General features: G+C 34.5%; 2 long non-coding RNA genes and 2 pseudogenes across 3 annotated transcripts; 2 read left to right on the top strand and 2 right to left on the bottom strand.

The window, feature by feature from the left end:
* Positions 1 to 605: 605 nt before the first annotated feature.
* Positions 606 to 44,770, bottom strand: LOC125479112 (annotated as a pseudogene).
* LOC125479191 lies at positions 29,980 to 31,810 on the top strand. 2 transcript variants are annotated; one of them, XR_007259865.1, is made up of 3 exons: positions 29,980 to 30,291; positions 30,469 to 30,844; positions 31,006 to 31,810. It is a non-coding gene; the product is annotated as an uncharacterized LOC125479191 (long non-coding RNA). The 2 variants fall into 2 exon arrangements; XR_007259866.1 differs by having other exon boundaries at positions 29,982 to 30,291; positions 30,469 to 30,691.
* Positions 44,771 to 58,797: 14,027 nt separating the features above from the next.
* On the bottom strand, positions 58,798 to 61,728 carry LOC125479113 (annotated as a pseudogene).
* Positions 61,729 to 69,290: 7,562 nt separating this feature from the next.
* Positions 69,291 to 70,194, top strand: LOC125479126. The gene is made up of 2 exons (XR_007259825.1): positions 69,291 to 69,639; positions 69,817 to 70,194. It is a non-coding gene; the product is annotated as an uncharacterized LOC125479126 (long non-coding RNA).
* The last annotated feature ends 1,895 nt before the right edge of the window (positions 70,195 to 72,089 follow it).

A 72,089-nucleotide genomic window follows, 5' to 3' on the forward strand; every position in this document is an offset into this window, starting at 1 on the left:
GTAATTGAAAGAGTTTTGTGTAGTTTCAAAAATCTAGGAAGTTTTGTGAAAACACAAGAATTCTCAATAGGTGTATTTGAAATTAAGCACCATTAAATTAACTCAATAATTAAAGTGTTAAAATGCACCTATCCTAAACGATGATATCATGGGGTTGATTATCTCCGATTTTTAAAGCTTCCATCAGCTCTGCATGTAGCTAAATATATAAAATATAAAATGAAGTCATGGACTTAAAGTGGCAGTATTTTATACGTACTTAAATTAGACGTGTAAATTTTTTAATAAGGTCGTTGTAGTATAGTGGTAAGTATTTCTGCCTGTCACCCTAGTAATCTGGTTCAATTCCTGACAATGACGATAAAATTGGATACGTTAGGGAATTAATGTAAGTATTTTTATGGGTTTTAGGACTGTATTTACATAACATCATCAACCCTAAATATATAATATGGCTCTTCATCCTACGTAAGTGTTCGTATTATTTGATTTCCTTAATCCTATTTCTGAAACATACTAGAGCCCTAATTTTTTTTGGACTTTAGTTAGGAATAAATTCTGTTATTTAGTACATTTAATAAAATTGATTAATAATGATAAATAACTTAAAAGTGGACGGAGGTGACGAAGAAGCAAATGGGCGCCATGACATCCAGGTCAGCTCCCAGAAAGTGAGCCTCACGGCCCCGATCGTTTGAAATAACAAAAAACCCAGCCCACAGTAGAGCTCCCCTCGCACCACGGCCCTGGCTTTTTGGTCAATTAACATCTTCTGAGTTTCCATCCGGTGCAGCTCTTTTGTTCTTGGATCGTTCGGGATGAGCATGGATTGTGAGATTATGCTGTCCATCGATTTAGCCACCTGTAAAAAAAAATTAGACAAAGGTTTGTCAGGCATTACAAAAACGAGAACGACTTTTCTGCAATGAGGTGATATAACAAACAAATCACACAGTTTTACATGTCATTGTATTACAGGACCAAAATACTTGATGTGTCTTATTTTCTAGATCCCAAAATCAACGATGATGCTCTCGTTACATGTAAACGTCTTCAATACATGTCAAATGACCAAGGATAATAAAGTTTTCTTCAACCCAAGACCTCAAGGTCAATTCCGTAATTTTACCAGATCACAAACAACAACAGAAACAGAATCTACATAAAAGTGGGAAAGAATAAGAAGTTACCTACTCCAGCTACGTTTCCCAAAACAATAACGTTTGCGGACTCGTCCATCATCTTCGCGAACTCAGCACCTTGCTCTTCGCGCTCGCATCCTTTGCTGCAGATTCGAACGAACTCCGATCGCGAAATGGAAGTTTCCTGAATCTCTCTCAGCTTCTCCACCTGAGAAAGCCTCAGAATCTTCTTCGCATTGCGGACCGAGATTCCAAATGGAAGCTCGGAGGTGGGTTTTCGATCTGGAGGCGGAAGGCAGAGACCGCCGAGTAGAGCTGATCACCGCTAATGTTGATGCCTCTCAGCTTTTCCCGGAGCTTCTCCCCAACCAGAACAATTAGGAATTCCGGGAGCTTCGATGCCGACTGGTGGTGGAGGAATTGGCGGAAAAATCCTTTCCGGGGGGGGGGGGTGTCCGTCGAGGTCAGATACTCCATGTGGTAATTCACCTGGGCGGCATTCAGAGGCACGATGGTTTGGTGATATGCCATAACCGACGACGATGGTGGCGCTAGGGACACTCTGGTGGCGCCAAATGAGCGCTTGACGGAGCGCCATTGACGAGTGAGAAAGTAGAGAGAGAGTGAGAACCCAAACGGTGGGTGTGAATGAGAGGCTCTCTCTTGAGTGTTGAGCGTTGGGAGTGAGCTGCTGTTATTTATAGGCTGAGTGTCCGACGTTAGCGGAACTTGTTGGAAGATTGATAGTAACGTTTTGAGGACACGTCACAAATTTTTTGTGGCCAAATTCTTATTATAATTCTCTCGCTTAATACAATTTTTCTTTAATAGTATATAGCATTTGATAATTGAAAATAAATGATCTAACATTACAACAATTAAATCTAACAGATATTAAGTGATAAGTAGCATTAAAGCGACAACCGACCAACTTTTGACAGTTATTTTACCACTTGTCATTGCATTGCAATAATTTTTTCAGCATGCATATATGCCTAACCCAAAAAACTGAAATCCCGTGGAAAGGAAATTCTTAACCATCCCAATAACTAAAGAGAAAAAAATTCCACCGAAACAACCGATTAACGATTCAAGAAGCAAAACACCAGAAGAATCAAAATATGAAAGGAATTATAGGAGGAGGATGAAACAATAATATTCACCCTTCGAATTATATCCTTTTGCAAATTCTCTGAATAAGAACAAAAGAAGGGAATCTTAAACAAATGGGAGTACCCTATGCATGGGAATCTCATTAGGCTGTTGGATTCCAAATTTTAAGATTCTTAAATAGATAATGATCCCACTAGTGAAAGTCTACCACCTCCATTTTAATTTGCATGGGTAATATAATGCGTGGGAAAGGAGACGATGAGGCAACTCCCTAAACCCCTTTTTTTCTTTTTCTTTTTTTCTTTGAAGAGAGTCAACTTCCTAACTTATTTATGTCATTGTTTCAACGAGTGGATGTATATTTTTGCTCATTACTTTTAAGTGATGGTAATGTTCACCATCATATTTGTTATTATTGAATACGGCTAAATTTTAAAATTTGTGTTCATCCACCACAAAAATCTCAAAATTTAAACTAATTAAACAGTTATAAATAAGTGATGAGTACAAGTATTCTTCAACCAATCCAGTGTTTGTCAAATATTTCTACGTAACCCCCACTAGATAGGATTTTATTGTTGGGTATCTGCAAAGCATAGAACATAGGAGCCCAAAAGAGGAATGCTTGGACCTATTCTTGCTATCACCTCAATAGCTTTCAACCTGCTCACTTTGAATGAAGATCAATTACTGCATTTTGAATCTTAGCTCCTTCCTTCAGCTGGCTTCTTCCTTCCTTCACCTCCTTCCTTCAGCTGGCTCCGCCCTATCTATTCATCTCTTTTTTCAAATGGATATTTAGGGATCTCTCACCCTAACAGAAAATTGTGAGTGCCATTTTTTGGTGGCAGAACCATGCAGTTTTCCAACGAGGTTCACTGAGTCAGCTTTTCTTTTTTTTTTTTTTTTTTTTTTTAAAATTTCGCCCAGCGAGGTCCACGTTAGTGACATATTGTTTGCTTTGGATGGAATATCATCATGTTGGTTATTATTTCACCCAAATTATAAGTATGTACTTGTTTTTTATTAGAAAAAGGCTAAAGAAATCACATTTTGTATCACCTTTGTGTACTACATGATGTGACAAGTAAGATATACATACCACATCAATTAATAAACTTATCTCATATAAATGTTAATCATATATATATCATTAATTTGCCACATCATGTGGTACACGTGTATAATCTCTCTTAACATTTGTTTTTAGTGTGCCTTGCAATAGCATTACTCTTTTTATTAACTTATAGTAGTATTAACCATAAGTCACCAAGTGCCATGTCAGCACCTATTAGCTTAAATGTTAAGCATTGTTGGAAAAGGGTATATAAGGACCTTATATTATTGTTTTAAATTAAACTCATTCAGTTGTAATAACAAAAAGATAATGTTTGTGTACTCTCATAGGGGACTTGATTGTCCCCTCAATTACGATTAACGAATTGTTACCGTTTGAACATCATAATTTGAACTCATTCACTTTAACATTATCTAAAGATCATATGCGCAAAAAATCATTCAATTTAGAGATCGTTTAGCCATATATATGCATAAAACAAATGTAGGGTTCTTTCTAAGGATACTACTTGTTATTAAAACCTGATGCAGATGAATGACTAAACGAAATCCAAATTGATTGATTTTTTGCAAATATAATCTTTACATGATGTTAAAGTGTGGGACACAATCATTATCCATGATAAAAACATAGCTTTTTAGCTAAAATAGCCCCTGAGATTTGCATAACACATGACTTTGGTCCTTGAGATTTGAAATCAATAGAAGTGATCCCTGAGTTTGTTCACCATCAATCATTTTGGTCATTCCATGAAAAATTATATTGAATAAGGACCAAAATGACAAAAATACCCTCAATTTAATAAACAATGGGCCAAATGATTTGACAAAAATTGAGGGTACTTTTGTCATTTTAGCCTTATTTAATGGAGATTTTTCATGCAATGGCCAAAATGATTGATGGTGGACAAACTCAGGGACTAATTCTATTGGTTTTAAATTTCAAGGACCATAGTGAAGAGTTATGCATATCTTAATGATAAATTTGGCTAAAAAGCCTAAAAACAACTATCAAATATACAGGAGATTTCTTCCTTTCAAAACTTCTCCTTTTATTTCTTCTTCCTGTGATTCTTTCCCTTTTATGTTATGGTTATGAATTAGACGTGAGACATATTAACCATATGTTACCCACTCAAAACATAATGAGGCATGAGTAAATTCGTGACCAAAGCTAGGTTCAGACGTATGTGAATATGTGAGGGTGAAAAAGAAAATTAAGGAGGAGAAAAGTGGGCTGATGCAATACCTTTGTGCCAATCATTGGACTTGATTAGTATTACTGGTGGCACAAAATTGGCAAACAATCCAAGGAGTTCATACTAAATTACTCTGTGGAAAGCATATAGAAATACATATTGTTAACATCTGAAAAGTGAGAAATGCTAAGAAGGATTTTTTAAAAGTGAGATTTTCTATGTATTCTATGCCACTACAACTGCAAATTTTAAGCTTTAAGTAAACTATTGAAGTTGGTCTTATGGTCTGCTTACACCAGTTTTTTCTTTTGCTTTTGCATGTTTTCACAATTCGTTGACGCTACTTAACACCTGAGTACAACTAATTACATAAACACACACACACACAAATATATATATATATATATATATATATATATATATATATGCATACAAATCATATAACTATAAATCGATGGTAGGGGAGGGTGACTATGGCTTCCCTATAATGTTGATTTCCAAATGGCATATGGATTATTGTAAGATGAGGGTGGACCATCTAAATTTATCAATGAACATTATAAATGATATAGGTACTATCAATGTCATGGAGGATTTAGTGCCATCCAGTGGAGATACCGATACAAGGACACATTGACCAACCACCATATAAGAATTTTTCGATTTAAATTAACCATATTAAACAAAAACAAATTAATGATCCTTCAGTTCATGAGATTGGCTGCAAGGTGATTCCCTGCCTTTAGGCCTTAATTAAAGAATTAGTTGTTAATTAGAACGTCATGTGGGGATTCCTACCGCATGGAATGCTGCCCAAATCTGACGCATTAGCGTACGTAGTTACTAAAACGACAGAAGTGGGAGGCAACGCAACAAGGCATGCACTAGGAGTCTAGGTTAAACAAACACACACACACGCACGCACGCACACATATGAATAGATGCTCTTCCATTTTTCTTTTCATTTAGTCCCATTCTATTTGAACGCTTGCGATTAACCTATGTTAACACCTTGTGTTGAATTTTTTATAAATAAAAAATTAAAAAATTAAAATTAAAAAAAAGAGGAAAGTTAAAAAGGAGAGGAAATGAGTAAATTTAGAGGGATATAAAGCAATTAAGTTAACATCATTTGGATATAACGCACTCTCACAAGAATCAGCTTCTAATTCAATAGAAGTAGCGATGGCAAATATAGTCTGATCGAGGTTTTGATGCCTCGATTCGGATAGATTTTAGGATTTGATGCCTCCAAAATCTTTGCTACGTTATCAGCCAAGAAAATCTTCTCTTGACAAGTCATGAGCCTTCAAAAGGTTGTGTTAACTCCAATTTAAAGAGTATTGACTGAACAATTTGGCCTAAAAAAATGGCGTTGACTTCAATGACTGAACACTAGTTGGGCCTTCCAAAAGATTGATGTTGGTTCCGGTATAATATATGGCTCGACCAGTTCTTGATGTGGAAAATGGTTTCTCTTGTGACCTTGTGTGAGGACACTCGTGAGGGGGCTATTGGGATTTTGGGCATATAATTGCGATTTTTATTTAACCGAATAATTAAATACACAGTGAAAAATAAATAAATAAACATCATATGTAATCTCAATTACACATCCATTTAATATATGGCTCGACCAGTTCTTGATGTGGAAAGTGGTTTCTCTTGTGACCTTATGTGAGGACACTCGTGAGGGGGCTATTGGGATTTTGGGCATATAATTGCGATTTTTATATAACCGAATAATTAAATACACAGTGAAAAATAAATAAATAAACATAATATGTAATCTCAATTACATATCCATTTGGTTGTCATTCAATAATACAAGAAAGAAGATGGTGAAGAGATAAACTTAATCTTTAGCCATGTGTGCACCACTTTGTAGGATCATTTTTGTGCTTATGTTTTTCCTCTTCATGATTAATCAATGAAAGCTCCCCAAATGGTCTGCCTTTAAGAGTATCCATACTTATACACGAACGACGGATGATGGAGAGAACCATTTGATTGTGCTAATAAGATCACTCACTTGGACCAATGGAATCCGCGGTACACTAGGAGGCTTTCTGCTAGGGTTTTCTCCTTCTCTATTTTTTTTTCGTTCTGAGGTACAAAACTAATTGCATTCACAATAGCATTAGGCGTATATGAGAAAACGCATGGATATTTATGATAACCCATGCCACACCTCCTTGTAGAGTTTGACGCCATGGGCTTTGTCCCATGCGTCTTGTTCAATCACTTCCTACTTTGGGCTTGTAGTTTGGATCCCTTTTAATTAAATAAATCTCAATGCATATTTTAATTAAATCATGTTCAATGGATTCAAATAATTAATTTCAACAAGGACTCGTTTGAGAATTGGATCACACATCATGCATATGAAAAAATAATATACAATTAATGTATGAGAGATTCCAAACTTAATATCACTGAGGCTTTTTTTATAAAACACATTTAGCAATAGGTGATTAAGTTGAGATAATATTAGTGATGTTGATGGTAGACATACATGGGTTTGAAAAGTTTATCAATTTGCATACGTATCACACAAGTTCTTAAGACTTGTATGTATCTAAAAATCTTCACAAAGTGTATCCTCTTATATTTATATCTCTAATCATGTAATGAATACAGGTAATGTAGTTATATATGACGGGGTACAAGAATCTACAATTTGGGGTGGGGGTGGGGTGGTTAATGATAAAGACATATGGATGTCATCGTACTATATATATATATATATATATATGTTGTCTGAGAATTATGATCAAGTTGGGGTGAAAAAAAGCAGCCATTGATTCCTGAGTTTACATTATTTGGGAATACTAAAATTTGATCAAGTAGTAGTACCTGACACTATCATTTGGCTGGCATAAATATTCATGCTTGCATATCTTCTCATGTATGTAAGGATCCTTATATTCCTTAACTTCCTATATACATACACACACACACATACATACATATATATATATATATGTATATATATTGTAATCGTATTGAAGCTTCAAGTCTCTGTGTAGCCAAAACTTGGGGCAGTGCAGCCCTATCCGTGGGCTGAATCTTTTCTTTTTCTTTTCGAATACCAAAGCTACCTAATTGTTCAGATTTGCAGCGGAAAAAGTACGAGAAATGCAAGAGAAAAGAATGGATGTAAATGCCAACACACAAAAGAATCAGTTGAGAATGTTCACTTGTTGGGAATAGAAATTATTCCGGATCTCTGTGTTAGGAGTTGGTAAGCTAAGAGATGTTGACCATTCAATTTTAATTTTACGATCTCCATTAGCTTATTTCACAAAAACTCAAAAACTTAAATGGTCTGGATCTCTTTTGTTATCTCTTGAACAGTACAAATCTCCTGATTTTTAGACTCCAGACATTAAAATCTGAAAAGAATCTCAATCCCTCTTCTTGGGAGTTTGATATGATGCTATTCATCATTTTGTCAGCGTATCATATGCTGGCTTACAAAAGGATAAAATTTGGCCCACTTAAACGTTTGGATATATAACCATATGAGTTCCTTTTTCCCTAATTTTGAAATTACACGAATTAGTAATTCATTGTACTTAGTAATTCAAAAAAGTGGTTCTCAATTTTCAACTTTTTATGTTTTGAAAACTAAAAGTAGTTACCAAAGTGAACACAAAAATTGAAATTGAGAACAAAATGATTATCAAACGAAAATTAACATATACCGCCTATCAAGAGTGTTTTTGTTGCTCATTCTCGATTTCATTGGCCGGAAGTTGAGAATGATCATCTTCATAATAACAACAAGAAGAAGAATGATCATCTTCGATGTGCTGCAGTATGCCGTTCATGGCAAGCAATTATTAGAAGCAATATTCAATCACGTCGTCCCCATCAAGTTCCATGGCTTATGTTAAGCTCTCATCCCATGTCCACTAGAGATCATTGCATTTTAAGTCCAGGTGAGTGGAAAGAATCTAAATTTCTACGATCATGGCCAAATCCAATTTTTTATTGTACAATGAATAGGATGGATTGTGTTGGCTCAATAGAGGGATGGTTGATCATGATCGACAGTGCGTTGGGGCGTCCCAAAGGGTTTTATGTAATTGCTTCGGTTGATCATAGACTTTATAATTTGTAATTTTATTTTAAGATTTATGTATAAGATTTGCTAGTGTGATAAGAGACTTCAAGTTGGTGAAAAAAAACGCAGAGCACAAAAATAACGAATGAAGGATTAATGGTATGTGGACTCTTTCAGGATCCTTTCTGATATGTCGACGACAGTGGTCAGGAAGGGGAGCAATTGTTAAACCGGTGAGTTAACCAGAAATCAGATTCACCACAGCGATGGTTTGCTTCCATATCTTTCAATGCGTATTAATTGTGCTGTTTATTTTAATTATTTCAGCTATCACAGCCATAACATCCTACATATATTACCTTCGTATCATGATTCTATTTGTGATTTTGGATTTAATTATAGTGGGGATCATCCATCCATAGAGGGCAAAAATCATTCCTAAGTTAGTCGAGTTCTTAGAAATTGAATACTTCAGAGAAATAATAGAGGTATTTATATGGGCTTTAGGACTCTACTTACAGAATATCATTAACCCCGAATGCATAATTTGCCTCTTCACCCTACTGAACTGTTCATATTACCTGATTTCCTTTGTCCTATTTCTGAGACATACTACAGTTCTAACTTTTCTGGACTTTGCACTAGGAATAAATGCCGTTATTTTAGTACATTTTATAAAATTGATTGATAATGGCAAAAAACTTAAAGGTTACAAATATGGATTATTTGGTCTATCAATTACAACTTGCATCTCTGTTCTTTTGACCAAATAATCCATATTCGTAACCTTTTAAGTTTTTTGCCACTATCAATCAATTTTCTAAATATGTACTAAAATAACGACATTTATTTCTAGTGCAAATTCCAGAAAAATTAGAACTTTAGTATGTCTCAGAAACAGGACAAAGGAAATCAGGTAATACGAACAGTTCAGTAGGGTGAAGAGGCAAATTATGCATTCGGGGTCAATGATATTTTGTAAGTAGAGTCCTAAAGCCCATAAAAATACCTCTATTACTTCTCTTGAAGTATTCGATTCCTAAGAACTCGACTACCTTCGTGTGATTTTTGCCCTATATCGATGGATGATCCCTGCTATAATTAAATCCAAAATCACAAATGGAATCATGATGTGAAGGTGATATATGTAGGATGTTATGGCTGTGACAGCTGGAATAATTAAAATAAATAAACAGCACAATTAATACGCATTGAAAGATACGGAAGCAAACCATCGCTGTGGTGAATCTGATTTCTGGTTAGCTCACCGGTTCAGCAATTGCTCCCCTTCCTGACCACTTTTGTCGACATATCGGAAAGGATCCTGAAAGAGTCCGCATACCATTAATCCTTCATTGGTTATTTTTGTGCTCTGCTTTGTTTTTCACCAACTTGAAGTCTCTTATCACACTAGCAAATCTTATACATAAATCTTAAAATAAAATTACAAATTATAAAGTCTATAATCAACAGAAGCAATTACAACATTTCAAATATGGGATCCAATACCTTTTCATAGTTGGAAAATGATGCTAAAGCCTCTTGTGTTTCGAAAGGAAGTATATCCTTGCATGGACGAGAGTTAGGAAGAATTGAGAAGGGAGGGAGAGTGAGGCGTGAAGATGCAGAATGAATTGGGAAAAGATGAGGGTCTCAAGGAAGTATGAAATGATTTAGAATTGGGAAGGTGTTAGTGTTATTATATAGTGTTAGAGAAGCGGAAGGTTTTAGGGTTTTCATGTCTCAATTTGGTAGGTTTTGCAATTAAAGTATGAGAGGGGGTTGGTGGGTGAGAGTAATGGGGTGTAATGACACTCATTTAAAGTTACCACAAAGTTGGTGGTGTCTATGTAACATATACGACGAGGGACTAAGGATTTGGTAGGGCATATCAATGCAGTACGTGCATGCGTGCAACGAAATCACGTTATTGATCGATCAACCAGGACTTCTTACTATGTACTATTTTGTTGTTTTTATTTTTTGCTGCTTTATTCACATCAATGCACTTCGGGTTGGAAAACGAGAGAAGAGAGGGCTCGGCCTTGTCAATTGTCACCATCCACTACAAGACAGCACCACATTTATCACAGTTAATTCACCACGGACATAAAAGACTCGTTGTAGAATATCCAATATTACCACGGACATTTAAAGTCCGTTGTGAGTAAATGGTTTTAACAACAGACAAAATCGGCCCGTAATAGAACATGTTAGAATAATAATGCTCAAGTAAAGCTCGTTGCAGTTATTTGATATGACCACAAGGGTAACCTGTTGTTGAAATAAATTTAATCACAGCGCCTTCTTGAAATCAATCACGATATATGAATGTTGTAGATTAATTTATTTAATAGTACTCTCAAATTTGTTATCAGAACCAACTCGATCAAATTTGTTATCCAAACTACTCATTTCTCTCCCCAAAGCCCCGCCCCCCTCTTCTTCGAAATCGCAACCGTCTTCTGTCCGACACCCACACAAGAACTCATCACTGACGCAGAGCCCGCCGGAAGCTTTCTCTAGAGAACGATATGTCGGTCGCCGTCCCCATGGCCTCGCCCAGTCGCCGGCTCGACTTGGATGACCAGTCATTCCTCAATTCCAGGATTTGTACGTCTCTCGATTTCTTTGTAAAGATATTAAAATTTAATTCCATTTATTGAAATGATACCGTGATTATTCTGCCATTAAAGTGAAATTATGAATAAGTATGTTTTTTAACAATTCGATTTTGGCTAAATGTGATAAAGATTAAAGCTTTACTTAGTTTTGGTTCAATACGATAAGGTGCAAGAGAAAGGGATATGTTGATAACTAGGAGGCAAGCATGCCTTCTCCAAGCATGACCAAGCATAGAACGAGCAGTGTGAAAATTTTTGGGGTCGAATTGTGCCCTGACAATGTGGCTGTTGCCATGGTATTTTGTTCAAGGTGTCCTAGGAACTTGTGCTTGATAAAAGAGATCGAAAAGCTATGTTCATGAAGGTTGACGACAAAGCATCACCCAACACAAAAGCTTTTTGAAGGCACGAATGAAGGAAAGTGACAAGAAGAATAAATCTTTTCAGTGATGACGGACATGGCACCTCGAATCTTAGTGAAGATGAACCTAGCACCACAAATTGGTTTGGGTACATATAATTATTAGGTTATCTTATTAGATTTTTTAAGATGTACCCCTTTTTATTTGAGAAACAAAATTTAATTATAATGTCACATTCCGGCCCGGGACGGACCACTTTTCGGGCCCGCTCCACCACCGTAGTACGATATTGTCCGCTTTGGCCCCCACCACGCCCTCACGGTTTTGTTTCTGGGAACTCATACGAGAACTTCCTAGTGGGTCACCCATCATGGGAGTGCTCTAGCCTCCCTCTCGCTTAACTTCGAAGTTCCTACGAAACCCGAAGCCAGTGAGCTTCCAAAAAGCCTCGTGCTAGGTAGGAATGGAAATATACATATAAGGATCACTCCCATGGACGATGTGGGATGTCACAATCCACCCCCCTTAGGGGCCCGACGTTCTCGTCGGCACACCACGACCAGGGTTAGGCCCTGATACCAATTGTCACATCCCGGCCCGGGGCGGACCATTTTCCGGGCCCGCTCCACCAACGTAGCACGATATTGTCCGCTTTGGGCCCCGACCACGCCTTCACGGTTTTGTTTCTGGGAACTCACACGAGAACTTCCCAGTGGGTCACCCATCATGAGAGTGCTCTAGCCCCCTCTCGCTTAACTTCGAAGTTCATACGAAACCCGAAGCCAGTGAGCTCCCAAAAGGCCTCTTGCGAGGTAGGGATGGGAATATACATATAAGGATCACTCCCCTGGGCGATGTGGGATGTCACAATTCACCCCTTGAGGGGCCCGACGTCCTCGTCGACACACTACGACCAGGGTTAGGCACTGATACCAATTGTCACATCCCGGCCCAGGGCGGACCACTTCCCGGACCCGCTCCACCACCGTAGCACGATATTGTCCGCTTTGGACCACGACCACGCCCTCACGGTTTTGTTTCTGGGAACTCACACGAGAACTTCCCAGTGGGTCACCCATCATGGGAGTGCTCTAGCCCCCCTCTCGCTTAACTTCGAAGTTCCTACGAAACCCGAAGCCAGTGAGCTCCCAAAAGGCCTCGTGCTAGGTAGGGATGAGAATATACATAGAAGGATCACTCCCCTGGGCGACGTGAGATGTCACAATAATGTTTCATTGATTTATAAAAAAAACATAATTTAACAAAGCACTTTAATTAAATATAATAGAACTATATATTAAACAAATAAATCTCGAATAGTTACAACAACAATGTCGTTTAATATTTACTCCTCATTATTTGGGCTTTAATTAATATGGTCGCAGATTGCATCCGCTATATTAATTGAACATAGCACCAATTAATTAACTTTTGCACTTTATATTGTTCTTTTGCACTTTCAGAATTTACAGTTTTGTGAATTAAATCTTTGAAAATATATATGCGCAGGTTTGAATCCCCAAGCAAGTCGTAGGTTTGGGATATGTCACTTGCGTCCGAGTTCAAATCTCTCTTTTCATAAGTTAGATGAATGTGGAGTATTCATCAATTTGCATGGTCGGTCTTATAATCTTTGTGCGACATAAATAAAAAAGTGTACATGTACAGTTGTGTATTAAAGTCGAAACTTTGATGCTCCCAAGCTACATGAACAAAAATGGTTACATTAATCACAGATTGTACATACGTGATCGGATTTAGATTTATAGATCGTCTCTATTAGACTAAAAACTTGAGGGTTTTAGAAAAACGGAGGTCTTGTGCCGTAACACAACATACACCATTGTACTTAAGTTAGGGGAAATAATACTAATATCTTTGGATTAAGCCTAATGAAGTAGGTTCGAGGTTCATGGGTGGTCTTGCTTTAAGTTTATTATAGAAGGAGTGCAAAGGTATTACTGGTTTTTTGGATACCCAGGATAGAACCACCCGCAACTCAGCCCGGAGGCGGGAAATGGTTTTTTGGATATTGTTCCCATTATATGTTCTAAAATCTCTAAAAGTTAGCACGTGTGTTATAACGGAGAAAATCGTTACAAGAGAACAGTCAAAATCGTAATAGGAGATGGAATTTAACAATGTTTTTAAGGAGACAATAATTCCATATCTACTTGAACAAGGTTGAATTGAATTCCAGATTTCCAATTGAGGAGTGAAGAGGAGGTGGGTCCCAATGACCCTGCCAATGGGTGTAAAACTTGGGAAAGGGATCCTCTTCGGATCCCTTCCATCAAATCCATCATATCAATGAATTCATGTTCTTGAAATTTGATCTAACGGTTAAAGTTATTATAACTTTTAAATGAGCATTATGTTTTTAACCGTTGGATCAAATTTCAATGGTCTGGATCCCGAACTACGTGGATTAGGTGGAAAAGGACTGAACATTAAATTGGCCGTGATTTCGTTCACCTAGCAAAAGATTCTGCATCTAATGGAGTTGTTTATGATTTTTCATGAGGCAGACTATGCATACAAGCCTCAACAAGAAACGTGTTTAGTAGTCGATCCATGGCATAAGGTCATGCTTGGAAAGACCTTTAGTTATACTGAACCACCTAAGACTAAAGGATTTCGAGTGTTCAAACTGGAGTGTGATATTGATGGTGGTCCACAATGGATGGAGGTTGTTGAACTTGGTGATCGGGTATTATTTATGAGCAACCACCATTCCGCCATATGTTATGATGGATAAAATCGTAATCAAAATTGTAATAAAAGAACAATCAAAATCTAGGAGATGGAATTTAATAATGTTTTTAAGGAGACAATAATACCATATCTACTTGAACAAGGTTGAATTGAATTCTAGATTTCCAATTGAGGAGTGAAGAGGAGGTGGGTCCTAGTGACCCTGCCAATGGGTGTAAAACTTGGGAAAGGGATCTTCTGCAGATCCCTTCCATCAAATCCACCAAATCAATAAATTCGGATCTTTGAAATTTGATCTAACTGCTAAAGTTATTATAATTTTTAAAAGGGCTTTATGTTTTTAGCCGTTGGATCAAATTTCAAGGACTCATATTCATTGATTGAGTGGATTTAATGGAAGTGATCCGGAGATCCCCTTCCTAAAACTTGGACTCCGCAAATGTGACGCTTGTACTACAATTGCTGATGGCAGATCACCAACTCCTTAGACACCGAACTTGTCCTAAACCCTTTTTTGATGCTTTGTTTTTGTTGTTTAGACATTCTCCAACCCTAGGTTAAAACTCAAATTTCCACTTTTATTCCCCCCAAAAAACTCAACCCAACCCAAGGCTAAAATATGGCCTAAAACCTAAAACTCAATGGAAGCCAAATTTAGCCCAGGATTAGTGGCCTGGCCCACCATATATATATATATATATATTATTTTATTTTATATTTATAAATTCATTGAATCCAATGGTTAAGATCTAATTTAATAAAATTCAACGGTAAAAAAAAAAAAAAAATTTTAATTGTCCAAATTTAAATCTAGCAGCTAAAATAATTAAAAAAAAAATCTTTCATTTATTTCATATGTTTTCATATTGTTTAACGAGTTTCATTGTGTCGGTTAGTGATTTTTCAGTATTTGTCAGAATTTTAATATTTTTAGGTTAAAATGTTCATAAAATTAAATTAGGATAGTCTATATAAATTTTTATTTTTAAAAAAGTTACTTTAAGTAAAAAATTAATCTAAATTCTTTTTTAATAATCTGGGGCTAAAATTTTAGCTCAGAATGGTGAGAGAAGAAAATTTTTTATGGGTTAAAACCTAAATTTTCTTGGTTAAAATTTTTAAATTTTAGGCCAAAAATTGAAGATGGTCTTAGGGTCAGAGTCAGGGTAGGAGTAGGCACCCCCTAGCTAAGACTAAGATTGGACAAGATCATCTTATCTCCTCTGATTTTGGTACGATGTAGGCAGCTTATCTCCTCAGACTATGACCTCGTTGAATATGATGGATCAAGAGTATAGCATTACAATGGCTGTGATTTCGTTCACCTACCAAAAGATTCTACATCCATGGAGTTATTTATGATTTTTCATAAAGCAGGCTCTGCATAAAAGCCTAAACAAGAAATGTGTTTAATAGCCAATCCTTGGCATAAGGGCATGCTTGGAAAGGCATTTAGTTACATTGAGTAAACCAAAGACTAAAGCATTTCGAGTGTTCAAACTGGAATGCGATTTTGATGGTGGTCCACAATGGATGGAGGTCATTGAACTTGGTGATCGATTTGTGAGCAACCACCATTCCGCCGTATATTGTACCCCCATGGTTAGAAGGTAGAAAGAAACAGTATTTATTTTGCCTTTGATTACTCATGTTAAGACTCAAACGGATGTGACTTTGGAGTATTTTACTTCACAAATAAGAGTATTAGGAATTTTAGTTGCCCCAAGATTCGTTCTTGGTCCCGGTTGCATAATGCACCTTTATGGTTCGTACCCAATCTTTGATAGGTTATGGCTCGTTTGAATGTAATTTTAAAATAACTGAAAGTGCTTTTGGTAAAAATATTTTTAGAACCATTTTTTAGTAAATATGCAAGTAATTCTTGGAAAAACACTTAAAGTGCTTCCTTAAAGAAGCACATAACTGGTGCTTCTTACATAAAACACTTTAAGTGCTTTTGGAATCCAAAAACATTTTCTCTAAAAACACTTTCAGTCATTTTAAAAGCACATCCAAATGAACACTTAGTTTAATTAAATTTTGTTTTCTTTCCCTTTTTTAGTTGGAAAGATTTGCTTTTTCATTTTTATTTTTATGAAAATTGTTTACTTCTCATACTTATACGCACTTAATACATATTTAAATCATGTGAATATATAAGCTAGATAAATTTAGAGCATCTAGATATTATATCAATTTGCATAGTTGATCTTATGATCCTTGTGCGATATCAATAAAAAGTGTACTTGTACGGTCGTGAAAGTCGAATTGTGATGCTCCCAAGCTATAGGAAACAAAATAGTAACATTATACACAAACTGCATATATGTGACCGGATTAAAATATAGAATACAGAAGTGTTTAGGATAATGCAAAAACGTCAGAGAGCCTTGCACTCTTTTCTAGCAAAACCATTCCTGATTTCATATATAAAGTGAGGTACATGAGATGATGTAGTCTTTGTACTCTTTTCTGGCAACCAAACATGCAAAAAAGGACTTAAATTAATGGGAGTAGGATTATCTTCATTCCTAACCTCCATCCCTTTCACTCTTCTCTTATTTGAATGATTACGATTAAATTACGTTAATATTTTGTGTTAATTTTTTAATAGCCAGAAGAAGACAAAAACCATTTTGTGACAAGAGGGAAGGAAGGGGGATGAGAATAGAAGATGAGATAATTCTACTCTAAATTGGAGAGGAGATAATCCTACTCCAAATTAATGAGACCCCAACAAAAGTATTAGGCAGGATAGAGATCGCATGTACATAATTATATTTGTGATTTAGTACGTAGTAGGCATGCATCCCATTGTCCAATTAAACCACAGCTTAAATTTTGAAAGAGAAATTATAAAGCAATAGAGATTCCAATTCATACCTAAATAAGGAGATCATCATTTGCCATTATTTATATTGAGTGAAGAGAAACTTACTTACATATTAAACATTAAGATGTCATTAGTTATAACAGTATTTTGAATCAATTACATATTATTTTGTTGTTTAATTTTTCCTCGCGATAATAAATAATTAGTTGGAAATCTCACAATAGTGACATCGATCATGGCAATTTAAATTTGCGTACCTGTAATAATGTTATGTATTATGCATTGATATATATACACACATATATATATATATGTGCATATATATATTCATATACAATTGCAATTTTGTGCAAATAATTGAGATAAGAGAGAGGTAGAAGGAGAGAAAAGAGTGTAATTAAAATAATGAAAAAGAATTGATTGATGTCTTTGGTCTGCATGAAGGCCATCAGACGGACAAGACAGGGCAGTGGCGCACACTGCACAAGGTCCTCTCTTAGTCCCATCGGTTAAGAGTTAAATTTTTCACAACTTTAAGTATAACGTGTCCGTTAAAATTTTGATTTGAGTTCCGTTTGCGACCGTAAAAATAAGTATTATTCTTAATTAGTAAAATAAAAGTGAAAATGTAAAAAAGAAAATTAGGGTCTACTTAAAAAGCTTACGTGGCATCTTAAAAATATTTTAATAATTTCACTACTATTAAAAATAGAATATAAGAAAGTTCGAAACAGAATTTCATATGAAAATAACAATAACAATAACAATTCTCATTATTATTTACTAGCCTCTCCGCACGCACTAATATGCGTGCAAGATACATTTTTGGATCATAGGCACTAGCGCCCCTAAAGTTGTATTGCGTTAGTTTTTTTCATTGTAATTGTCAAGATATATTTTAAATGTATTGTGCAAAGATGAACTTTTTCGTTACCATGCACGTCCTAAAAAGTCGTTAAGTTTTTCGTTTTTACTTTGCGTAAAGTAATGATTTAAATGTTACGCAAATTGAAAACGAAAAACATGACAACTTTTTAGGACATTATCATGTTTACAAAATTAAATAGTAAGAAATGTTAAATGTAATTGTGAAGATTTTGCATTAGTTTTTGTTCCATTGTAATTGTGAAGATTTATTTTAAATGTATTGTGCAAAGATGAACTTTTTTCTTTACCATGTACGTCCTAAAAAGTTGTCATGTTTTTCGTTTTCACTTTGCGTAAAGGAATGATTTAAATGTTATTTATGCAATTGTCAAATAACATGGGATTTTAGATGCAAGTTCCTACCTAAAGTCCATGAAAAAAAAAGTAAGTAGATATAAATAAAAGAAAAGTAGATGAAAATATTAAGTACTCGCCCAGACTACTATAAAAAACAGTAAGTAGACCTGCCAACGGACGAGTTGACATCGATACAAAGGTGTTCGTACTATAAAAAGGTACTATTTTGTATGTTCCAACCTTTTTATGTAGGAGATATTTTTTATCACAGTGCTACACGCCCCTTGACATATGTTGTGCTAGCTATTTTTTTCTCATATTGCGTCTTAAAATAAAATATATCATACATTGAAAATAAAAGGAAATAAAACATAATTAACTCGCATGTAAAATGCATGAGAAAAAAAAGACTCTTTGCACGTATGAAAGCACGTTAGAAAATGCTAGTAATGAAGAAATACAGCAAGGACCCAAGATATTTCATATGTATCATCTTTTCCTTGCCGTTTATCTTATTAAAATTTGCTAAAAATGAGTTGATAAGTTTGTGGCTTCATGGTATAATATATACTATTTTTTTTTTGGACATATATGTTATACTTTCCCATTCCACCTGCAAATTGCTTTGTCAATTCAATAGCGCCACAACACTAATGCTTGTTTCCATAACTGCAAACAGAGTTTTTGAATGAGAATATGAGTTGAGGTGTAAATTGCATTATAGTATGTAGTAATTAAAATGCACATACATTGACAAAAAATAAGAAGAAAAAAAAAAGTCATATCCAAAGGAAAATGCATCATTTGTAGCTTTCTTCACAGTTTTTTTTCTTATGGGATTGCTTTGATTTTTCTTGTATTGTCTTTACTGAAAGTATGGAACTGACACTATTGTATACGTGTTATTATTCTCAATAGAATGTAAATTTCATTCAACTTGGAGAAATACTATTTGATCAGCCAAGCTTAAATCCTGCTCCACTACACTCATTTATGTATGACCAAATCACTTGTCAAAGATATTGCATTGCATTTTAAACATTTGTACATAATATTTTAATTGATATTGACAATGAAATAAAAACATTAGAGATGACCACCTCAATTATTCTAAAATCTTGAATTAACATAAAGCAATGATACAATTAGATTACCGATTGTTAGGCATTTAGGAGAAAAATAATAAAAATGAATCATTCCAAACACTAACAAAACGGATTAACCGAAAAAAGGTCTTGAATCTTCAAGTTCCTCAGCCAAGCAATCCTTATGCAGTATTGCAAGCCAAAAGTCTTTTACGCCTACATCGAGGTCAGATACTCCTTGTGGTAATTCACCTGGGCGGCATTCGGAGGCATGATGGTTTGGTGATCTGCCATAACCGACGACGGTGGTGGCGCTAGGGACACTCTGGTGGCGCCAAATGAGCGCTTGACGGAGTGCCATCGACGAGTGAGAAAGTGGAGAGAGAAAGTGAGAACCCAGACGATGGGTGTGAATGAGAGGCTCTCTCTCGAGTGTTGAGCGTTGGGAGTAAGTTGCTGTTATTTATAGGCTGAGTGTCCGACGTAAGCGGAACTTGTTAGAAGATTGATAGTAATGTTTTGGGGACACGTCACAAATTTTTCGCGGCCAAATTCTTATTATAATTCTCTCGCTTAATACAATTTTTCTTTAATAGTATATAGCATTTGATAATTGAAAATAAATGATCTAACATTACAACAATTAAATCTAATAGATATTAAGTGATAAGTAGCATTAAAGGGACAACCGACCAACTTTTGACAGTTATTTGACCACTTGTCATTGCATTGCAATAATTTTTTCAGCATGCATATATGCCTAACCCAAAAAACTGAAATCCCGTGGAAAGGAAATTCCTAACCATCCCAATAACTAAAGAGAAACAAATTCCACCGAAACAACCGATTAACGATTCAAGAAGCAAAACACCAGAAGAATCAAAATATGAAAGGAATTATAGGAGGAGGATGAAACAATAATATTCACCCTTCGAATTATATCCTTTTGCAAATTCTCTGAATAAGAATAAAAGAAGGGAATCTTAAACAAATGGGAGTACCCTATGCATGGGAATCTCATTAGGCTGTTGGATTCCAAATTTTAAGATTCTTAATTAGATAATGATCCCACTAGTGAAAGTCTACCACCTCCATTTTAATTTGCATGGTTAATATAATGCGTGGGAAAGGAGACGATGAGCCAACTCCCTAACCCCCTTTTTTTATTTTTTTTATTTTGAAGAGAGTCAACTTCCTAATTTATTTATGTCATTATTTCAACGACTAGATGTATATTTTTGCTCATTACTTTTAAGTGATGGTAATGTTCACCACCATATTTGTTATTATTAAATGCGGTTAGATTTTAAAATATGTGTTTATCTACTTCACAAATCTTAAAATTTAAACTAATTCAACAGTTATAAATAAGTGATGAGTACAAATATTCTTCAACCAATCCAGTGTTTGTCAAATATTTCTACGTAACCCCCACTAGATAGGATTTTATTGTTGGGTATCAGCAAAGCATGGATCATAGGAGCCCCACCCTAACAGACAATTGTGATTGCCATTTTTTGGTGGCAGAGCCATGCAGTTTTCCAACGAGGTTCACTAAGTGAGCTTTTCTTTTTCTTTTCTTTTTTTCTCTTTTTTAAAAAATTTCGCCCAACAAGGTCTACGTTAGTGACATATTGGTTATTATTTCATCCAAATTTTAAGTATGTACTTATTTTTTATTTGAAAAAGGCTAAAGAAATCACAGTTTTTTATTAGAAAAAGGCTAAAGAAATCACATTTTGTATCATCCTTGTGTATTACATGATGTGACAAGTAATATATACATACCACATCAATTAATAAACGTATCTCATATAAATGTTAATTATATATATCATTAATTTGCCACATCATGTGGTACACCTATATAATCTCTGTTAACATTTTTTTTAGTGTGCCTAGCAATAGCATTACTCTTTTTATTAACTTATAGTAGTATTAACCATAAGTCACTAAGTGCCATGTCAGCTCCTATTAGCTTAAATGTTAAGCATTGTTGGAAAAGGGTATATAAGGACCTTATATTATTGTTTTAAATTAAACTCTTTCAGTTGTAATAACAAAAAGATAATGTTAGGGGACTTGATTGTCCTCTCAATTACGATTAACGAATTGTTACCGTCTGAACATCATAATCTGAACTCATTCACTTTAACATTATCTAAAGATCATATGTGCAAAAAATCATTCAATTTAGAGATCATTTAGCCATATATATGCATAAAACAAATGTAGGGTTCTTTCTAAGGATAATACTTGTTATTAAAACCTAACGCAGATGAATGACTAAACGAAATCCAAATTGATTGATTTTTTGCAGATATAATCTTTACATGATGTTAAAGTGGGGGACACAATCATTATCCATGATAAAAACAGAGCTTTTTAGCTAAAATAGCTCATGAGGTTTGCATAACTCATCACTTTGGTCCCTAAGATTTGAAATCAATAGAAGTGATCCTTGAGTTCGTCCACCATTAATCATTTTGGTCCTTCCATGAAAATTTTTATTGAATAAGGACCAAAATGATAAAAATACCCTCAATTTAATAAGCAATTGGGCCAAATGATTTGACAAAAATTGAGGGTATTTTTGTCATTTTAGGCTTATTTAATGGTGCAATGGCCAAAATGATTGATGGTGGACAAACTTAGGGACTAATTCTATTGGTTTTAAATTTCAGGGACCATAGTTAAGAGTTCTGCATATCTTAATGACAATTTTGGCTAAAAAGTCTAAAAACAACTATCAAATATACAGGAGATTTCTTCCTTTCAAAACTTCTCCTTTTATTTCTTCTTCCTGTGTTTCTTTCCCTTTTACGTTATGGTTATGAATTAGAAGTGAAACGTATTAACCATATGTTACCCACTCAAAACATAACGAGGCATGAGTAAATTCGTGACCAAAGCTAGGTTCAGACGTATGTGAATATGTGAGGGTGAAAAAGAAAATTAAGAAGGAGAAAAGTGGGCTGATGCAATACCTTTGTGCCAATCACTGGACTTGATTAGTAATACTGGTGGCACAAAATTGGCAAACAATCCAAAGAGTTCATACTAAATTACTCTGTGGAAAGCATATAGAAATACATATTGTTAACCTCTGAAAAGTGAGAAATGTTAAGAAATTTTTTTTAAAAGTGAGATTCTTTATGTATTTTATGCCACTACAACTGAAAAATTTTAAGCTTTAAGTCAACTACTGAAGTTGGTCTTATGGTCTTTTTACACCGATTTTTTCTTTTGCTTTTGCATGTTTTCACAATTCGTTGATGCTACTTAACACCTGAGTACAACTAATTACACACACACACAGATATATATATATATATATATATATATATATATATATATATGCATACAAATCATATAACTATAAATCGATGGTAGGGGAGGGTGACTATGGCTTCCCTATAATGTTAATTTCCAAATGGCATATGGATTATTGTAAGATGAGGGTGGACCATCTAAATTTATCAATGAACATTATAAATGATATAGGTTCTATCAATGTCATGGAGGATTTAGTGCCATCCAATGGAGATACCGATACAAGGACACATTGACCAACCACCATATAAGAATTTTTCGATTTAAATTAACCATATTAAACAAAAACAAATTAATGATCCTTCAGTTCATGAGATTGGCTGCAAGGTGATTCCCTGCCTTTAGGCCTTAATTAAAGAATTAGTTGTTAATTAGAACGTCATGTGGGGATTCCTACCGCATGGAATGCTGCCCGAATCTGACGCATTAGCGTACGTAGTTACTAAAACGACAGAAGTGGGAGGCAACGCAACAAGGCATGCACTAGGAGTCTAGGTTAAACAAACACACACACACACACACACACACACACACACATATGAATAGATCCGATTCTCTACTCTTCCATTTTTCTTTTCATTTAGTCCCATTCTATTTGGACGCTTGCGATTAACCTATGTTAACACCTTGTGTTGAATTCTTTATAAATAAAAAATAAAAATAAAAAAGAAAAAGAGGAAAGTTAAAAAAGAGAGGAGAGGAGTAAATTTAGAGGGAAGAGAATCCTACTCCTATATGATTTGAAATAGATCAGATAACTAGGCAATTAAGTTAACATCATTTGGATATAAAGCACTCTCACAAGAATCAGCTTCTAATTCAATAGAAGTAGCGATGGCAAATATAGTCTGATCGAGGTTTTGATGCCTCGATTCGGATAGATTTTAGGATTTGATGTCTCGAAAATCTTTGCTACGTTTTCAACCAAGAAAATCTTCTCTCGACAAGTCATGAGCCTTCAAAAAATTGTGTTAACTCCAATTTAAAGAGTATTGACTGAACAATTTGGCCTAAAAAAAAATTGGCGTTGACTTCAATGACTGAACACAGGTTGGGCCTTCCAAAAGATTGGTGGGGGTTTCGGTATAATATATGGCTCGACCAGTTCTTGATGTGGAAAATGGTTTCTCTTGTGACCTTGTGTGAGGACAATCATGAGGGGGCTATTGGTATTTTGGGCATATAATTGCGATTTTTATTTAACCGAATAATTAAATACACAGTGAAAAATAAATAAATAAACATCATATGTAGTCTCAATTACATATCCATTTAATATATGGCTCGACCAGTTCTTGATGTGGAAAATGGTTTCTCTTGTGACCTTGTGTGAGGACACTCGTGAGGGGGCTATTGGGATTTTGGGCATATAATTGCGATTTTTATTTAACCGAATAATTAAATACACAGTGAAAAATAAATAAATAAACATAATATGTAATCTCAATTACCTATCCATTTGGTTGTCATTCAATAATAAAAGAAAGAAGATGGTGAAGAGATAAACTTAATCCTTAGCCATGTGTGCACCACTTCGTAGGATCATTTTTGTGCTTATGTTTTTCCTCTTCATGATTAATCAATGAAAGCTCCCCAAGTGGTCTGCCTTTAAGAGTATCCATACTTATACACGAACGACGGATGATGGAGAGAACCATTTGATTGTGCTAATAAGATCACTCACTTGGACCAATAGAATCCACGGTACACTAGGAGGCTTTCTGCAAGGGTTTTCTCCTTCTCTATGTTTTTTTTTTCGTTCTGAGGTACAAAACTAATTGCATTCACAATAGCATTAGGGGTATATGAGAAAACGCATGGATATTTATGATAACCCATGCCACGCCTCCTTATAGAGTTTGACGCCATGGGCTTTGTCCCATGCGTCTTGTTCAATCACTTCCTACTTTGGACTTGTAGTTTGGATCCCTTTTAATTAAATAAATCTCGATACATATTTTAATTAAATCATGTTCAATAGATTCAAATAATTAATTTCAACAAGGGCTTGTTTGAGAATTGGATCACACATCATGCATATGAAAAAATAATATACAATTAATGTATGAGAGATTCCAAACTTAATATCATTGAAACTTTTTTTATAAAACATATCTAGCAATAGATGATTAAGTTAGGACAATATTAGTGATGTTGGTGGTGGACATACATGGGTTTGAAAAGTTTATCAATTTGCATACGTATCACACAAGTTCTTAAGACATGTACGTATCTAAAATCTTCACAATCGGAGTGTATCCTCTTATATTTATATCTCTAATCATGTAATGAATACAAGTAATGTAGTTATATATGACGGGATACAAGAATCTTCAATTTGGGGTGGGGGTGGGGTGGTTAAGGATAAAGACATATGGATGTCATCCTACTATATATATATATATATATATATATATATATATATATATATATATATATATATATATATATGTTGTCTGAGAATTATGATCAAGTTGGGGTGAAAAAAAGTAGCCATTGATTCCTGAGTTTACATTATTAGGGAATACTAAAATTTGATCAACTAGTTGTACCTGACACTCTATCATTTGGCTGGCATAAATATTCATGCTTGCATATCTTCTCATGTATGTAAGGATCTTTATATTCCTTAACTTCCTATATACATACACACACATACATACATATATACATATATGTATATATATTGTAATCGTATTGAAGCTTCAAGTCTTTGTGTAGCCAAAACTTGGGGCAGTGCAGCCCTATCCGTGGGCTGAATCTTTTCTTTTTCTTTTCGAATACCAAAGCTACCTAATTGTTCAGATTCGCAGCGGAAAAAGTACCAGAAATGCAAGAGAAAAGAATAGATGTAAATGCCAACACACAAAAGAATCAGTTGAGAATGTTCACTTGTTGGGAATAGGATTTGCTCCGGATCCCTGTGCTAAGAGTTGGTAAACTAAGAGATTTTGACCATTCAATTTCAATTTTACGGTCTCCATTAGCCTATTTCACAAAAACTCAAAAACTTAAACGGCCTGGATCTCTTTTGTTATCTCTTGAATGGTACAAATCTCCTGATTTTTATACTCCAGCCATTAAAATCCGAAAAGAATCTCAATCCCTCTTCTCGGGAGTTTGATACGATGTTATTCATCATTTTGTCAGCGTATCATATGCTGGCTTACAAAAGGATAAAATTTGGCCCACTTAAATGTTTGGATATACAACCATATGAGTTTCTTTTCTCCTAATTTTGAAATTACACGAATTTGTAATTCACTGTACTTAGTAGTTGGAACATATATATAGATTCAAAATACTTGGCATCGACAATTACATTCGCCCTTAAGAATCTTGAACTAAAAAATAAAAATCAAAAAGTAAAAACTCAAGATTAAATTTTGAAATTCGAAAAAGTCATTCTCAATTTTCAGCTTTTTATGTTTTGAAAACTGAAAGTAGTTACCAAAGTGAACGCAAAAATTGAAATTGAGAACAAAATGATTATCAAACGAAAAGTAACATATACCGCCTATCAAGAGTGTTTTTGTTGCTCATTCTCGATTTCATTGGCCGGAAGTTGAGAATGATCATCTTCATAATAACAAGAAGAGGAAGAATGATCATCTTCGATGCGCTGCAGTATGCCGTTCATGGCAAGCAATTATTAGAAGCATTCAATCACGTCGTCCCCTCTCTCAGGATCAAGTTCCATGGCTTATGTTAAGCTCTCATCCCATGTCCACTATAGATCATTGCATTTTAAGTCCAGGTGATTGGAAAGAATCTAAATTTCTACGATCATGGCCAAATCCAATTTTTTATTGTACAATGAATAGGATGGATTGTGTTGGCTCAAAAGAGGGATGGTTGATCATGATCGACAGTGCGTTGAGGCGTCCCAAAGGGTTTTATGAAACCCTGGTCATTCTACCTAACGAATTCTCAGAACCCTAGTTTTAAAATAGAATTCTTCTTCTTCAATCCAATATCTCGCGATCGAGTGATGCTCCCCTCGTTGCAATCCACCTTCCATGCCACTGCATCAATGGTCGTGGCTTCTCCGTTTCTAAAATTATTGCCTCTTCTGAACCAAAAACAATCAGCCAGGAGCCATGTTTTGTGGTTTGTCTTTGCAAACGGGGTCAAGGGGTAAGTCATGAACCTCAATCAGTACCCTGGGTTAATGATATATATATATACTGGGTGGTAAGTTATATGCTACAACATCCTTAGCGTCCAAGTTTTTAATGGTATACATTTGAGATGAGCGAAGACGCCAATGGCGGTCCTCTTAGCTATGGGGTCGTTAAGTTGGTTATCCTTGATCCCAACACACGTCCTTCCTTTTTTCCACTTCCTTTCGTTGAAATTGCTTATGGAGTATCATCAACCCCGAAGCACCAGCAGACTGAGCCGCACGAACAATCACCGGCCAACAAGTGGTATGAGCCGGGGCCAGCAAGAAGTTGGCGGTCAATGCGCATTCATCGTGGCCAACAAGGATATACTTGCTTCCGAAACACAAGAGGCTTTAACATCATTTTCCAACTTTGAAAAGGTATTGTATCCCATATCTGAAATGTTGTAATGGCTTTTGTTGATCCTAGACTTTATAATTTGTAATTTTATTTGAAGATTTATGTATAAGATTTGCTAGTGTGATAAGAGATTTAAAGTTGGTGAAAAAAAAAAAAAAAAAAAGCAGAGCACAAAAATAACGAATGAAGGATTAATGGTATGCGGACTCTTTCAGGATCCTTTCTGATATGTCGACGATAGTGGTCAGGAAGGGGAGCAATTGCTGAACCGGTGAGTTAACCGGAAATCAGATTCACCACAGCGATGGTTTGCTTCCATATCTTTCAATATGTATTAATTGTGTTGTTTATTTTAATTATTTCAGCTATCGCAGATATAACATCCTACGTACATTACCTTCGTATCATGATTCAATTTGTGATTTTGGATTTAATTATAGTGGGGTCATCCATCAATATAGGGCAAAAATCATTCCTAAGGTAGTTGAGTTCTTAGAAATTGAATACTTCAGAGAACTAATAGAGGTATTTATATGGGCTTTAGGACTCTACTTACATAATATCATTAACCCCGAATGCATAATTTGACTCTTCACCCTACTGAACTATTTGTATTACCTGATTTCCTTTGTCCTATTTCTGAGACATACTACAGTTCTAACTTTTCTGGACCTTGCACTAGGAATAAATGCCGTTATTTTAGTACATTTTATAAAATTGATTGATAGTGGCAAAAAACTTAAAAGGTTACGAATATGGATTTTGGATTTAATTATAGTGGGGATCATCCACCGATATAGGGCAAAAATCATTCCTAAGTTAGTCGAGTTCTTAGAAATTGAATACTTCAGAGAAGTAATAGAGGTATTTATATGGGCTTTAGGACTCTACTTACAGAATATCATTAACCTCGAATGCATAATTTGCCTCTTCACCCTTCTGAACTGCTCATATTACCTGATTTCCTTTGTCCTATTTCTGAGACATACTATAGTTCTAACTTTTCTGGACTTTGCATTAGGAATAAATGCCGTTATTTTAGTACATTTTATAAAATTGATTGATAATGGCAAAAAACTTAAAGGTTACAAATATGAATTATTTGGTCTATCAATTACAACTTGCATCTCTATTCTTTTGACCAAATAATCCATATTCGTAACCTTTTAAGTTTTTTGCCACTATCAATCAATTTTCTAAATATGTACTAAAATAACGACATTTATTTCTAGTGCAAATTCCAGAAAAATTAGAACTTTAGTATGTCTCAGAAACAGGACAAAGGAAATCAGGTAATACGAACAGTTCAGTAGGGTGAAGAGGCAAATTATGCATTCGGGGTCAATGATATTTTGTAAGTAGAGTCCTAAAGCCCATAAAAATACCTCTATTACTTCTCTTGAAGTATTCGATTCCTAAGAACTCGACTACCTTCGGGTGATTTTTGCCCTATATCGATGGATGATCCCTACTATAATTAAATCCAAAATCACAAATGGAATCATGATGTGAAGGTGATATATGTAGGATGTTATGGCTGTGATAGCTGGAATAATTAAAATAAATAAACAGCACAATTAATACGCATTGAAAGATACGGAAGCAAACCATCGCTGTGGTGAATCTGATTTCTGGTTATCTCACCGGTTCAGCAATTGCTCCCCTTCCTGACCACTTTCGTCGACATATCAGAAAGGATCCTGAAAGAGTCCGCATACCATTAATCCTTCATTGGTTATTTTTGTGCTCTGCTTTGTTTTTCACCAACTTGAAGTCTCTTATCACACTAGCAAATCTTATACATAAATCTTAAAATAAAATTACAAATTATAAAGTCTATAATCAACAGAAGCAATTACAACATTTCAAATATGGGATCCAATACCTTTTCATAGTTGGAAAATGATGCTAAAGCCTCTTGTGTTTCGAAAGGAAGTATATCCTTGCATGGACGAGAGTTAGGAAGAATTGAGAAGGGAGGGAGAGTGAGGCGTGAAGATGCAGAATGAATTGGGAAAAGATGAGGGTCTCAAGGAAGTATGAAATGATTTAGAATTGGGAAGGTGTTAGTGTTATTATATAGTGTTAGAGAAGCGGAAGGTTTTAGGGTTTTCATGTCTCAATTTGGTAGGTTTTGCAATTAAAGTATGAGAGGGGGTTGGTGGGTGAGAGTAATGGGGTGTAATGACACTCATTTAAAGTTACCACAAAGTTGGTGGTGTCTATGTAACATATACGACGAGGGACTAAGGATTTGGTAGGGCATATCAATGCAGTACGTGCATGCGTGCAACGAAATCACGTTATTGATCGATCAACCAGGACTTCTTACTATGTACTATTTTGTTGTTTTTATTTTTTGCTGCTTTATTCACATCAATGCACTTCGGGTTGGAAAACGAGAGAAGAGAGGGCTCGGCCTTGTCAATTGTCACCATCCACTACAAGACAGCACCACATTTATCACAGTTAATTCACCACGGACATAAAAGACTCGTTGTAGAATATCCAATATTACCACGGACATTTAAAGTCCGTTGTGAGTAAATGGTTTTAACAACAGACAAAATCGGCCCGTAATAGAACATGTTAGAATAATAACGCTCAAGTAAAGCTCGTTGCAGTTATTTGATATGACCACAAGGGTAACCTGTTGTTGAAATAAATTTAATCACAGCGCCTTCTTGAAATCAATCACGATATATGAATGTTGTAGATTAACTTATTTAATAGTACTCTCAAATATGTTATCAGAACCAACTCGATCAAATTTGTTATCCAAACTACTCATTTCTCTCCCCAAAGCCCCGTCCCCCTCTTCTTCGAAATCGCAACCGTCTTCTGTCCGGCACCCACACAAGAACTCATCACTGACGCAGAGCCCGCCGGAAGCTTTCTCTAGAGAACGATATGTCGGTCGCCGTCCCCATGGCCTCGCCCAGTCGCCGGCTCGACTTGGATGACCAGCCATTCCTCAATTCCAGGATTTGTACGTCTCTCGATTTCTTTGTAAAGATATTAAAATTTAATTCCATTTATTGAAATGATACCGTGATTATTCTGCCATTAAAGTGAAATTATGAATAAGTATGTTTTTTAACAATTCGATTTTGGCTAAATGTGATAAAGATTAAAGCTTTACTTAGTTTTGGTTCAATACGATAAGGTGCAAGAGAAAGGGATATGTTGATAACTAGGAGGCAAGCATGCCTTCTCCAAGCATGACCAAGCAGAGAACGAGCAGTGTGAAAATTTTTGGGGTCGAATTGTGCCCTGACAATGTGGCTGTTGCCATGGTATTTTGTTCAAGGTGTCCTAGGCCTTGCAGGGCTTGCTGTCGGTTTTTATCTTTCCATTTAAAAGACGATTTGCATCTCGACCTGGCTGAGGTACATTTACATTCACACTTTCTGTTGGCCTTTTGTAGGCGAACTGCTATTATAGTGACTAATAGAAGTAGGAAGAAGGAACAAGGGGTTGAAATTTGGCTAATTCTGCCAATATAGATGTTTTGCAAGTGGCTGGGTTTTGCTAGTTTAAAGGTCTTAATGCTTCTTTTTCCTTTTCTATTGCTTTTGTTAATTGAGGGTTATTACAATTTGCAAGTTACTCTTGAATTATTAAGCTTTCATTTTAAAAAAATAAAACAAGGAAAAACAATGAATTGAGGTATATTTGATATGTATGCTATTTTGCACTACAGTGAATCGTACAGATCAATTAAATTCTGGGCGGCGAATCTTCACCATTGATGAAATTGTGTTTCTATGTTTAACTTCTACAGGTGCGTCCTCTGTATATTTCTATAATTTCAATTTCTCAAATCGCTATTGTTTATTAGATTTTACTTTTGATATGGTTACTATTGTTTATGGTTTATAAAAAAAAAATCTTTGTTTATGCTATTGGTTTGGTTAATCTTGTATAGTATGTATTTGCAGAATTATACGCAATGGCTCTATTTAGTAGGTTCATAATCTAATCATGTGTTTATCTTTTCTCAAAGGACTCCTCTTATTATAATTTTGTCAAGAGTTCAATTGCAAAGGAATGCATGAGTAGAAAGGTTTAGAGGCAGAAACTCTATTTACTTTTCTTGATTGAGATCAAATGTATATTTCCACCTATACGAGTACAATATTTTTTTTTCTTGTGATCCATATGCTTATGTCCATGCAAATAGAGAGAGGCAGCAATTGCTGAGGCTCAAGTATTAGGGGCAGTAGTTCACTCTCAAGGTCCTTTGTTTGGAGATGTTCAAAGAAATTTGAAGTCTTCAAGTGTTCTTGTTATTGGAGACCTATTTGATACTTTGTGGATAGTTTGATATTTCTAGTACAACTCGTCGTTAGCTTTAGTGTGCAGTTTGTAATATTTGATTTTGTGATTTCTTTATGTAATTATTGTATTGTAGTAAATTTGTTTATATATTAAATGATTTATTATTTTTATTATTTGATACTTTGTGGATAGTTTGATATTTCTAATATAACTCATCGTTAGCTTTAGTATGCGGTTTGTAATATTTGATTTTGTGATTTGTTTATGTAATTATTGTATTGTAGTAAATTTGTTTATATTTTAAATGATTTATTATTATTTTTGTGAAATTTTTTGTGACGGTCGTTAGCCGTGGTCAATTTGTAATTCACAACGGCCATAATGAATGTGGTGTTAGATCTCAATCTACCACGGGTACAATCCGTGTTTATCTCACATTTGACAACGGGCATGGTCCGTGGTAGAAACTAAGACTTTTTATCACATTCAGATTAGTAACGGGCACAGGTGCCCGTGGTGGATTGCAATCTATCACGGGCATTGACCGTGGTAGATGAGCTTTTTTCTACTAGTGATCCCAGAAACTGCATGGTTAATCGCTGAAAAATGTTTTCTTGTGTGGAAGAAATTTCATGAAAATTATAGCAGTCGGTATGGAACTAGTCGTAGGAAAAGTGCACTTACAGTATGATAAAAAATTTAAGTTTTGCATTAGGCAAATATAGAGATGCTCCGACAAAAGCGGTGAAAAATTATCAAGGTGACAAATATTGGGGATGAGGTAACAATTTTCTAATTTTTTTATTAGCACCTACCCTTTTTTTTTTTTTTTTTTTTTTTATAGATAATTAATTATTTCCCACTTTATTTGTTTTAGTTGATGCAAGCAAACAATTGGCACCTAATTTTGCCCAAATTCATCACAAGGTTCAACAATCACAAATGTTGGAAAGTTGTGAAAATTTGTAAAATACTGAATTATTAAGCGTGCTTCCAACGTTGTTCCAAAATAAACGATGTTAAAAGGTGAGACTAACAAAGGGAGTGGTGCATTTTAAAGAAGCCAAGTTGAGTATGCAAGGAACTTGTGCTCGATAAAAGAGATCAAAAAGCTATGTTCATGAAGGTTGACGACAAAGCATCACCGAACACAAAAGCTTTTTGAAGGCACAAATGAAGGAAAGTGACAAGAAGGATAAATATTTTCAGTGATGACGGACATGGCACCTCGAATCTTTAGTGAAGACGAACCTAGCACCACAAATTGGTTTGGGTACATATAATTATTAGGTTATCTTATTAGATTTTTAAGATGTACCCCTTTTTATTTGAGAAACAAAATTTAATTATAATGTTTCATTGATTTATGAAAAAAACATAATTTAACAAAGCACTTTAATTAAATATAATAGAACTATATATTAAACAAATAAATCTCGAATAGTTACAACAACAATGTCGTTTAATATTTACTCCTCATTATTTGGGCTTTAATTAATATAGTCGCAGATTGCATCCGCTAGATTAATTGAACATAGCACCAATTAATTAACTTTTGCTCTTTATATTGTTCTTTTGCACTTTCTGAATTTACAGTTTTGTGAATTAAATCTTTGAAAATATATATGCGCAGGTTTGAATCCCCAAGCAAGTCGTAGGTTTGGGATATGTCACTTGCGTTCGAGTCCAAGTCTCTCTTTTCATAAATTAGATGAATGTGGAGTATTCATCAATTTGCATGGTCGGTCTTATAATCCTTGTGCGACATAAATAAAAAAGTGTACAGGTACAGTTGTGTATTAAAGTCGAAATTTTGATGCTCCCAAGCTACATGAACAAAAATGGTTACACTATTCAGAGATTGTACATACGTGATCGGATTTAGATTTATAGATCGTCTCTATTAGATTAAAACCTTGAGGGTTTTAGAAAATCGGAGGTCTTGTGCCATAACACTACATGCACCATTGTACTTACGTTAGGGGAAATAATACTAATATCTTTGGTTAAGCCTAATGAAGTAGGTTCGAGGTTCATGGGTGGTCTTGCATTAAGTTGATTATAGAAGGAGTGCAAAGGTATTACTGGATTTTTAGATACTCAGGATAGAACCACCCGCAACTCAGCCCGGAGGTGGGAAATGGTTTTTTGGATATTGTTCTCGTTATATTTTCTAAAATCTCTCCAAGTTAGCACGTGTGTTATAATGGAGAAAATCGTTACAAGAGAACAGTCAAAATCGTAATAGGAGATGAAATTTAACAATGTTTTTAAGAAGACAATAATTCCATATCTACTTGAACAAGCTTGAATTGAATTCCAGATTTCCAATTGAGGAGTGAAGAGGAGGTGGGAGGAGGAGGTGGGTCCCAGTGACACTGCCAATGGGTGTAAAACTTGGGAAAGGGATCCTCTTCGGATCTCTTCCATCAAATCCATCAAATCAATGAATTCGTGTCCTTGAAATTTGATCTAACAGTTAAAGTTATTATAACTTTTAAATGAGCATCATATTTTTAACCGTTAGATCAAATTTCAACGGTCTGGATCCCGAACTACGTGGATTAGGTGGAAAGGGACTCAACGTTAAATTGGTCGTGATTTCGTTCACCTAGCAAAAGATTCTGCATCTAATGGAGTTGTTTATGATTTTTCATGAGGCAGACTATGCATACAAGCCTCAACAAGAAACGTGTTTAGTAGTCAATCCTTGGCATATGGTCATGCTTGGAAAGACCTTTAGTTACACTGAGCCATCTAAGACTAAAGGATTTCGAGTGTTCAAACTGGAGTGTGATATTGATGGTGGTCCACAATGGATGGAGGTTGTTGAACTTGGTGATCGGGTATTATTTGTGAGAAACCACCATTCCGCCATATGTTATGATGGAGAAAATCGTAATCAAAATCGTAATAAAAGAACAATTAAAATCGTTATATTTTCAAAAATCACTCCAAGTTAGCACGTGTGTTATGATGGATAAAATCGCAATAAAAGAACATTCAAAATCGTAATAAGAGATGGAATTTAACAATGTTTTTAAGGAGATAATAATACCATATCTACTTGAACAAGGTTGAATTGAATTCTAGATTTCCAATTGAGGAGTGAAGAGGATGTGGGTCCTAGTGACCCTGCCAATGGGTATAAAACTTGGAAAAAGGATCTTCTGTGGGTCCCTTCCATCAAGTCCACTAAATCAATTAATCTGGATCTTTGAAATTTGATCTAACGGCTAAAGTTATTATAATTTTTAAAAGGGCTTTATGTTTTTAGCCTTGAATCAAATTTGAAGGACTCATATTCATTGATTGAGTGGATTTAATGGAAGTGATCCGAAGATCCCCTTTCTAAAGCTTGGACTCCGCAAATGTGACGCCTGTACTACAATTGTTGATGGCAGATCACTAGCTGCTTAGACACCGGACTTGTCCTAAATCCTTTTTTGACGCTTTGTTTTTCTTGTTTAGACATTCTCCAACCCTAGGCTAAAACTAAAATTTCCACTTATATTCCCCCCAAAAACTCAACCCAACCCAAGGCTAAAATATGAGCTAAAACCTAAAACTCAAATGGAAGCCAAATTTACCCAGGATTAGTGGTCTGGCCCACCATATATGTATATTTTATTTTATTTTATATTTATAAATTCATTGAATCCAACGGTTAAGATCTAATTTAATGAAATTCAACGGTAAAAAAAATAAAAAATTTAACTGTCTAAATTTATATCTAACGGCTAAAATAATTAAAAAAAAAATCTTTCATTTGGTTCACATTTTTTCATATTGTTTAACGCGTTTCATTGTGTTGGTTAGTGATTTTTCAGTATTTGTCAGAATCTAAATATTTTTAGGTTAAAATGTTCATAAAATTATATTAGGATAGTCTATATAAATTTTTACTTTTAAAAAAGTTACTTTAAGTAAAAAATTAATCTTAATTCATTTTTTAATAATCTGGGGCTAAAATTTTAGCCCAGAATGGTGGGAGCTAAAAAATTGTTTATGGGTTAAAACCTAAATTTTCTTGGTTAAAAATTTTAAATTTTAGGCCAAAAATTGAAGATGGTCTTAGGGTCAGAGTCGGGGTAGGAGTAGGCACCCCTGAGCTAAGACTAAGATTGGACAATATCAGCTTATCTCCTCCGATTTGGTACGATGCAGGCAGCTTATCTCCTCAGATTATGACCTCATTAACCTGGTCTGTGGCTGATGCAGATGGAGACGTCCAATTGGTACAAATTCGTTGAATGTGATGGATCAATAGTAGAACATTACAATGGCTGTGATTTCGTTCACCTACCAAAAGATTCTGCATTTATGGAGTTATTTATGATTTTTCATAAGGCAGACTCTGCATAAAAGCCTAAACAAGAAACGTGTTTAATAGCCGATCCTTGGCATAAGAGCATGCTTGGAAAGGCCTTTAGTTACACTGAGCCACCCAATGACTAAAGGATTTCGAGTGTTCAAACTGGAATGCAATTTTGATGGTGGTCCACAATGGATGGAGGTTGTTGAACTTGGTGATCGGGTATTATTTGTGAGCAACCACCATTCCGCCGTATATCGTACCCCCATGGTCAGAAGTTAGAAAGAAACATTATTTATTTTGCCTTTGATTACTCGTGTTACGACTCAACTGGATGTGACTTTGGAGTATTTTACTTCACAAATAAAAGTATTAGGCATTTTAGTTGCCCCAAGATTCGTTCTTGGTCCCAGTTGCATAATGCACCTTTATGGTTCGTACCCAATCTTTGATAGGTTATGGCTCGTTTGGATGTAATTTTAAAATAACTGAAAGTGCTTTTGGTAAAAAAAATTTTAGAACCAATTTTTAGTAAATATGCAAATAAATCTTGGAAAAGCACTTAAAGTGCTTCCTTGAAGAAGCACATAACTGGTGCTTCTTACATAAAGCACTTTAAGTGATTTTGGAATCCAAAAACATTTTCTCTAAAAACGTTTTCAGTCATTTTAAAAGCACATCCAAATGAGTACTTAGTTTAACTAAATTTTGTTTTCTTTCCCTTTTTTAGTCGGAAAGATTTGCTTTTTCTTTTTTATTTTTATGAAAATTGTTTACTTCTCAAACTTATACGCACTTAATACATATATAAATCATGTGAATATATAAGCTAGATAAATTTAGAGCATCTAGATATTATATCAATTTGCATAGTTGGTCTTATGATCTTAGTGCGATATAAATAAAAAATGTACATGTACAGTCGTGAAAGTCGAATTGTGATGCTCCTGAGCTATAGGAAACAAAACAGTAACATTATACACAAACTATATATATGTGACCGGATTAAATTATAGAATACAGATGCGTTTAGGATAATGCAAATACGTCAGAGAGCCTTGCACTCTTTTCTAGCAAAACCATACCCGATTTCATATGTAAAATGAGGTACATGAGATGATGTAGTCTTTGTACTCTTTTCTAGCAACTAAAAATGCAAAAAAGGACTTAAATTAATGGGAGTAAGATTCTTCCTTCTAAATCTCCATCCCCTTCGTTTCTCTCTTATTTAAATAATTACGATTAAATCACATCAACGCTTTATGTTAATTTTTTAATAGTCAGAAGAAGACAAAAACCATCATCTCTTATTTGAATAGTTACGATTAAATCACGTCAATACTTTGTGTTAATTTTTTAATAACCAGAAGAAGACAAAAACCATTTGTGACAAGAGGGGAAGAAAAAGGATGAGAATAGGAGGAGAGATAATCCTACTCCAAATTGAAGGGGAGATAATCCTATTCCAAATTAATGAGACCCCAACAAAAGTATTAGGCAGGATAGAGATTGCATGTACATAAATTATATTTGTGATTTAGTACGTAGTAGGCATGCATCCCATTGTCCAACTAAAGCACAGCTTAAATTTTGAAAGAGAAATTATAAAGCAATAGAAATTCCAATTCATACCTAAATAAGGAGATCAACATTCGCCATTATTTATATTGAGCGAAGAGAAACTTACTTGCATATTAAACGTTAAGATGTCATTAGTTATAACAGTATTTTGAATCAGTTACATATTATTTTATTGTTTAATTTTTCCTCGTGATAATAAATAATTGGTTGGAGATCTTACAACAGTGACATCGATCATGGCAATTTAAATTTGCGTACCTGTAGTAATGTTATCTATGATGCATTGATATATATACACACACATATATATATGTGCATATATATACATTCATATACAATTGCAATTTTGTGTAAATAATTGAGATAGAGAGAGGTAGTAGGAGAGAAAAGAGTGTAATTAAAATAATGAAAAATAATTGATTGATGTCTTTGGTCGGCATGAAGGCCCTCAGACAGACAAGACAGGGCAGTGGCGCACACTGCACAAGGTTCTCTCTTAGTCCCAGCAGTTAACAGTTAAATTTTTCACAATTTTAAGTATAAGGTGTCCGTTAAAATTTTGATTTGAGTTCCGTTTGCGACCGTAAAAATAAGTATTATTCTTAATTAGTAAAATAAATGTGAAAATGTTAAAAAGAAAATTGGGGTCTCCCTGAAAAGCTTACGTGGCATCTTAAAAATATTTTAATAATTTCATTACTAATAAAAATAAAATATAAGAAAGCTCGAAACAGAATTTCATATGAAAATAACAATAACAATAACAATTCTCATTATTATTTACTAACCTCTCCGTACGCACTAATGTGCGTGCAAGAGGCATTTCTGGATCACAGACGCTACGCGCCTTTAAAGTTGTATTGCGTTAGTTTTTTTCATTGTAATTGTCAAGATATATTTTAAATGTATTGCGCAAAGATGAACTTTTTCATTACCATGCACGTCTTAAAAACTCGTTAAGTTTTTCGTTTTCACTTTGCGTAAAGTAATGATTTAAATGTTACGCAAAGTAAAAACGAAAAACATGATAACTTTTTAGGACATTATCATGTTCACAAAATTAAATGGTAAGAAATGTTAAATGTAATTGTGAAGATTTTGCATTAGTTTTTTTTCCATTATAATTGTGAAGATTTATTTTAAATGTATTGCGCAAAGATGAACTTTTTCTTTACCATGTATATCCTAAAAAGTTGTCATGTTTTTCGGTTTCATTTTGCGTAAAATAATGATTTAAATGTTATTTATGCAATTGTCAAACATGGGATTTTGAAAGCAAGTTCCTACCTAAAGTCTATGAACAATAGTAAGTAGATGTAAATAAAAGAAAAGTAGATGAAAACATTAAGTACTTGCCCAGACTACTATAAAAAACAGTAAGTAGACCTACCAAGGGAAGAGCTGACACCTATACAAAGGTGTTCGTACTATAAAAAGGTTGCATTTTGTATGTTCCTACCTTTTTATGTGAGAGATATTTTTTATCACAGGTGCTACGTGCTCTTTAAGATGTGTTGTGCTAGCTATTTTTTTCTCATATTGCGTCTTAAAATAAAATATATCATACATTGAAAATAAAAGGAAATAAAACATAATTAACTCGCATGTAAAATGCATGAGAAGAAAAAAAGACTCTTTGCACGTATGAAAGCACGTTAGAAAAGGCTAGTAATGAATAAAGGAAGAAATACAGCAAGGACCCAAGATATTTCATTTGTATCATCTTTTCCTTGCATTTATCTTATTAAAATTTGCTAAAAATGAGTTGATAAGTCTGTGGCTTCATGATATAATATATACTATTTTTTCTTGACATATATGTTACACTTTCCCATTCCACCTGCAAACTGCTTTGTCAATTCAATAGCGCCACAATACTAATGCTTGTTTCCATAATTGCAAATAGAGTTTTTGAATGAGAATATGAGTTGCGGTGTAAATTGCATTATAGTATGTAGTAATTAAAATGCACATACATTGACAAAAAATAAGAAGAAAAAAAAAAGTCATATCCAAAGGAAAATGCATCATTTGTAGCTTTCTTCGCAGTTTTTTGCTTATGGGTTTGCTTTGATTTTTCTTGTATTGTCTTTACTGCAAGCATGGAACTGACACCATTGTATACGTGTTATTATTCTCAATAGAATGCAAATTTCATTCAACTTGGAGAAATACTATTTGAGCAGCCAAGCTTAAATCCTGCCCCACTACACTCATTTATGTGTGACCAAATCACTTGTCATAGATATTGCATTGCATTTTAAAGATTTGTACATAATATTTTAATTGATATTGACAATGAAATAAAAATATTAGAGATGACTACCTTAATTATTCTAAAATCTTGAATTAACATAAAGCAATGATACAATTAGATTACCGACTGTTAGACATTTAGAAGAAAAATAATAAAAATGAATCATTCCAAACACCAACAAAATTGAAAAGAGAACCGAAAAAAGGTCTTGAATCTTCAAGTTCCTCAGCCAAGCAATCCTTAGTCAGTATCGCAAGCCAAAAGTCTTTTACACCTACATAGAATTTTGTCCACATACCATGTAATTCATATTGCATTCAGAAAAGGCTTTTTTCATATAAAAAAAAATACATAGCAAATCATATACAAATTTATAGCTAGAAAAATAGTGTGCACACTTACTATGGAGAACATCTAAAATTGAACTAAGAGAAATTAAACTATCCAATTATTATTACAAACAGGTTGGCAATCAGTATTAAGAAAAAGTTGTTTGACAGAAGACAATGATCTTTATTCTTCAATCCAACAATAAAATGAATAAAGTTTTAGACATAGCTTACCAAGGGAAAAAATGCAAAACAAAGAATCATTTACTCGTCAACTTGTCACAAATTTGTGTAGTTTTTTATTGTCTCCAAGTATATTTTGGCTCTCCCTCTAGATCGCTTTCTCTATCCCCATGTAGTGTATATTTAATTTAATTCCTAATAACATTTGGTATATATAGTTTATCAGTAATACAAATTGGAATTTATAAAGACTTACAATGCCAAGTTGTCGACATATATACTTGAGCATCTATGATCTTCATCCCAATCGTCGCTGTCTCAGAGTCTTAGTAATTTGCACACCACGGTCACCTCAGACCATATTCGAAGATTGCGTCGAAAAAGAAGGAGCCGCGTTCCATCATAAAGGGCCAGGGGAAAACAATTTTTGGTTACAAAGAAACCAATGAAACATCTTATCAACCGCACAAAACCCCATATAATATGCAGTTTATTTATTTATTTTTTATCAAAATAATACGCTGATTATGCAAACAAAAAAAAAAATAGTGAGAAATAAAAAAGAACAATACAAATAGATAAAAAGTACCAATTAACAGAACAAAGAAAGCTAATGTATAGAAGAACATGTTTATGAGAAGACTTGGTTCTCTTGTGCGTGTGGATTACGTTCTCTTAGAAGAGGCCAAGGCTATCTTCTTGTTTGTGCCTGTCCATGAGATAACTCACAACATTAAGTATATGAAGTTTAAAATTAAAAAACAAAAACACAACAAAAGAAAGCTGGGCAAATGGTGAGTAAGAGATCAAACAAACAGTGTGTGGTTGAATTACCTTCTTGGTTATCTTCTAGGGAACACCATCTTGGTTCTCTTCGGGAAAATTATGATAGTCTTACCTCATTTGCCGAAGCCTTGAAAATTCTGCCTTCTTGTTTGTGCCTGTCCACCACTTTTAAAATCCCCAAATCGACTCTGAACTGCAAACCCATATTGTAATTCAATAAAACCTGAACAAAGTGAATTAGGATTAAACAATTCAATGTTGAAGAAGCATCAAATGAAATAAGGTGGACCGGTAACTATAAATTACATTAGAGAAGAAGCATAAATGAAGAAACACCAAATTGTAAAGTGGACGAAGAAGCACCAACAAAAAAAAGAAGGGTACGTGTGGGGATGGCAAAGGATCGGTTTAGGAACGGAAATGCTATATCCATCCCCATAACCACGAAAATTAACCATATCCATGACCGTAAATTAACCATCGGGTATTATTCATAACCATACCCACCGGATAACGGATTCCCCATCGGTTAACAGTTATATCTATCTTTATTAGTACAAAAAATATATTCGCCCAATTGACGTATGATAATTTAGTAAATATTTATTTCGTTATTAAATATTTGATGTATAAAATGATTTAATTAAGGGAGTTTTAACGAAAAAACCCACGGTATTCTTCAACCCAAGACCTAAAGGTCAATTCCGTAATTTTACCATATCACAAACAACAACAGAAACAGAATCTATATAAAAGCAAGAAAGAATAAAAAGTTACCTACTCCGGCAGGAGAAACACTACGTTTCCCAAAACGATAACGTTTACGGACTCGTCCATCATCTTCGCAAACTCAGCACCTTACTCTTCACTCTCGCATCCTTCACTGCAGATCCGAACGAACTCCGATCGTGAAAACGAAGTTTCCTGAATCTCCCTCAGCTTCTCCAACTGAGAAAGCCACAGAATCTTCTTCACGTTGTGGACCGAGATTTTGAACGGAAGCTCGGCTGTGGGGTCCCGATCTGGAGGCGGAGGGCAGAGACCGCCGAGTAGAGCTGATCACCACTAATGTTGATGCCTTTCAACTTTTCCCAGAGCTTCTCCCCAACCGGAACGGTCAGGAATTCCGGGAGCTTCGATGTCGACTGGCGGTGGAGGAATCTGCGGAAAAATCCTTTTCGAGGGGTGTCCGTCGAGGTCAGATACTCCTAGTGGTAATTCACTTGGGCAGCATTCGGAGACACGATGGTTTGGTGATCTGCCATAACCAACGACGGTGGTGGCGCTAGGGACACTCTGGTGGTGCCAAATGAGCGCTTGACGGAGCGTCATCGACGAGTGAGAAAGTAGAGAGAGAAAGTGAGAACCCAGACAGTGGGTGTGAATGAGAGGCTCTATCTCGAGTGTTGAGCGTTGGGAGTGAGCTGCTGTTATTTATAGGCTGAGTGTCCGACGTAAGCGGAACTTGTTGGAAGATTGATAGTAACGTTTTGGAGACATGTCACAAATTTTTCGTGGCCAAATTCTTATTATAATTCCCTCGCTTAATACAATTTTTCTTTAATAATGTATAGCATTTGATAATTGAAAATAAATGATCCAACATCACAACAATTAAATCTAACAGATATTAAGTGATAAGTAGCATTAAAGCGACAACCGACCAACTTTTGACAGTTATTTGACCACTTGTCATTGCATTGCAATAATTTTTTCAGCATGCATATATGCCTAACCCAAAAAACTGAAATCCAGTGGAAAGGAAATTCTTAACCATCCCAATAACTAAAGAGAAACAAATTCCACCGAAACAACCGATTAACGATTCAAGAAGCAAAACACCAGAAGAATCAAAATATGAAAGGAATTATAGGAGGAGGATGAAACAATAATATTCACCCTTCGAATTATATCCTTTTGCAAATTCTCTGAATAAGAATAAAAGAAGGGAATCTTAAACAAATGGGAGTACCCTATGCATGGGAATCTCATTAGGCTGTTGGATTCCAAATTTTAAGATTCTTAATTAGATAATGATCCCACTAGTGAAATTCTACCACCTCCATTTTAATTTGCATGGGTAATATAATGCGTGGGAAAGGAGACGATGAGCCAACTCCCTAAACCCCCTTTTTTTTTTTTTCTTTTTTTTTTGAAGAGAATCAACTTCCGAACTTATTTATGTCATTATTTCAACGACTGGATGTTTATTTTTGCTCATTACTTTTAAGTGATGGTAATGTTCACCATCATATTTGTTATTATTGAATACGGTTAAATTTTAAAATTTATGTTCATCCACTACACAGATCTCAAAATTTAAATTAATCCAACATTTATAAATAAGTGATGAGTACAAATATTCTTCAACCAATCTAGTGTTTGTCAAATATTTCTACGTAAACCCCACTACATAGGATTTTATTGTTGGGTATCTGCAAAGCATGGAACATAGGAGCCCCACCCTAACAGACAATTGTGATTGCCATTTTTTGGTGGCGGAACCATGCAGTATTCCAACGTTAGTGACATATTGTTTGCTTTGGATGGAATATCAACATGTTGGTTATTATTTCACCCAAAATTATAAGTATGTACTTGTTTTTTATTAGAAAAAGGCTAAAGAAATCATATTTTGTATCACCTTTTTGTATTACATGATGTGACAAGTAATGGATACATACCACATCAATTAATAAACTTATCTCATATAAATGTTAATTATACATATCATTAATTTGTCATATCATGTGGTACACGTATATAATCTCTATTAACATTTCTTTTTAGTGTGCCTCGCAATAGCATTACTCTTTTTATTAACTTATAGTAGTATTAACCATAAGTCACTAAGTGCCATGTCAGCACCTATTAGTTTAAATGTTAAGCATTGTTGGAAAAGGTTATATAAGGACCTTATATTTTTGTGCTCTGCTTTTTATTTCACCAACTTTAAGTCTCTTATCACACTAGCAAATCTTATACATAAATCTTAAAATAAAATTACAAATTATAAAGTCTAGGATCAACAGAAGCAATTACAACATTTCAAATATGGGATACAATGCCTTTTCATAGTCGGAAAATGATGCTAAAGCCTCTTGTGTTTCGGAAGGAAGTATATCCTTGCAGGACTAGAGTTAGGAGGAATTGAAAAGGGAGAAAGAGTGAGGCGTGAAGATGCAAAATGAATTGGGAAAAGATGAGAGTCTCAAGGAAGTATGAAATGATTTAGAATTGGAAAGGTGGTAGTGTTATTATATAGTGTTAGAGAAGCGGAAGGTTTTAGGGTTTTCATTTCTTAACTTGGTAGGTTTTGCAATTAAACTATGAGAGGAGGTTGGTGGGTAAGAGTAATGGGGTGTAATGACACTCATTTAAATTTATCACGAAGTTGGTGGTGTCTATGTAACATATAGGACGAGGGATTAAGGATTTGGTAGGGCATATCAATGCAGTACATGCATGCGTGCAACGAAATCACGTTATTGATCGATCAACCAGGACTTCTCAGTACGTACTATTTTGTTGTTTTTATTCACATCAATGCACTTTGGGTTGGAAAAAGAGAGAAGAGAGGGCTCGGCCTTGTCAGTTGTCACCATCCCACAAACTGCATGATTATCGGCCTTGTCAGTTGTCACCATCCACTACAAAACAATACCACATTTATCACAATTAATTCACCACGGACATAAAAGACTCGTTGTAGAATATCCAATATTACCAGAGACATTTAAAGTATGGTTTTAACTACCACCCACTAGGCCTGGCAATTTCCGACACGACCCGATAACCCGACACGACACGACACGAAATTAACAGGTGTTTGGGTCGACACGATAACGAATCGGGTCGTTATCGGGTAACCCGATAAGCACCTGTTAAGATAACGGGTTGGTTCGGGTATACACGTGGGTAACACGATACACGATAAGCAGAATATTATTTTTATAATTTTATAACCCTAAAAAAATACTATAATAATTATATACATTAATTTTACAATTTTATACCCCTAAAAATTATAATAAATATATATATATATTAAATTAACTATAAAATTTATAATAATTATAATAATTATATATACTATAATAATTATACCCCCAAAATATTAAGTCTATCTATAATAATTATATATATATATATTAAATTTTATAAAAACTATAATAATTATTAATTAATAATTTAATATGCATGATGCATGATGCATTGCATGATTTTGCATCCATTGAAATTTGATATGATTTCTTTCCATTCAAATTTCAATAATCAATTTCTTGCCGTTGCCAACTTGCCGCCCTTTTTGAAAAAAAAAATGGAGGGAAAATGAAAATGTTAAGAAAAGTTGAAAATGAAACAAAAAAGTGAGGGAATTAGGGAAAGATGTTGGAGGGAAAAGTGAAAATGATAAGAAAAAGTTGAAAAGGAAACAAAAAAGAGAGGGAAAAATGAAAATTAATAGAAGTGGTGAGAAATTTTTTTTTTTTTTAAGTTATTAACTTTTTATCATACACATGACTGTCATGACATATCTCACTATTTTTATAATGACACACGTGACACGTGATGTATGTACTATTCCGTGTACCAGTCAATTATAATTTATACGTACAAAATAAATAGATTTAAATCTACTTAATAAATATATATATACACACACACACACGGAACTTGATTGATGGCATACGAATTCTCCAAAACTAATTTCAACGATCCAAACCGTCAAAATTGTTTGTATATGCTTGGAGATCACAACAGCAAAAAATCACAAAAAAAAAACATTCAGAGATCAAGTAACGGGACAAAGCTTTTCAACGGTTATAAACGAAAAATCACGATTTAACGGTTATTTTAACTCCGATTTTGATGATTTTTTATAACTACACTCCTTGACCCTATATGAATACAATGAATGAATTCGATCTTCAATTTAAAATATTTACACAAGTGGATACCACAAAATCTTATGTTATATTTAATGAAAGTATAAATAAACTCTAAGTGTTAGTCAATCTATCGTTTTACGAATTCTTCCAAACTAATTTCAACGATCCAAACCGTCAAAATTGTTTGTATATGCTTGGAGATCACATCAGCAAAAAATCACAAAAAAAAAAACATTCAGAGATCAAATAACGGGACAAAGCTTTTCAACGGTTATAAACGAAAAATCACGATTTAACGGTTATTTTAACTCCGATTTTGATGATTTTTTATAACTACACTCCTTGACCCTATATGAATACAATGAATGAATTCGATCTTCAATTTAAAATATTTACAAAAGTGGATACCACAAAATCTTATGTTATACTTAATGAAAGTATAAATAAACTCTAAGTGTTAGTTAATCTATCGTTTTACGAATTCTCCAAAACTAATTTCAACGATCCAAACCGTCAAAATTGTTTGTATATACTTGGAGATCACATCAGAAAAAAATCACAAAAAAAAAACATTAAGAGATCAAGTAACGGGACAAAGCTTTTCAACGGTTATAAACGAAAAATCACGATTTAACGGTTATTTTAACTCCGATTTTGATGATTTTTTATAACTACACTCCTTGACCCTATATGAATACAATGAATGAATTCGATCTTCAATTTAAAATATTTACACAAGCGGATACCACAAAATCTTATGTTATACTTAATAAAAGTATAAATAAACTCTAAGTGTTAGTCAATCTATCGTTTTACGAATTCTCCAAAACTAATTTCAACGATCCAAACCATCAAAATTGTTTGTATATGCTTGGAGATCACATCAGCAAAAAATCACAAAAAAAAAACATTCAGAGATCAAGTAACGGGACAAAGCTTTTCAACGGTTATAAACGAAAAATCAAGATTTAACGGTTATTTTAACTCCGATTTTGATGATTTTTTATAACTACACTCCTTGACCCTATATGAATACAATGAATGAATTCGATCTTCAATTTAAAATATTTACACAAGTGGATACCACAAAATCTTATGTTATACTTAATGAAAGTATAAATAAACTCTAAGTGTTAGTCAATCTATCATTTTACGAATTCTCCAAAACTAATTTCAACGATCCAAACCGTCAAAATTGTTTGTATATGCTTGGAGATCACATCAGCAAAAAATCACAAAAAACAAACATTCAGAGATCAAGTAACGGGACAAAGCTTTTCAACGGTTATAAACGAAAATCACGATTTAACGGTTATTTTAACTCCGATTTTGATGATTTTTTATAACTACACTCCTTGACCCTATATGAATACAATGAATGAATTCGATCTTCAATTTAAAATATTTACACAAGTGGATACCACAAAATCTTATGTTATACTTAATGAAAGTATAAATAAACTCTAAGTGTTAGTCAATCTATCGTTTTATGAATTCTCCAAAACTAATTTCAACGATCCAAACCGTCAAAATTGTTTGTATATGCTTGGAGATCACATCAACAAAAAATCACAAAAAAAACAACATTCAGAGATCAAGTAACGGGACAAAGCTTTTCGACGGTTATAAACGAAAAATCAAGATTTAACGGTTATTTTAACTCTGATTTTGATGAATTTTTACAGCTACACTCCTTGACCCTATATGAATACAAAGAATGAATTTGATTTTCAATTTAAAATATTTACACTAGTGGATGTGGATATCACAAAATCTTATGTTATAATTTATATACTTAATAAAAGTATGAATCAACTATAATATTAATAATTATATACATTAATTTAATAATTTTATATCCCTAAAAAGTAAAAACTATAATAATTATATAGATGTAGGTGTAAATTGAATACAATTTCATGATGATCGATGTAAATTGAAGATTTTGTAAATGGAGGTGTAAACTTTTGAGAAAGACTTACAATCTTAAAAACAAAAACTCTTTATCCTTGCACATTTAATATTTGTAATATATTAGTAGTGTATGTATTATTTTTTTTATTAGGCTTTTATTTTCGAGTGTAGATATAGTACTTGAACGAGAAATGTTTTAATGTTTTGAAGTAATATTTATGTGGCAATGTGTGGTATGTGCAAATTTAAAAAAAATATATTTTTTTCTTAACGGATCATAATGGGTCATAACGGGTCGGGTCACTTTACCCGTTGGGTAAAGTGACACGACCTGTTAAGGACCCGTTAAGATAACGGGTGTGACACGACACGACCCTTTAAGATAACCGGTGTTACACGAAAACGACACGAACACGATAGACACGACCCGTTTGCCAGGCCTACCACCCACCCATCCAGTCTCACCCATTCGCTTCCTTCGGCGGTTTCTCTGAAATCTCCAAACTACTCATTTCTCTCCCCGAAGCCCCACCCCCCCCCCTTCCCTCTTCTTCGAAATCGCAACCGTCTTCTGTCCGGCACCCACACAAGAACTCATCACTGACGCAGAGCCCTCCGGAAGCTTTCTCTAGAGAACGATATGTCGGTCGCCGTCTCCATTGCCTCGCCCGGTCGCCGGCTCGACTTGGATGACCAGCCATTCCTCAATTCCAGGATTTGTATGTCTCTCGATTTCTTTGTAAAGATATTAAAATTTAATTCCATTTAATTAAATGATACCGTGATTATTCTGCAATTAAAGTGTAATTATGAATAAGTATGTTTTTTAAAAATTCGATTTTGGCTAAATGTGATACAGATTAAAGCTTTACTTAGTTTTGGTTCAATACGATATGGTGCAAGAGAAAGGGATATGTTGATAACTAGGAGGCAAGCATGCCATCTCCAAGCATGACCAAGCAGAGAACGAGCAGTGTGAAAATTTTTGGGGTCGAATTGTGCCCTGACAATGCGAATCTTCACCATTGATGAAGATGTGTTTCTACGTTTAACTTCTACAGGTGCGTCCTCTGTATATTTCTATAATTTCAATTTCTCAAATCGCTATTGTTTATTAGATTTTACTTTCGATATGGTTACTATTGTTTATGGTTTATAAAAAAAAATCTTTGTTTATGCTATTGGTTTGGTTAAGCAAAGATTAATACCAACTTCAATTTAAGTTGGCACGTGTTATGATGGATAAAAATCGCATTCCAGTTTGAACACTCGAAATCCTTTAGTCTTTGGGTGACTCAGTGTAACTAAAGGTCTTTCCTAGCATGCTCTTATGCCAAGGATCGGCTATTAAACACGTTTCATGTTTGGGCTTTTATGCAAAGTCTGTTTTATGAAAAATCATAAATAACTCCATAGATGCAGAATCTTTTGGTAGGTGAATGAAATCACAACCATTGTAATGCTCTACTCTTGATCCATCATATTCAACGAATTTGTACCAATTGGAGTCTCCACATGCATCAGCCACAAACCAGATCAATGAGGTCATAGTCTGAGGAGTTAAGCTGCCTACATCGTGCCAAAATCGAAGGAGATAAGCTGATCTTGTCCAATCTTAGTCTTAGCTAGGGGTGCCTACTCCTAACCCGAGTCTGACCCTAAGACCATCTTCAATTTTTGGTCTAAAATTAAAAAATTTTAACCAAGAAAATTTAGGTTTTAACCCATAAACAATATTTCTGCTCCCATCATTCTGGGCTAAAATTTTAGCCCCAGATTATTAAAAAATGAATTTAGATTAATTTTTTACTTAAAGTAACTTTTTTTTAAAATAAAAATTTATATAAACTATCCTAATTTAATTTTATAAACATTTTAACCTAAAAATATTTAGATTCTGACAAATACTGAAAAATCACTAACCGATACAATGAAACTCGTTAAACAATATGAAAAAATATGAAACAAATGAAAGATTTTTTTTTAATTATTTTAGCTGTTAGGTTTAATTTGGACAGTTAAATTTTTTTTTTTTTACCTTTGAATTTCATGAAATTAGATCTTTAACCGTTGGATTCAATGAATTTACTAATCCTGGGCTAAATTTGTCTTCCATTTGAGTTTTAGGTTTTAGGCCATATTTTAGCCTTTGGTTGGGTTGAGTTTTTGGGGGGAATAGAAGTGCAAATTTGAGTTTTAGCCTAGGGTTGGAGAATGTCTAAACAACAAAAACGAAGCGTCAAAAAAAGGTTTAGGACAAGTCCGATGTCTAAGCAGCTGGTGATCCGCCATCAGCAATTGTAGTACAGGCGTCACATTTGCGGAGTCCAAGTTTTAGGAAGGGGATATTCGGATCACTTCGATTAAATCCACTCAATCAATGAATATGAGTCCTTGAAATTTAATCCAACGGCTAAAAACATAAAGTCCTTTTAAAAATTATAATAACTTTAGCCATTAGATTAAATTTCAAAGATCCGGATTAATTGATTTGGTGGATTTGATGGAAGGGATCTGCAGAAGATCCCTTTCCCAAGTTTTACACCCATTGGCAGGTTCACTAGGACCCACCTCCTCTTCACTCCTCAATTGGGAATTTGGAATTCAATTCAATCTTGTTCAAGTAGATATGGTATTATTGTCTCTTTAAAAACATTGTTAAATTCCATCTCCTAGATTTTGATTGTTCTTTTATTACAATTTTATCCATCATAACACACGTGCTAACTTGGAGTGATTTTTAAAAATATAACGATTTTGATTGTTCTTTTATTACGATTTTGATTACGATTTTATCTATCATAACATATGGCGGAATGGTGGTTGCTCACAAATAAACAAAGATTTTTAAGTTGGCACGGTTATGGATATTGTTCTCGTTATATTTTCTAAAATCTCTCCAAGTTAGCACGTGTGTTATAATGGAGAAAATCGTTACAAGAGAACAGTCAAAATCGTAATAGGAGATGAAATTTAACAATATTTTTAAGGAGACAATAATTCCATAACTACTTGAACAAGGTTGAATTGAATTCCAAAATTTTAATTGAGGAGTGAAGAGGAGGTAGGTCCCAGTGACCCTGCCAATGGGTGTAAAACTTGGGAAAATGATCCTTTTCGGATCTCTTCCATCAAATCAATGAATTCGTGTCCTTGAAATTTGATATAACGATTAAAGTTATTATAACTTTTAAATGAGCATTATGTTTTTAACCGCTAGATCAAATTTCAATGGTCTGAATCCCGAATTACGTGGATTAGGTGGAAAGGGACTGAACATTAAATTGGTCGTGATTTCGTTCACCTAGCAAAAGATTCTGTGTCTAATGGAGTTGTTTATGATTTTTCATGAGGCAGACTATGCATACAAGTCTCAACAAGAAACGTGTTTAGTAGCCGATCCTTGGCATAAGGTCATGCTTGGAAAGACCTTTAGTTACACTGAGCCACCTAAGACTAAAGGATTTTGAGTGTTCAAATTGGAGTGTGATATTGATGGTGGTCCACAATGGATGAAGGTTGTTGAACTTGGTGATCGGGTATTATTTGTGAGCAACCACCATTCCGCCATATGTTATGGTGGATAAAATCGTAATAAAAGAACAATCAAAATCGTAATAAGAGATGGAATTTAACAATGTTTTTAAGGAGACAATAATAACATATCTACTTGAACAAAGTTGAATTGAATTCCAGATTTCCAATTGAGGGGTGAAGAGGAGGTGGGTCCTAGTGACCCTGCCAATGGGTGTAAAACTTGGGAAAGAGATTTTCTACGGATCTCTTCCATCAAATCCACCAAATCAATTAATCCGAATCTTTGAAATTTGATCTAACGGCTAAAGTTATTATAATTTTTAAAAGGGCTTTATGTTTTTACCCGTTGAATCAAATTTTAAGGACTCATATTCATTGATTGAGTGGATTTAATGGAAGTGATCCCAAGATCCCCTTCCTAAAACTTGGACTCTACAAATGTGACGCATGTACTACAATTACTGATGGCGGATCACCAGCTGCTTAGACACTGGACTTGTCCTAAATCCTTTTTTGACGCTTTGTTTTTGTTATTTCGACATTCTCCAACCTTTCCACTTCTATTCACCCCCCCCCCCAAAAAAAAAAAAAAAAAAAAAACTCAACTCAACCCAAGGTGAAAATAAGGCATGAAACCTAAAACTCAAATGGAAGCCAAATTTAGCCCAGGATTAGTGGTCTGGCCCACCATATATGTATATTTTATTTAACTTTATATTTATCAATTCATTGAATCCAACGGTTAAAATCTAATTTAATGAAATGCAACGGTAAAAAAAAAAAATTTAACTGTCCAAATTTAAATCTAACGGCTAAAATAATTAAAAAAAAAATCTTTCATTTGTTTCATCTTTTTTCATATTATTTAACGAGTTTCATTATGTCGGTTAGTGATTTTTCAGTATTTGTCAGAATCTAAATATTTTTAGGTTAAAATGTTCATAAAATTAAATTAGGATAGTCTATATAAATTTTTATTTTAAAAAAAGTTACTTTAAGTAAAAAATTAATCTAAATTTATTTTTTAATAATCTGAGGCTAAAATTTTAGCCCAGAATGGTGGGAGCAGAAATATTGTTTATGGGTTAAAACCTAAATTTTCTTGGTTAAAAATTTTAAATTTTAGGCCAAAAATTGAAGATGGTCTTAGGGTCAGAGTCGGGGTAGGAGTAGGCACCCCCTAGCTAAGACTAAGATTGGACAAGATCAACTTATCTCCTCCGATTTTGGTACAGCGTAGGCAGCTTATCACCTCAGACTATGACCTCATTGACCTGGTCTGTGGCTAATGAAGGTGGAGACGTCCAATTGGTACAAATTCGTTGAATATGATGGATCAAGAGTAGAACATTACAATGGCTGTGATTTCGTTCACCTACCAAAAGATTTTGCATCTATGGAGTTATTTATGATTTTTCATAAGGTAAACTCTGCATAAAAGCCTAAATAAGAAACGTGTTTAATAGCCGATCCTTGGTATAAGGGCATGCTTGGAAAGGCCTTTAGTTACACTATGCCACCCAAAGACTAAAGGATTTCGAGTGTTCAAACTGGAATGCGATTTTGATGGTGGTCCACAATGGATGGAGGTTGTTGAACTTGGTGATCGGATATTATTTGTGAGTAACCACCATTCCGCCGTATATCGTACCCCCGTATTAAGAAGGTAGAAAGAAACAGTATTTATTTTGCCTTTGATTACTCATGTTACGACTCAACCGGATGTGACTTTGGAGTATTTTACTTCACAAATAAGAGTATTAGGCATTTTAGTTGCCCCAAGATTCGTTATTGGTCCCGGTTGCATAATGCACCTTTATGGTTCGTAACCAATCTTTGATAGGTTATGGCCCGTTTGGATGTAATTTTAAAATAACTGAAAGTGTTTTTGGTAAAAATATTTTTAGAACCAATTTTTAGTAAATATGCAAGTAAATCTTGGAAAAGCACTTAAAGTGCTTCCTTGAAGAAACACATAATTGGTGCTTCTTACATAATGTACTTTAAGTGCTTTTGGAATCCAAAAATATTTTCTGTAAAAGCGTTTTCCATCATTTTAAAAGCACTTAGTTTAATTAAATTTTGTTTTCTTTCCCTTTTTTGGTTGGAAAGATTTTCTTTATCATTTTTATTTTTATGAAAATTGTTTACTTCTCATACTTATACGCACTTAATACATATATAAATCATGTGAATGTATAAGCTAGATAAATTTAAAGCATCTAGATATTATATCAATTTCCATAGTTGGTCTTATGATCCTTGTGCGATATAAATAAAAAGTGTACATGTACAATCGTAAAAGTCGAATTGTGATGCTCCCGAGCTATAGGAAACAAAACAGTAACATTATACAAAAACTGTATATATGTGACCGAATTAAAATATAGAATACAGAAGCGTTTAGGATAATGCAAAAACGTCAGAGAGCCTTGCACTCTTTTGTAGCAAAACCAATGCTGATTTCATATATAAAATGAGGTACATGAGATGATGTAGTCTTTGTACTCTTTTCTAGCAACCAAACATGCAAAAAGGGACTTAAATTAATAGAAGTAGGATTCTCTTCCTTCCTGATCTCTATTTCTAACCTCTTCTCTTATTTGAATGGTTACGATTAAATCACGTCAACGCTTTGTGTTAATTTTTTAATAGTCAGAAGAAGACAAAAACCATTTTGTGACAAAAGGGGAGAAAGGGGGATGAGAATAGAAGGGGAGATAATGGAAGATGAGAATATGAGGGGAGATAATCCTACTCCAAATTAGAGAGGAGATAATCCTACTCCAAATTAATGAGGCCCCAACAAAAGTATTAGGCAGGATAGAGATCGCATGTACATAATTATATTTGTGATTTAGTACGTAGTAGGCATGCATCCATTTTCCAATTAAAGCACAACTTAAATTTTGAAGGAGAAATTATAAAGCAATAGAAATTCCAATTCATACCTAAATGAGGAGATCATCATTCGTCATTATTTATATTGAGCGAAGAGAAACTTATTTGCATATGAAACGTTAAGATGTCATTAGTTATAACATTATTTTGAATCAATTACATAGTATTTTGTTGTTTAATTTTTCCTCGCGATAATAAATAATTGGTTAGAAATCTCACAATAGAGACATCGATTATTGCAATTTAAATTTGCGTACCTGTAGTAATGTTATGTATTATGCATTCATACACACACACACATATATATATATATGTGCATATATATATTTATATATATATATATTCATATACAATTGCAATTTTGTGTAAATAATTGCGATAGAGAGAGGTAGTAGGAGAGAAAAGAGTGTAATTAAAATAATGAAAAATAATTGATTGATGTCTTTGGTCTGCATGAAGGCCATCAGACAGACAAGACAGGGCAGTGGCTTACACTGCACAAGGTCCTCTCTTAGTCCCATCGGTTAACAGTTTTTGGATCAGGCGCTACGCGCCCTTAAAATTGTATTGCGTTAGTTTTTTTTATTATAATTATTAAGATATATTTTAAATGTATTATGCAAAGAAGAACTTTTTTGTTACTATGCACATCCTAAAAAGTTGTTAAGTTTTTCGTTTTCACTTTGCATAACGTAATGATTTAAATGTTACGCAAAGTGAAATGCAAAGTAAAAACGAAAAATATGACAACTTTTTAAGACATTATCATGTTTATAAAATTAAATAGTAAGAAATGTTAAATGTAATTGTGACGACTTTGCATTAGTTTTTTTTCCATCGTAATTGTGAAGATTTATTTTAAATGTATTGTGCAAAGATGAACTTTTTTTTTTATCATGTACGTTCTAAAAAGTTGTCATGTTTTTCGTTTTCACTTTGCGTAAAGTAATGATTTAAATGTTATTTATGCAATTGTCAAACAACATGGGATTTTGGATGCAAGTTCCTACCTAAAGTTCATGAACAATAGTAAGTAGATGTAAATAAAAGAAAAGTAGATGAAAACATTAAGTACTCGCCTAGACTACTATAAAAAACTGTAAGTAGACATGTCAACGGAAGAGCTGACACCTATACAAAGGTGTTCGTACTATAAAAAGATAGTATTTTGTATGTTCCTACCTTTTTATGTGGGAGATATTTTTTTGTCACAGGTGATGCGCGCCCATTGAGATGTGTTGTGCTAGCTATTTGTTTCTCATATTGCATCTTAAAATAAAATATATCATACATTGAAAATAAAAAGAAATAAAACATAATTAACTCGCATGTAAAATGTATGAGAAAAAAAAAAGACTATTTGCACGTATGAAAGCACGTTAGAAAAGGCTAGTAATGAATAAAGGAAGAAATACAACAAGGACCCAAGATATTTCATACGTATCATCTTTTCCTTGCCGTTTATCTTATTAAAATTTGCTAAAAATGAGTTGATAAGTTTGTGGCTTCATAGTATAATATATACTATTTTTTCTTGACATATATGTTACACTTTCCCATTCCACCTGCAAATTGCTTTGTCAATTCAATAGCGCCACAACACTAATGCTTGTTTCCATAACTGCAAAACAGAGTTTTTGAATGAGAATATGAGTTGAGGTGTAAATTGCATTATAGTATGTAGTAATTAAAATGCACATACATTGACAAAAACTAAGAAGAAAAAAAAAGTCATATCCAAAGGAAAATGCATCATTTGTAGCTTTCTTCACAGTTTTTTTCTTATGGGATTGCTTTGATTTTTCTTGTATTGTTTTTACTGCAAGCATGGAACTGACACCATTGTATACGTGTTATTATTCTTAATAGAATGTAAATTTCATTCAACTTGGAGAAATACTATTTGAGCAGCCAAGCTTAAATCCTGCTCCACTACACTCATTTATGTATGACCATATAGTATGCAGTTTTTTTTATCAAAATAATACGTAGATTATGCAAACATAAAAAAATAGTGAGAAATAAAAAAGAACAATACAAAAAGATAAAAAGTACCAATTAACATAACAAAGAAAGCTAATGTATATTAGAACATATTTATGAGAAGACTTGGTTCTCTTGTGCGTGTGGATTATGTTCTCTTAGAAGAGGCCAAGGCTATCTTCTTGTTTGTGCCTGTCCATGAGATAACTCACAACATTAAGCATATGAAGTTCAAAACACAACAAAAGAAAGTTGAGCAAATGGGGAGTAAGAGATCAAACAAATAGTGCGTGGTTGAATTACCTTCTTGGTTATCTTCTAGGGAACACCATCTTGGTTCTCTTCTGGGGAAAATTATGATTGTCTTACCTCATTTGCTGAAGCCTTGAAAATTCTGCCTTCTTGTTTGTGCCTGTCCACCACTTTTAAAATCCCCAAATCGACTCTGAACTGCAAACCCATATTGTAATTCAATAAAACCTAAACAAAGTGAATTAGGATTAAACAATTCAATGTTGAAGAAGCATCAAATGAAATAAGGTGGACCGGTACCTATAAATTACATTAAAGAAGAAGCATAAATGAAGAAACACCAAATTGTAAGGTGGACGAAGAAGCACCAACAAAAAAAGAAGGGTACGTGTGGGGATGGCAAATGATCGGTTTGGGAACGGAAATACTATATCCATTCCCATAACCACGAAAATTAACCATATCCATGACTGTAAATTAACCATCGGGTATTATCCATAACCATACCCACCGGATAACAGATTCCCCATCGGTTAACAGTTATATCTGTCTTTATTAGTACAAAAAATATATTCGCCCAATTGACACATGATAATTTAGTAAATATTAATTTCGTTATTAAATATTTGATGTCTAAAATGATTGAATTAAGGGAGTTTTAACGAAAAAACCCACAGTATTGTTCACTTTAACGAAAAACCATATTTTTACACAAAAAAGTCAATCATGGTACTATTCACTTTACCCTTTATTTTATTCTTATCGTTAAAACTCAAAGTTTTCAAGTCATTTTCATTAGTTTTCCTTTTCATTAATGGATCTTGTGGAGCATGAAAATTAAAGCTAAACATTGATAATGTTGGTTATCTTTGATATCGCCCATAAATACCATTAAATTCTCATAGATTTTGATTCATATCAAAACTATTGACTTTGCCATAAAATGCAACTCACACAATGCAATTTTTATATTATCAAGGTAATGGATTCGGTGAATAATGAATATACATATATTATATAATACTTAAATATTATATATAATTATATTATATATTATTCGGTTTGGATTCGGGCACGGATATGGATTGGGAACCCCTATAACCATATCCAAAACCATAACCATTCGGACGGTTATCGAGTTTAACGGTTAGAATTGTCATCCCTAGGTACATGAAGTTGGGTGGGTTTCTCCCGAATAGTAACGTGTGGTAGGTTGGGGTTTTAATTGTGCAACTCTGGAACCACTACAACTGCTTGTTGGGAGTTTGCTGGGTTTAGGCCTTCTCCAACCCTGGGCTAAAACTCAAATTTCCATTTCTTCCCCAACCCCCACCCCCCCCAAAAAAACCCAAAAAAAAATTACAATACAGAGATGATCAGAGCTAAAACTCAAATTTCCACTTCTTGCGTGGATTGTTAGGGTTTGGCCGAGTAGTTTTGGGATTTTACTTGATTTAATCAAAATTTGTAACTAACCACTAGTTGAATTCTGCGAGGGTGTTTTTGTAATTTTGACTTATTCTGCACGTATGTTAAAGGAATTTTTAGTTTAATACAATTAGTTGAAAATATTTTTTTTTCAAGTTTCCAATTAATTATGTTTTTACATTTGGTATACTGAGTTCTATACCGGACTTCCCGACATAGTGAAACATTTCTTTTGATGTTACAGGTCTTGTGTAATTGAAAGGGTTTTGTGTAGTTTAAAAAATCTAGGAAGTTTTGTGAAAACACAAGAATTCTCAATAGGTGTATTTGAAATTAAGCACCATTAAATTAACTCAATAATTAAACTGTTAAAATGCACCTATCCTAAACGATGATATCATGGGGTCGATTATCTCCGATTTTTAAAGCTTCCATCAGCTCTGCATGTAGTTAAATATATAAAATATAAAATGAAGTCATGGACTTAAAGTGACAGTATTTTAGACGTACTTAAATTAGACGTACAAATTTTTCAATAAAGTCGTTGTAGTATAGTGGTAAGTATTTCTGCCTGTCACCCTAGTAATCTGGTTCAATTCCTGACAATGACGATAAAATTGGATACGTTAGGGAATTAATGTAAGTATTTTTATGGGTTTTAGGACTGTATTTGCATAACATCATCAACCCTAAATATATAATATGGCTCTTCATCCTACGTAAGTGTTCGTATTATTTGATTTCTTTAATCCTATTTCTGAAACATACTAGAGCCCTAATTTTTTTTGGACTTTAGTTAGGAATAAATTCTGTTATTTAGTACATTTAATAAAATTGATTAATAATGATAAATAACTTAAAAGTGGACGGAGGTGACGAAGAAGCAAATGGGCGCCATGACATCCCAGGTCAGCTCCCAGAAAGTGAGCCTCACGGCCCCGATCGTTTGAAATAACAAAAAACCCAGCCCACAGTAGAGCTCCCCTCGTACCACGGCCCCGGCTTTTTGGTCAATTAACATCTTCTGAGTTTCCATCCGGTGCAGCTCTTTTGTTCTTGGATCGTTCGGGATGAGCATGGATTGTGAGATTATGCTCTCCATCGATTTAGCCACCTGTAAAAAAAAATTAGACAAAGGTTTGTCAGGCATTACAAAAACGAGAACGACTTTTCTGCAATGAGGTGATATAACAAACAAATCACACAGTTTTACATGTCATTGTATTACAGGATCAAAATACTTGATGTGTCTTATTTTCTAGATCCCAAAGTCAACGATGATGCTCTCGTTACATGTAAACGTCTTCAATACATGTCAAACGACCAAGGATAATAAAGTTTTCTTCAACCCAAGACCTCAAGGTCAATTCCGTAATTTTACCAGATCACAAACAACAACAGAAACAGAATCTACATAAAAGTGGGAAAGAATAAGAAGTTACCTACTCCAGCCGGAGAAACACTACGTTTCCCAAAACAATAACGTTTGCGGACTCGTCCATCATCTTCGCGAACTTAGCACCTTGCTCTTCGCGCTCGCATCCTTCGCTGCAGATTCGAACGAACTATGATCGCGAAATGGAAGTTTCTTGAATCTCTCTCAGCTTCTCCACCTGAGAAAGCCTCAGAATCTTCTTCGCATTGCGGACCGAGATTCCAAACGGAAGCTCGGAGGTGGGTTTTCGATCTAGAGGCGGAAGGCAGAGACCGCCGAGTAGAGCTGATCACCGCTAATGTTGATGCCTCTCAGCTTTTCCCGGAGCTTCTCCCCAACCAGAACAGTCAGGAATTCCGGGAGCTTCGATGCCGACTGGCGGTGGAGGAATTGGCGGAAAAATCCTTTCCGGGGGGGTGTCCGTCGAGGTCAGATACTCCCTGTGGTAATTCACCTGGGCGGCATTCAGAGGCACGATGGTTTGGTGATCTGCCATAACCGACGACGGTGGTGGCGCTAGGGATACTCTGGTGGCGCCAAATGAGCGCTTGACGGAGCGCCATTGACGAGTGAGAAAGTAGAGAGAGAGTGAGAACCCAAACGGTGGGTGTGAATGAGAGGCTCTCTCTTGAGTGTTGAGCGTTGGGAGTGAGCTGCTGTTATTTATAGGCTGAGTGTCCGACGTTAGCGGAACTTGTTGGAAGATTGATAGTAACGTTTTGGGGACACGTCACAAATTTTTCGTGGCCAAATTCTTATTATAATTCTCTCGCTTAATACAATTTTTCTTTAATAGTATATAGCATTTGATAATTGAAAATAAATGATCTAACATTACAACAATTAAATATAACAGATATTAAGTGATAAGTAGCATTAAAGCGACAACCGACCAACTTTTGACAATTATTTGACCACTTGTCATTGCATTGCAATAATTTTTTCAGCATGCATATATGCCAAACCCAAAAAACTGAAATCCCGTGGAATGGAATTTCTTAACCATCCCAATAACTAAAGAGAAACAAATTCCACCGAAACAACCGATTAACGATTCAAGAAGCAAAACACCAGAAGAATCAAAATATGAAAGGAATTATAGGAGGAGGATGAAACAATAATATTCACCCTTCGAATTATATCCTTTTGCAAATTCTCTGAATAAGAACAAAAGAAGGGAATCTTAAACAAATGGGAGTACCCTATGCATGGGAATCTCATTAGGCTGTTGGATTCCAAATTTTAAGATTCTTAATTAGATAATGATCCCACTAGTGAAAGTCTACCACCTCCATTTTAATTTGCATGGGTAATATGATGCGTGGGAAAGGAGACGATGAGGCAACTCCCTAAACCCCTTTTTTTCTTTTTCTTTTTTTCTTTGAAGAGAGTCAACTTCCTAACTTATTTATGTCATTGTTTCAACGAGTGGATGTATATTTTTACTCATTATTTTTAAGTGATGGTAATGTTCACCATCATATTTGTTATTATTGAATGCGGTTAAATTTTAAAATTTGTGTTCATCCACCACACAAATCTCAAAATTTAAACTAATTCAACAGTTATAAATAAGCGATGAGTACAAATATTCTTCAACCAATCCTGTGTTTGTCAAATATTTCTACGTAACCCCCACTAGATAGGATTTTATTGTTGGGTATCTGTAAAGCATGGAACATAGGAGCCCAAAAGAGGAATGCTTGGACCTATTCTTGCCATCACCTCAACAGCTTTCAACCTGCTCACTTTGAATGAAGATCAATTACTGCATTTTGAATCTTAGCTCCTTCCTTCAGCTGGCTTCTTCCTTCCTTCACCTCCTTCAGCTGGCTCCGCCCTATCTATTCATCTCTTTTTTCAAATGGATATTTAGGGATCTCTCACCCTAACAGACAATTGTGATTGCCATTTTTTGGTGGCAGAACCATGCAGTTTTCCAACGAGGTTCACTGAGTCAGCTTTTTTTTTTTTTTTTTTTTTTTTTTAAAATTTCGCCCAGCGAGGTCCACGTTAGTGACATATTGTTTGCTTTGGATGGAATATCATCATGTTGGTTATTATTTCATCCAAATTATTAGTATGTACTTGTTTTTTATGAGAAAAAGGCTAAAGAAATCACATTTTGTATCACCTTTGTGTACTACATGATGTGACAAGTAATATATGCATACCACATCAATTAATAAACTTATCTTATATAAAAGTTAATCATATATATATCATTAATTTGCCACATCATGTGGTATACGTATATAATCTCTCTTAACATTTTTTTTTAGTGTGCCTAGCAAAAGCATTACTCTTTTTATTAACTTATAGTAGTATTAACCATAAGTCACCAAGTGCCATGTCAGCACCTATTAGCTTAAATGTTAAGCATTGTTGGAAAAGGGTATATAAGGACCTTATATTATTGTTTTAAATTAAATTCATTCAGTTGGAATAACAAAAAGATAATGTTTGTGTACTCTCATAGGGGACTTGATTGTCCCCTCAATTACGATTAATGAATTGTTACTGTTTGAACATCATAATTTGAACTCATTCACTTTAATATTATCTAAAGATCATATGTGCAAAAAATCATTTAATTTAGAGATCGTTTAGCCATATATATGCATAAAACAAATGTAGGGTTCTTTCTAAGGATACTACTTGTTATTAAAACCTAACGCATATGAATGATTAACGAAATCCAAATTGATTGATTTTTTGCAGATATAATCTTTACATGATGTTAAAGTGTGCGACACAATCATTATCCATGATAAAAACATAGCTTTTTAGCTAAAATAGCCCCTGAGATTTGCATAACACATCACTTTGGTCCTTGAGATTTGAAATCAATAGAAGTGATCCTTGAGTTTGTTCACCATCAATCATTTTGGTCCTTCCATGAAAAATTATATTGAATAAGGATCAAAATGACAAAAATACCCTCAATTTAATAAACTATGGGCCAAATGATTTGACAAAAATTGAGGGTACTTTTGTCATTTTAGCCTTATTTAATGGAGATTTTTCATGCAATGGCCAAAATGATTGATGGTGGACAAACTCAGGGACTAATTCTATTGGTTTTAAATTTCAGGGACCATAGTGAAGAGTTATGCATATCTTAATGATAATTTTGGCTAAAAAGCCTAAAAACAACTATCAAATATATAGGAGATTTCTTCCTTTCAAAACTTCTCCTTTTATTTCTTCTTCCTGTGATTCTTTCCCTTTTATGTTATGGTTATGAATTAGAAGTGAGACGTATTAACCATATGCCACCCACTCAAAACATAACGAGGCATGAGTAAATTCGTGACCAAAGCTAGGTTCAGACGTATGTGAATATGTGAGGGTGAAAAAGAAAATTAAGAAGGAGAAAAGTGGGCTGATGCAATACCTTTGTGCCAATCATTGGACTTGATTAGTATTACTGGTGGCACAAAATTGGCAAACAATCCAAAGAGCTCATACTAAATTACTCTGTGGAAAGCATATAGAAATACATATTGTTAACATCTGAAAAGTGAGAAATGCTAAGAAGAATTTTTTAAAAGTGAGATTTTTTATGTATTCTATGCCACTACAACTGCAAATTTTAAGCTTTAAGTAAACTATTGAAGTTGGTCTTATGGTCTGCTTACACCAGTTTTTTCTTTTGCTTTTGCATGTTTTCACAATTCGTTGACGTTACTTAACACCTGAGTACAACTAATTACATAAAAACACACACACACACACACAAATATATATATATATATATATATATATATATATATGCATACAACTCATATAACTATAAATCGATGGTAGGGGAGGGTGACTATGGCTTCCCTATAATGTTAATTTCCAAATGGCATATGGATTATTGTAAGATGAGGGTGGACCATCTAAATTTATCAATGAACATTATAAATGATATAGGTTCTATCAATGTCATGGAGGATTTAGTGCCATCCAGTGGAGATACCGATACAAGGACACATTGACGCCATATAAGAATTTTTCGATTTAAATTAACCATATTAAACAAAAACAAATTAATGATCCTTCAATTCATGAGTTTGGCTGCAAGGTGATTCCCTGCCTTTAGGCCTTAATTAAAGAATTAGTTGTTAATTAGAACGTCATGTGGGGATTCCTACCGCATGGAATGCTGCCCAAATCTGACGCATTAGCGTACGTAGTTACTAAAACGACAGAAGTGGGAGGCAACGCAACAAGGCATGCACTAGGAGTCTAGGTTAAACAAACACACACACACACACACACACACACACACACACACACACACGCACACATATGAATAGATCCGATTCTCTACTCTTCCATTTTTCTTTTCATTTAGTCCCATTCTATTTGGACGCTTGCGATTAACCTATGTTAACACTTTGTGTTGAATTCTTTATAAATAAAAAATAAAAAAATAAAAAAATAAAAAAATAAAAAAATAAAAAAATAAAAAAAAGAGGAAAGTTAAAAAAGAGAGGAGAGGAGTAAATTTAGAGGGATATAAAGCAATTAAGTTAACATCATTTGGATATAACGCACTCTCACAAGAATCAGCTTCTAATTCAATAGAAGTAGCGATGGCAAATATAGTCTGATTGAGGTTTTGATGCCTCGATTCAGATAGATTTTAGGATTTGATGCCTTCAAAATCTTTGCTACGTTATCAGCCAAGAAAATCTTCTCTTGACAAGTCATGAGCCTTCAAAAGGTTGTGTTAACTCCAATTTAAAGAGTATTGACTGAACAATTTGGCCTAAAAAAAATTGGCGTTGACTTCAATGACTGAACACTAGTTGGGCCTTCCAAAAGATTGATGTTGGTTCCGGTATAATATATGGCTCGACCAGTTCTTGATGTGGAAAATGGTTTCTCTTGTGACCTTGTGTGAGGACACTCGTGAGGGGGCTATTGGGATTTTGGGCATATAATTGCAATTTTTATTTAACCGAATAATTAAATACACATTGAAAAATAAATAAATAAACATCATATGTAATCTCAATTACACATCCATTTAATATATGGCTCGACCAGTTCTTGATGTGGAAAGTGGTTTCTCTTGTGACCTTGTGTGAGGACACTCGTGAGGGGGCTATTGGGATTTTGGGCATATAATTGCGATTTTTATTTAACCGAATAATTAAATACACAGTGAAAAATAAATAAATAAACATAATATGTAATCTCAATTACATATCCATTTGGTTGTCATTCAATAATACAAGAAAGAAGATGGTGAAGAGATAAACTTAATCTTTAGCCATGTGTGCACCACTTCGTAGGATCATTTTTGTGCTTATGTTTTTCATCTTCATGATTAATCAATGAAAGCTCCTCAAATGGTCTGCCTTTAAGAATATCCATACTTATACACGAACGACGGATGATGGAGAGAACCATTTGATTGTGCTAATAAGATCACTCACTTGGACCAATAGAATCCGCGGTACACTAGGAGGCTTTCTGCTAGGGTTTTCTCCTTCTCTATTTTTTTTTTTCGTTCTGAGGTACAAAACTAATTGCATTCACAATAGCATTAGGCGTATAGGAGAAAACGCATGGATATTTATGATAACCCATGCCACACCTCCTTATAGAGTTTGACGCCATGGGCTTTGTCCCATGCGTCTTGTTCAATCACTTCCTACTTTGGGCTTGTAGTTTGGATCCCTTTTAATTAAATAAATCTCGATGCATATTTTAATTAAATCATGTTCAATGGATTCAAATAATTAATTTCAACAAGGGCTTGTTTGAGAATTGGATCACACATCATGCATATGAAAAAATAATATACAATTAATGTATGAGAGATTCCAAACTTAATATCACTGAGACTTATTTTATAAAACACATTTAGCAATAGGTGATTAAGTTGAGATAATATTAGTGATGTTGATGGTAGACATACATGGATTTGAAAAGTTTATCAATTTGCATACGTATCACACAAGTTCTTAAGACTTGTATGTATCTAAAAATCTTCACAATCGGAATGTATCCTCTTATATTTATATCTCTAATCATGTAATGAATACAGGTAATGTAGTTATATATGACGGGATACAAGAATCTACAATTTGGGGTGGGGGTGGGGTGGTTAATGATAAAGACATATGGATGTCATCGTACTATATATATACATATATATATATATATATGTTGTCTGAGAATTATGATCAAGTTGGGGTGAAAAAAAGCAGCCATTGATTCCTGAGTTTACATTATTAGGGAATACTAAAATTTGATCAAGTAGTAGTACCTGACACTATCATTTGGCTGGCATAAATATTCATGCTTGCATATCTTCTCATGTATGTAAGGATCCTTATATTCCTTGACTTCCTATATACATACACACACACATACATACATATATATTGTAATCGTATTGAAGCTTCAAGTCTTTGTGTAGCCAAAACTTGGGGCAGTGCAGCCCTATCCGTGGGCTGAATCTTTTCTTTTTCTTTTCGAATACCAAAGCTACCTAATTGTTCAGATTTGCAGCGGAAAAAGTACGAGAAATGCAAGAGAAAAGAATAGATGTAAATGCCAACACACAAAAGAATCAGTTGAGAATGTTCACTTGTTGGGAATAGGAATTGCTCCGGATCTCTGTGTTAGGAGTTGGTAAACTAAGAGATGTTGACCATTCAATTTTAATTTTACGATCTCCATTAGCTTATTTCACAAAAACTTAAATGGCCTGGATCTCTTTTGTTATCTCTTGAACAATACAAATCTCCTGATTTTTAGACTCCAGACATTAAAATCTGAAAAGAATCTCAATCCCTCTTCTCGGGAGTTTAATATGATGCTATTCATCATTTTGTCAGCGTATCATATGCTGGCTTACAAAAGGATAAAATTTGGCCCGCTTAAACGTTTGGATATATAACCATATGAGTTTCTTTTCCCCTAATTTTGAAATTACACGAATTAGTAATTCACTGTACTTAGTAGTTGGAACATATATATAGATTCAAAATACTTGGCATCGACAATTACGTTCGCCCTTAAGAATCTTGAAGTAAAAACTAAAAATCAAAAAGTAAAAACTCAAGATTAAATTTTGAAATTCGAAAAAGTGGTTCTCAATTTTCAACTTTTTATGTTTTGAAAACTAAAAGTAGTTACCAAAGTGAACACAAAAATTGAAATTGAGAACAAAAAGATTATCAAACGAAAATTAACATATACCACCTATCAAGAGTGTTTTTGTTGCTCATTCTCGATTTCATTGGCCGGAAGTTGAGAATGATCATCTTCATAATAACAACAAGAAGAAGAATGATCATCTTCGATGTGCTGCAGTATGCCGTTCATGGCAAGCAATTATTAGAAGCAATATTCAATCACGTCGTCCCCATCAAGTTCCATGGCTATGTTAAACTCTCATCCCATGTCCACTAGAGATCATTGCATTTTAAGTCCAGGTGATTGGAAAGAATCTAAATTTCTACGATCATGGCCAAATCCAATTTTTTATTGTACAATGAATAGGATGGATTGTGTTGGCTCAATAGAGGGATGGTTGATCATGATCGACAGTGCGTTGAGGCGTCCCAAAGGGTTTTATGTAATTGCTTCGGTTGATCAGAGACTTTATAATTTGTAATTTTATTTTAAGATTTATGTATAAGATTTGCTAGTGTGATAAGAGACTTCAAGTTGGTGAAAAAAAATGCATAGCACAAAAATAACGAATGAAGGATTAATGGTATGCGGACTCTTTCAGGATCCTTTCTGATATGTCGACGACAGTGGTCAGGAAGGGGAGCAATTGCTAAACCGGTGAGTTAACCGGAAATCAAATTCACCACAGAGATGGTTTGCTTCCATATCTTTCAATGCGTATTAATTGTGCTGTTTATTTTAATTATTTCAGCTATCACAGCCATAACATCCTACATATATTACCTTCGTATCATGATTCTATTTGTGATTTTGGATTTAATTATAGTGGGGATCATCCATCGATATAGGGCAAAAATCATTCCTAAGTTAGTCGAGTTCTTAGCAATTGAATACTTCAGAGAAGTAATAGAGGTATTTATATGGGCTTTAGGACTCTACTTACAGAATATCATTAACCCCGAATGCATAATTTGCCTCTTCACCCTACTGAACTGTTCATATTACCCGATTTCCTTTGTCCTATTTCTGAGACATACTACAGTTCTAACTTTTCTGGACTTTGCACTAGGAATAAATGCCGTTATTTTAGTACATTTTATAAAATTGATTGATAATGGCAAAAAACTTAAGGGTTACAAATATGGATTATTTGGTCTATCAATTACAACTTGCATCTCTGTTCTTTTGACCAAATAATCCATATTCGTAACCTTTTAAGTTTTTTGCCACTATCAATCAATTTTCTAAATATGTACTAAAATAACGACATTTATTTCTAGTGCAAATTCCAGAAAAATTAGAACTTTAGTATGTCTCAGAAACAAGACAAAGGAAATCAGGTAATACGAACAGTTCAGTAGGGCGAAGAGGCAAATTATGCATTCGGGGTCAATGATATTTTGTAAGTAGAGTCCTAAAGCCCATAAAAATACCTCTATTACTTCTCTTGAAGTATTCGATTCCTAAGAACTCGACTACCTTCGGGTGATATTTGCCCTATATCGATGGATGATCCCTACTATAATTAAATCCAAAATCCCAAATGGAATCATGATGTGAAGGTGATATATGTAGGATGTTATGGCTGTGACAGCTGGAATAATTAAAATAAATAAACAGCACAATTAATACGCATTGAAAGATATGGAAGCAAACCATCGCTTTGGTGAATCTGATTTCTGGTTAACTCACCGGTTCAGCAATTGCTCCCCTTCCTGACCACTTTCGTCGACATATCAGAAAGGATCCTGAAAGAGTCCGCATACCATTAATCCTTCATTGGTTATTTTTGTGCTCTGCTTTGTTTTTCACCAACTTGAAGTCTCTTATCACACTAGCAAATCTTATACATAAATCTTAAAATAAAATTACAAATTATAAAGTCTATAATCAACAGAAGCAATTACAACATTTCAAATATGGGATCTAATACCTTTTCATAGTTGGAAAATGATGCTAAAGCCTCTTGTGTTTCGAAAGATGGTATATCCTTGCAGGGACGAGAGTTAGGAAGAATTGAGAAGGGAGAGAGAGTGAGGCGTGAAGATGCAGAATGAATTGGGAAAAGATGAGGGTCTCAAGAAAGTATGAAATGATTTAGAATTGGGAAGGTGTTAGTGTTATTATATAGTGTTAGAGAAGCGGAAGGTTTTAGGGTTTTCATGTCTCAACTTGGTAGGTTTTGCAATTAAAGTATGAGAGGAGGTTGGTGGGTGAGAGTAATGGGGTGTAATGACACTCATTTAAAGTTACCACAAAGTTGGTGGTGTCTATGTAACATATACGACGAGGGACTAAGGATTTGATAGGGCATATCAATGCAGTACGTGCATGCGTGCAACGAAATCACGTTATTGATCGACCAACCAGGACTTCTTAATATGTACTATTTTGTTGTTTTTATTTTCTGCTGCTTTATTCACATCAATGCACTTCGGGTTGGAAAAAGAGAGAAGAGAGGGCTCGGCCTTGTCAATTGTCACCATCCACTACAAGACAGCACCGCATTTATCACAGTTAATTCACCACGGACATAAAAGACTCGTTGTAGAATATCCAATATTACCACGGACATTTAAAGTCCGTTGTGAGTTAATGGTTTTAACAACGGGCAAAATCGGCCCGTAATAGAACATGTTAGAATAATAACGCTCAAGTAAAGCTCGTTGCAGTTATTTGATATGAATCACGATATATGAATGTTGTAGATTAATTTAATCACAGCGCCTTCTTGAAATCAATCACGATATATGAATGTTGTAGATTAATTTATTTAATAGGACTCTCAAATTTGTTATCAGAACCAACTCGATCTTAAACCCAATCTATGTACCAATTCCAGACCTGATACCACCAACCCACCCAGTCTCACCCATTCGCTTCCTTCGGCGGTTTCTCTGAAATCTCCAAACTATTCATTTCTCTCCCCAAAGCCCCCCGCCCCTCTTCTTCGAAATCGCAACCGTCTTCTGTCCGGCACCCACACAAGAACTCATCACTGACGCAGAGCCCGCCGGAAGCTTTCTCTAGAGAACGATATGTCGGTCGCCGTCCCCATGGCCTCGCCCAGTCGCCGGCTCGACTTGGATGACCAGCCATTCCTCAATTCCAGGATTTGTACGTCTCTCGATTTCTTTGTAAAGATATTAAAATTTAATTCCATTTATTGAAATGACACCGTGATTATTCTGCAATTAAAGTGAAATTATGAATAAGTATGTTTTTTAACAATTCGATTTTGGCTAAATGTGATAAAGATTAATGCTTTACTTAGTTTTCGTTCAATACGATAAGGTGCAAGAGAAAGGGATATGTTGATAACTAGGAGGCAAGCATGCCTTCTCCAAGCATGACCAAGCATAGAACGAGCAGTGTGAAAATTTTTGGGGTCGAATTGTGCCCTGACAATGTGGCTGTTGCCATGGTATTTTGTTCAAGGTGTCCTAGGCCTTGCAGGGCTTGCTGTCGGTTTTTATCTTTCCATTTAAAAGACGATTTGCATCTCGACCTGGCTGAGTACATTTACATTCACACTAGCCGTCGGTTTTTAACTTTCCATTTAAAAAATCTTTGTTTATGCTATTGGTATATATTTGCACTAGTATATATTTGCAGAATTATACGCAGTGGCTCTATTTAGTAGGTTCATAATCTAATCATGTGTTTATCTTTTCTCAAAGGACTCCTCTTATTATAATTTTGTCAAGAGTTCAATTGCATAGGAATGCATGAGTAGAAAGGTTTAGAGGCAGAAACTCTATTTACTTTTCTTGATTGAGATCAAATGTATATTTCCACCTATACGAGTACAATATTTTTTTTTTCTTCTTGTGATCCATATGCTAAAGTCCATGCAAATAGAGAGAGGCAGCAATTGCTGAGGCTCAAGTATTAGGGGCAGTAGTTCACTCTCAAGTCCTTTGTTTGGAGATGTTCAAAGAAATCTGAAGTCTTCAAGTGTTCTTGTTATTGGAGGCCTATTTGATACTTTGTGGATAGTTTGATATTTCTAGTACAACTCGTCGTTAGCTTTAGTGTGCAGTTTGTAATATTTGATTTTGTGATTTCTTTATGTAATTATTGTATTGTAGTAAATTTGTTTATATATTAAATGATTTATTATTATTATTATTTTATTTTTGGAAAATTTTTTATGACGGTCATTAGCCGTGGTCAATTTGTGATTCACAATGGCCATAATGAATGTGGTGTTAGATCTCAATCTAGCAATGGCACAATCCATGTTTATCTCACATTTGACAAAAGGCATAGTCCGTGGTAGAAACTACGACTTTTTATCACATCCAGATTACTAACGAGCACAGTGCTCGTGGTGGATTGCAATCTATCACGGGCATTGACCGTGATAGATGAGCTTTTTTCTACTAGTGATCCCAGAAACTGCATGGTTAATCGCTGAAAAATGTTTTCTTGTGTGGAAGAAATTTCATGAAAATTATAGCAGTCGGTATGGAACTAGTCGTAGGAAAAGTACACTTACTGTATGATAAAAAATTTAAGTTTTGCATTAGGCAAATATAGAGATGCTCAGACAAAAGCGATGAAAAATTATCAAGGTGAGACAAATATTGGGGATGGGGTAACAATTTTCTAATTTTTTTATTAGCACCTACCTTTTTTTTTTTTTTTTTTTTGAGATAATTAATTATTTCCCACTTTATTTGTTTTAGTTGATGCAAGCAAAACAGTTGGTACCTAATTTTGCCCAAATTCATCACAAGGTTCAACAATCACAAATGTTAGAAAGTTGTGAAAATTTGTAAAATACTGAATTATTAAGCGTGCTTCTAACGTTGTTCCAAAAGAGACGACGCTAAGAGGTGAGATTGACAAAGAGAGTGGTGCATTTTATAGAAGTCAAGTTGAGTATGCAAGGAACTTGTGCTTGATAAAAGAGATCGAAAAGCTATGTTCATGAAGGTTGACGACAAAGCATCACCGAACACAAAAGCTTTTTGAAGGCACGAATGAAGGAAAGTGACAAGAAGAATAAATCTTTTCAGTGATGACGGACATGGCACCTCAAATCTTAGTGAAGACGAACCTAGCACCACAAATTGGTTTGGGTACATATAATTATTAGGTTATCTTATTAGATTTTTAAGATGTACCCCTTTTTATTTGAGAAACAAAATTTAATTATAATGTCACATCCCGGCCCGGGGCGGACCACTTCCCGGGTCCGCTCCACCACCGTAGCACGATATTGTCCGTTTTGGGCCCCGACCACGCCCTCACGGTTTTGTTTCTGGGAACTCACACGAGAACTTCCCAGTGGGTCACCCATCATGGGAGTGCTCTAGCCTCCCTCTCGCTTAACTTCGAAGTTCCTACGAAACCCGAAGCCAGTGAGCTTCTAAAAGGCCTCGTGCTAGATAGGAATGAGAATATACATATAAAGATCACTCCCCTGTGCGATCTGGGATGTCACAATCCACCCCCCTTAGGGGCCCGACGTCCTCGTCGGCACACCACGACCAGGGTTAGGCTCTGATACCAATTGTCACATCTCGGCCCGGGGCGAACCACTTTCCGGGCTCGCTCCA

The sequence above is a fragment of a genome, unplaced genomic scaffold (assembly GCF_019419815.1).
Source record: "Pyrus x bretschneideri cultivar Hongxiangsu unplaced genomic scaffold, Pyrus_bretschneideri_v1 Contig28, whole genome shotgun sequence".
Lineage (NCBI taxonomy): Eukaryota > Viridiplantae > Streptophyta > Magnoliopsida > Rosales > Rosaceae > Pyrus > Pyrus x bretschneideri.